This window comes from Panthera leo, chromosome F3 (assembly GCF_018350215.1).
Source record: "Panthera leo isolate Ple1 chromosome F3, P.leo_Ple1_pat1.1, whole genome shotgun sequence".
Taxonomy (NCBI): domain Eukaryota; kingdom Metazoa; phylum Chordata; class Mammalia; order Carnivora; family Felidae; genus Panthera; species Panthera leo.
In genome coordinates, this window is record NC_056696.1 from 44,048,912 (window position 1) to 44,107,331 (window position 58,420).

The following is a 58,420-nucleotide window of genomic DNA, read 5'->3' on the forward strand; positions in this document are numbered from 1 at the left end:
CCATCCCCCCTCCCACAACCCCTCCAGTAACCCTCAGTTTGTTCTCCATATTTATGAGTCTTTTCTGTTTTGTCCCCCTCCCTGTTTTTATATGATTTTTGTTTCCCTTCCCTTATGTTCATCTGTTTTGTCTCTTAAAGTCCTCATATGAGTGAAGTCATATGATGTTTGTCTTTCTCTGACTAATTTCACTTAGCATAATACCCTCCAGTTCCATCCACGTAGTTGCAAAGGGCAAGATTTCATTCTTTCTGATTGCTGAGTAATACTCCATTACTCAGCATACCACATCTCCTTTATCCATTTATCCATCAATGGACATTTGGGCTCTTTCCATACTTTGGCTATTGTCGATAGTGTTGCTATAAACATAGGGGTGCATGTGTCCCTTCGGAACAGCACACCTGTATCCCGTGGATAAATGCCTAGTAGTGCAATTGCTGGGTCGTAGGGTAGTTCTATTTTTAGCTTTTTGAGGAACCTCCATACTGTTTTCCAGAGTGGCTGCACCAGCTTGCATTCCCATGCAATGCAAGTATTTCTAATCAGTGTTCTTGTCCAAATGACTGTTCCTCTCATTGAAATATACCTCCCATAACTAGGAAAACAGTTTGTAACCACTGGAAGGAAATTTTTTTTCCTAGGAGAAGCTGAAGAGACCTTCAAACTGCCCTCAGTTCTGTGTACTTACATTACTAAAAAAGCCCTTTTATTCGTGCAGGTGAGTCGGGAGATGCTGGCCCTCTTTCCTCCCTTCTAAAGCTGCTCTCTATTGTGGGTTGGTTAAAGTTTACCCTTTTGCAAGAGTGTTCTTACTAATAAATAACTCATTTGTAAAGCTTCAGAGACAAAGCTAAAAGGATTTCGGTTCTGCAGGAATGAGCTTTTCACCACCACATACCTTGCCTAGAGGTACATTGCTGCTTTTGTTTGAGGCCAGTTGGTCTAGAGTGTCAACAGCTCCTGGGGTGCACAGAGCCTCTTTCCCAGGGGTCAAGTGCACACAGCCCCACTTCCTCTCATAGCGTCCTTTGAAGCAGAGGAGAATCAGGCTCTTATTATCTCCCTTATATAAAAAGGAGAATCGGGCATGAGGTGGGGAGAGATCGGGGGGGGGGGGGGGGGGGGGCGGTGCGTGGGGTAGGCGACTCGTCCGAGATCACCCTGTAAATGGATCTCCTTCATCCACTATCAGTCACAAAGCTTCTTGAAGCAGGTCACAAGATGAAGAAAGATCACTGGGGGTTTCAGTAAAGCAAGGGACTAGAGTACATACTAGAGTGTTCTCAACTCTGCTGCTGAACACCTGTTGTACTTTTTACCCTAGTCATATATATTTTCTGGAAGAGCCCCATTTTACATATTTCATGCTTTGGTTCCTTAAACCATAAAAATATCCCAGAAACGTCACTGAGATCCAAACTATATCTTTGGTTACCACAGGTCCCAAGTTTTGGTAATATAGTCATCATAATTTTCACTGTCAATACGTATCGCTGGCTAATTCAGAGGAGGTCTCTAGAAGCAACAGGCGTTCTAGGAGCTCCTATTCCACTATCTGGCATCATTTTTTAAAATTTTTATTTAAAAATTTTTTTAATTAAAAAAATTTTATTAATGTTTATTTACTTTTGAGAGAGAGAGAGAGATACAGAGAGAAAGAAAGAAAAAGCGGGGGAGAGACAGAGAGAGAGAGAAAGGGAGACACAGAATCTGAAGCAGGCTCCAGGCTCTAAGCTGTCAGGGCAGAGCCTGACATGGGGCTCGAACTCACAAACTGGGAGCTGAAGTCAGACACTTACCGGACTGAGCTGCCCAGGCACCCCCCCTACAAAAAAAATTTTTTTTTTTAAGTTTATTTATTTTAAGAGACAGAGAGAGAGAGAGCACACAAGCACGTGTGTAACTTGGGGAGGGGCAGAGAGACAGAGGGAGGCGATGCGGGGCTCAAACCCACCAACCATGAGGTCAGTCCTGAATTGAAGTCAGATGCTTAACTGACCAAGCCACCCAGGTGGCCTTTTTTAAAAACTTTTTAAAAAGTAATCTCCACGCCCGATGTGGGGCTTGAACTCACGACCCCGAGATCAAGAGTTGCATGCTCTACTGACTGAGCCAGCCAGGCGCCCCTCGGCTGTCTGGCATGATTAGCGTGTCCTCAGCCTTGGATCTCCCGGAGTGGGGCATCTGCTTCCCAGTGACTGCTCAATGGTGTGACGTTTAGAGAAGGGCAAATGGCCTTTGAACCAAATACTGGGTCTTGTTGCTTCACTTGAGGGTGTGGGGAGAGAATGAGGAAAAGACGGATGTGAGGAGGAACGGCCTGCTTTGCTCCTGGCCCAAGACTGGCCCATTGTGCAAGGTCGAGGACAACAACCGCTCTCTTTAACGAGGTGCTGTGTATGGCCTGCATACCTGCGTTCACAGCCAGGGTGAAGCTTTGGAATCTAAGCCCTGCATTGTTCCAAGGTTTACCAGGAAATGCTGTTTGTCTTGCCCGGGAGCCAGCTGTGGGTCTGTCTATGGGGCGGGGGGGGGGGGGGGGTCCCTAACCACTTCGACGGATACCTGGTTGATGTATAAACGATATTTTTGCCCCAGAAACACCAACGCCATGGAAACCGCTCATTCACAAAAACAGGAGAAGGAAAAGAGAGAGAGTGGTAAATTCGGGTCAGAGGCAGGAGAAAAAGAGCAAACAGGCGGGGCTTGGAGCTTGTAACTGAGATGTGGCATGCATTAGGTATGAAGTTAGGCTACTGAAGCCGAGATTAGGTTCCGAGATCTAAACCGAATGTCAGCTGAGTCCTCAGCTCAAAAAGACAGTGTCTTCTAAACGAGCTTTGCTATGTCGTTATTCTTAAAAAACTTTAGAAGACCATAGTTTAAAAAGGTTTACTATTTTATTCCACTGGGGCTGAATTAGTGAACTACAAGAGAACCGCGGTGAGGAGGTATGTATGTCGCTGTCTCTATACACTTTTTATTACTTACATCACCACAGATGTTCGGTTCATTGCGGATGAGAATCCCTTCTGGCCTCAGGGCCAGTCAGCTAGAGTTACCAAATCTGTAATCTTAAATTTAGGCCATCACTTTTCTTGTTCCAATTACTTTCTACCTCCTTCAGAGCCTTATCTAAACCACCCACCCTAATAATCTCTTATAGTCAGGAAAGCACTGACTACATATAGACTGCGTATTCCTTATTCCTACCCGAGGTGGAAAAGGCAGAACTGTTAGACACATTATAGTTCACGTCAGCCAAGGGAGCTGACGTGGTCTTACGTGTTCTACTCAAAGGGTCTGTGTGTGTATTCAATACATATATTATTATATATTAGTAGCTGACACATTACCAACAATAGTAATATACACGCGATCTTCCACAACTTATCCCTTAAAATCGGCATTTTTAAACAGGTGATTTCTCGGGGCTTAGAGCTAAATCAAAGCAAACTACTATTTCCAACATTTCGTTATATTTCTAAGTAATCGTTTGCCTTACTAGGACGGAAACTCTGGGTGCACCCTCTCGCTCCCTGACTCCAGAATTAGCACAGCCTTTGTTTCCCAATGTTTGTCCAGGACTTTCGTATTGAAACAGGGCACACCCATGAGTAACACTGATTTCTCCTAGCCAAAACATGTCAGAATGGATACCTGTCCATTCTATTGAGATAATGGACAGAATGAGAAGCATGCCGTCACCATAAAGGAACACCAGGTACCATGTCACCATGAAAACGAGTTTCAGGATTCGTTGTATGTGAACTTGTGTTTAGTGCTGCTTGTGCAAGAGACAAGCTTTTTGAGCTGGAGGACGATTTCAAAAGCCAACACCTGTTTCAAAATCGGGCCAAGAGTTCCCAGTTGCATTTTGAAATCTCAACATAATCTTCCATTTGGGGATATTATCCACATAGGTTTGGGGAGTTGCAAAAAGAGAACATAAGCAGACAGATGTGCACGAATCAAGAGATCCTATTTCCCACTAAAAATACAGAACAGACTACTGCTGCTGGACACACTAGGATGTTAAGTGGGCACACCAATCACAGAACATTTCTAATGCAGGTAGGTGGAAGGGTGTCCTGATACAGTGGGTGGTGAGCCCAGGGGACAGCATCTAAAAGTGAGGTGGGGGGAACACCTGGCTGGCTCAGTAGGTAGAGCATGTGAGTCTTAATCCCGGGGTCATGAATTCAAGTCTCATGTTGGGTCTAGAATTTGTAAAATAAAGGAAAAGAAAAGAGAAAAGAAAAGAAAAGAAAGAAGAAAAAAGAAAAGAAAAAAAGAAAAGACAAGAAAGGAAAAGAAAAAAAAGAGTTGGGGACAGCAGCAGGCCCATTAGCCAAGTATATGGAGGACAAACACTGCCCTCTACTGGCAGAGGATAAGGGCTGTATATAGTCAAGATTAATAATACTTTCAAGTTACTATCTTAATACATAATCAGAAAATAAAATATTTTTTTAAACAAATTTTATTTTTTTTGAGAGACAGAGAACGAGCAGGGGAAGAACAGAGAGAGAGGGAGACACAGAATCCAAAGCAGGTTCCAGGCTCTGAGCTGTCAGCACAGAGCCCGATGCGGGGCTTGAACCCATGAACCATGGGATCATGACCTGAGCTGAAGTCAGATGCTTAACCGACTGAGCCACCCAGGCGCCTTGAAAATAAAAGTTTTTAAATAATTTTGAAGCTTCATATCTAGGGGCCATGAGGATCTTTTTTAAGTAAACTGTTTAACAAGAAATTTTCCTATCTTACTGAAAAGAAGTTTTTCCTATTAAATCTTTGATGTCAGTCATTGGGCTGGTTCAAGTGTCACTGTTACTGAGATGCTAAAGACCAGCAAAATGCTCAAAAGGTTATTATCAAGAAGAAGGCTCAAGGGACCCATTTATTCAAGATGATGGGAGCTGGTTTTAGAAACAACAGCTGTGACAACTCCAAGCACACAGAACTGACGACCTGACTTCAAAGCCTTGAATCACAATACCTGCCACGTGAAAGCACACCTGAACCCGTTTCTGTTCTATGACATCGGAGGAACAACAGCTGGCCAATCTCAGTTGTTGGGAAAACCGAATGAGGTATCATGTAAACAGAAACTCTTCATAAATTGCAAAGTGCTGTGCAACTAGTGTTAAATTACTGCACAATAATGTTCATGGACCAGAGTCAAGGGAGTTCCAAGTGTATTTATGCCTCTGATGTTTGATAGTTTTTAAAATTCTTTACACCAGAATTGTACTGAATGCCTTTCTTCAGCATTGTACTAAAACAGAAATTGGGTAGGTTAATCATAAAACACCTAGAGATTGTTGAAGAAAAAGTGGCTGGTTCTTCTGAAGTCAACTTTGACCTGGGACAACTCTAAGAAATGGTTACACAGTCACTGAGAGGTAACAGCCTGTAGAAACATTTAATTTCAGAGCCAAGCTGAGTTTGTATGTCAATTACAACACTTAGATGACAAGGCAAGAATGTAAACAATGGGAAAGGATGAAAAGAATAAAAGCCCTAATAGCTACAACATCAGCCCAATTCTAAAGGGGGGTCTTACACCATATATCCAAGTAATATTTAATTCTAAATTGCAGGTTAGTATAGCTCATATGGGTATTTGAAATTGAATGCAAGTATCTGTCTTTTGAGCATATTATCTTCTTATATTACCGTTGAAGCAATTTTGCCCTCCACAACCTAACCTTCGACGTGAACATGCGGAAAAATGCGAACTAGGAATCCTCATGCACTTCGGCCCAGAGCTCCCCTGATTAATCAAGTTAGGGAATCTGCTTCTTCATTACATACTCTTAGGCATTAATTACTCCTTTTGACTTTTAGACAAGACATGCCTTTCTTATTACCAACACCAGTGATGGTCACTGTGTCTAAAGAATTCATTCGGGGAGCAGGTCGCCCCCCCCCCCCCTAAAGTCAGGCTGGACTGGGAGCTGACAGGCCAGCGTGGTCAACTGTTATGATTAGTGTATTTGCTTGAGTGTTATAAGAAGTACACGGAGCACGCATCTGGGTTATAAAAGCCCTTTTATAAAGCCATTTTTAAACAAAACAAAAAAAAGTTTACAAAAGAAAAAAAGATACAGAAAAAGAATAACTTGCTTCATATGTCCCAAAAAGAGAAAAAAATAAAGGGGACAATGCCAACATGCTCAACAATAAAGGGTTCTCTTTCTTATTTTTTAATACAAAATACAAGCAAAGGATACACATACTCAAAACAGAGCTCAGGAGCAGACACGCAGTCCTGGAGACCCTTCAATAAAAGAAAGCAGGAGTTTGTTTTTTCTTGGTCTATGCAGATACATACAGAGACTGGGATATGTAAAAATTAAGGATCACAAAAGACCATCACACAAGTCTACCAATGCATGTTGCATCTATAATTCACGAACATGGTCAACAAAATCATGTTCACTTCAACCTCATTTCATTTAAATTAAAAAAAAAATCTTTTAAATAAAGTGGTTACATTCAAACTTTAACTTCCTTAGTACCATGCTGCAGATTTCAGCACTGTTAAGGTATTGCAAGAATGCCCAACCGTCCGGTGTCTGATCATGTATCTATAGCAACATTGCAGTTTTAAGAAAGGGATGCCCCCGTCTCGGCCCATGGACTGATGAAATACAGTTAAACAGGTTCCTCTCAATAACCCTTCCTGCTCAGAAGGTAAAAGATTCAGAACTAAAATCAAGGAAGACTGGGAGTTTTAGAGCTGGCAAAATGAAGTCTGAAAGGTGAATGGAGGCGAACAATTACTGAGAACTTGGCTGCTGCTTAACCTGGCAAGTCTGGAAGTCTTTCCTTAAATCTTGCAGGGATTAGATGCGTAAGGTTTGCTGCAACATGTTCATGGTAAACAAACTAGGTAGAGCTCTTATTTACAAATCTTGTAACAAATACTTCTGGAGGAAAAGAAGAAAAGAATTCACTAATTTCCAGAAGACAAAAGTTTTAATCGCCAGACATATACAAACACACACTCACACACACATCCACACAATACTTCAGGGGTTTTTATACATGTTATTTAGGGCATAAGCTGAGTACTCTACCCCTACACCCCATTGAAAAAGGAACAACGAAAAAAACCACCCCAATTTTACCCTCCCCCCATAATCTAGAAAACCCTCCCTTCACCCCTGATGTACAAAGTGTATGCACAATGGTGGCATTCCACCAGCCACACAAAGCATGCTCAAACAGATGTCACCCGCTCACGCACTCCATTGGCATGGCAACAGGCAGGTTTACGGGACTCTTCCCAATAGTGGTTAATACACAGTCAGCACCACTGTGAATTTTGTGAATTAGGCTTTGAAAAAAAGTGTTAACTTGGCGATTTGGGATTCAGAAAGTCATTTTGTATCAAGTTTATCCCAAGACGAGGGGAAAATAGGTTGCAGACTAAAACTTTGCTATAGGTAGCCTGATGTCCCAATATTCAAGCTAACTCCCTTTTCAAATAAACCCAGCTCTAGGAACACAGAAAAAGACAAATTTTCTAACCTCAAGAGCATACGGCTTGTTTTATTCTCCCCCTCCCTTGGCAGGGAACATTTATTACTTGTTCCTCTTAAGTATCTGTCTGAATGCCATGAAAGACCAGAGGCCAGGTTCTGTCCTTCCCAAATGCCTAAGGTGACAGTTTCTTCACAGTGCAGCTACTGGCGATGCAGGAACAGAAAGAACTATTCAAATCAAAACTCCCACTCTTTAGAACAACAATGGCCACATGATCTTTTATAAAGCTTTCCCTGTTGCAACTGGTAGATTCTGTTCTTGCCTTCTCAAAGCATCTCCTAAACTGGTTTAGAGAAAAGCAGTTCCTTCTTCCAACCAGTACCCTTAAAATCCACCTGTTACTTGAATGTTCCTGGATAAAAGAAGAAAAGTTTAAAAAAAAAAGCTCAAGTTCAGTCTGGCTGACCATTTCCAGAAGCGTCAAAAACTCTACTGGATCATAACCTCAAATTCCACTCTTCATTAGCTACCTGTAAGAAAATGCTATTTCAACCAGTGCCAAGAGGAAGTACTAAACTGAAGACTGAAATGGGGCAAGGCAGGTACTGTGAAAAAACAAAACAAACAAAAAAAATCAGTATCCAAGCTCCCTTGTGGGAAATCGGATTAAGTCTTCCACTGTTACCTCCCTAAAGGAGGACACACCCACTCATTTCACTTCATGGACTCCACCGGCAGTGGGGATATGAAAGGGAGAGAGCTTTCAAAAAGCAGGACAAATCTACCATCACCGAAACCGAAGTGTCATCTCTGGGCCCGCTCCATGGATTCCAATCTGAGGTGGGGAGGGATGAAAACGGCAGCACGTCACGGGTTTAAGAAGATGGAAGCCGCCCATTTCTAGCTGTGTCTGTCGGGGAGGGAAGTCTGGAAATTAAGGGTCTTAAGAACTAGAATGTAGTGTCAGCACAGCTGCCGAAATCCATGCTCCAGAGGTAAACCTAACAGAGTGAACAGAATTCAGGTAATGGCAAACAAGCACCTTCCAAGTGTACGTCCCGCTTCCTGAGCACTGCAAACGAGACCCTGAACGGCGCCGCGGCCACTTCGCCACAGGCGCGCTAGAGGGAAACACAGGGGGTTAGTCAAGGGTGGTGCCAACGGCCAGTCACTAACAGCTGCTAGCTTGTCCTGACATCGCTATCAAACCTGACTATTGAGCACCTGTTTCCAGTTGAGCCACCACAGTCGTCCTCCTATATGCATGCATGATTTGAAGGGAGGACTAGAGCGTTTTCAAATCATCGATAAAAAGCGGAGAAAACAAAGGTCATTCAGAGCCTGTCTCACTTGGGGACACAGATCCTTTTGTCTAGTCCATTAGAAATATAGAAGACATTTTCAATCTCATCAATTAATTTTTAAAAAAGGGATCCCAACCAAATGCACACAAATAACCTAGAAGTCAGGATTACCTCTAAAGAATGAGCGTATATCACAGAGATGTTAGTGCAGATTAATATATAAAGAGACTGTGTTACATAAAATACAGAGGCTAAAGTTTTAAAAGACCCCCCCCGCACCCCAATCTTCACGAAACATAACCTAAGAAAAGTCCAAATGTTACTAGGAATGTAGGACTTAAAGTTATAAACCCCTAAAAACAGAAGTGCATGGTGGAAACACTGATAGGTCTTTTACGGTATGAACACAAACCTTCTTGTTAAAATTGGCTACCTGAACAAACCCACTAAACCAAATAGAATAATCTTTAACACCTCATTACAAAGTTCACAACTATAAAGTTAACCATCATGGAAGATAATAATCCAACCGCTACTTAGGTTCAAGTTTTGCATTTTTGGCCAAGTACTAAAATCTCCAAATCCATTCTTTAACACACGCAGTGCCCGGCAGTGAGATGACTCTGCCACTGGGCGCTATTTTAAAAAGTCACAGAGGAAGGATAGTCCTTAAAGTGTCTTAAAAATCAGAGTAAAAATATTCCTTAAATAACCTTTTGTCCTAGGAACATCTGCAAGAAAGCCATGTCGTCTGAGAGAAAAACATGCTCTAACTTAAAAGGTAGAAGGAAAACCGCATAGGATATATCGAAGCAGCAAACCTAGATAAGAAGGCAGAGGTTAAACCTCAACCATGTTTTCAACTTAGTAGCACACTAAGACCCCTAAACCTCGCTCCCTTTAGCTCATGGTATCAGGATGCAGAGGATCCAACCTACAGACCCCTGTCCTGACTGCTTTCATAAGGCATGTAAAGTCTATTCTCGGTGCACGCAGGCCTCCTAAACACATGGTTTCTCAAGCCCTGAACCCCTTCCACTTTGGCTTTACACAAAAGGGGCACCAGCAGAAAGACAAAAGCAAATCAAAGAGCGTGGGAGCAGCATTTAACAGACTCCCAATCAAGCAGGGAATATGAAGTGAAGAAAGGAGCCAGGAGAAATCAGAGCTGGTAGGCTCTCGGGCGGGTAAGCAGTGGTGCCCCACGTAGTAGCGGGAAGCCCAGAGATGCGCTTCATGTGTCTGCGGAGAAATGGGAAGACAGGTGTGTGAAGAGAAAAATGTTCTTTCCCCAAATAAAAACAGAGCATGGTTCATGGGATCTGAATGCACACTTACGGCATAAAAGAATTTCAATTTTCGGTTTTCATAAAGGAAAAATCTCAAGTCTCTGTGATTGAGTTTCACATTAATTGGTACTTTATTTGCTTAAAACCTAAACATTGTCAGTTAAGAAGAAATCCACTCTGGTGTATAGATCTTGCCATTTAAATTCTAGGTTTGTTTTTGTTTTTGGTGGGGTTTTTTTGATCCTTGGTAAAATTTTATCCAAGAAACAGAATAGATACATATATATTTAAAAACATGAACCACTAGAGAATGAAATAGGAAATCAAGAGTGACTTAAGTTTTGGTGGCCCTTGTGTTTTTTTGTTTGCTTTTTTTTTTTTTTTTTTTTTTTAAAGTTCCTGAAAGACTGTAGCAGGGTAAAAGGATCACTGGCTCCCGGTCTCTTTGAGATAACAGGTGACGGAATTAAAAAAAAAAAAAACAAAACAAAACAAACCCACCCCCTCACACAAGGTCAGGTGACCCCATTCCCTGCCCTGCTCCCTCGGTAAAAAATATGAATACTTTTAGTAACAATTCAGAATTCAGCATTCAGCTTTATCTCCTACCTGCCCCATCAGTGGAAGTGTAACATCATGATTTTTTGTAGACATCTATACTTGTGTATATAGACATATAAACTTGTATTAGATGACAACTGATTTTTTTAAGTCCAGGTAGAGACAGAAGCAATCATTTTTAACTAAACCCCTTCTATGTTTTTTGATTAGGGTTCAACTTGCTACCGTTTAGCAAAAAGCAAAATTTCCATAGCGTTCACCTCAAATCTTATTGCTTTACAACTGCGGTGTACCTTCCATTAAAAATAAAAAGATGAAGCAGTCAATCCAGTGATTACTTTGACATGGCTTTCATTGGGAAGGGGTGGGAAAGAGGGGTGACGGCAAAGAAAAGACCAAAAGACAAAAAAGTAAATTAAACATACAATGGTGTTCTTGGAAAAGAGAGAGAGAGAGAGAAAGAGAGAGAGAGAGAAAGACAGAGAATGTTATTTTCAAGAAAAGGGAAAAAGCATTGAAAGCCCATGAGTCAAGCCATAGCCAAAACCATGTTCTATCTTAAGTAAGTTTTTTTTTCCCCCTTTTTCTTTTTTCTTTTTTTTTTTCTCTTTTTTTTAATAAAATCTCTCCCCAAACCATCATCACTTTTTTAATCCTCCCCAGACTGGGCTTCATCTTCAGACCCTTCATCCCCAGATTTCTCAGGTGGAGGGCTGGCAGAGGGTTTCTTTTCTGGAGGGCTTTCTGGTTCCTCGTCTTCTTCTTTGGGAGAAGGAGTCTTTTCCTTTGATGCCTTGGAAGCTGTGGGGCGACCCACCTTCCCTTTGCCTTTCACAGGGCTTGGAGTCACTGAAAAGAAAACAAATACCAATTTGGGGAAGGGAAGAGAAGAGAAGAGAAGAAAAGGTCTTTAATAAAAATCAGCCATAAACAAAACTAGAAGAATAAAATCTATCAAGACAACATCCTAACTGACTAAAAAAATCGAGGTGGGGCCGCCTGGGTGGCTCAGTCGGTTGAGCATCCGACTTCGGCTCAGGTCATGATCTCACGGTCTGTGGGCTGATGGCTCAGAGCCCGGAGCCTGCTTCCGATTCTGTGTCTCCCTCTCTCTGCCCCTCCCCCGTTCATGCTCTGTCTCTGTCTCAAAAATAAATAAATGTTAAAAACAAAAATTAAAAACAAACAAACAAAAAAAATCGAGGTGGGCACTGGTTCCCAATCACTTTTGCCAACACCGTGGTGTTATGTTTGCAGTAATGTTTCTAATAAAGAAACAGGATGCTACAGAAACTGCACACTATCCTTAGTGGTTTGTGAAATGAAAAGTTGTTTCTGATAAAGGTTTTGTTTAAAAAGTGGGTCAGGGATGGGGTGCCTGGGTGGCTCAGTTGGCTGGGCATCCGACTCTCGATTTCAGCTCAGGCTGTGATCCCCGGGTTGTGGGATGGATGGAGCCTTGAACTGAGCTCCATGCTGAGCAAGGAGCCTACTTTAAGATTCTCTCTCTCTCCCTCTGCCCCTCTCCCCTGCTTGTGCACTCTCTCTCAAATTAAAAAAAAGGGGAGGGCGGGTCAAGAAGAATGGATACAACAATGTGAGTGGAAACTAAAGCCATCAAATTCTTAAAAAAATTTTCTAAGGATGTATCATTTATTTTATTATTTTTAAAGAAAAAATGTTAAGTTTTATTTATTTTGCGACAGAGATGTGACCTGAGCCAAAGTTGGCCACTTAACTGACTGAGCCACCCAGGCGCCCTGATTTTATTTTTAAGTAAATTCTACACCCAAAGTGGGGTTTGAACTCATGACTGAGATAAGAGCCCATGCTCTACCAACTGAGCCAGCCAGGCGCCCTCACCAAATAACATACCTTTTGACAGTTCCAGGATTCCTCTTTTTTTTTTTTAAATGTTTATTTATTTTTGAGAGAAAGTGAGTGGAGGAGGGGCATAGAGAGAGGGAGACAGAGAATCCCAAGCAGGCCCACATTGTCAGTGCAGAGCCCCACATAGGGCTCGAACTCACAAACCGTGGGATCATGACCTGAGCGTCCCGATTCAAAACTGAGATGGATGCTTAACCGACTGAGCCACCCGCGTGCCCCAGACCGTTCCACAATTCCTCATGGTAAGAAGTGGTAAGTGAAAAAAATGTAAAAATCACCAGTTCTATTTGCCAGAAAAAACAAAGCAAATCAAACTTTCTGAGTTAAATAACAAAGTAGCTATGAAAGGGGAATATCTGGCAGAAACCACAAGGGCTCAAAGAAACCGAATCCATGTTGCCAAGTGTGGCTTCGTTAGGCTAGCACAAGGGACCGTGCACGGATCAGAACAGAGAACTGAAATAGGATTAGAGGTGTGCATTTTCACAATTTCGAGTCTTTACTAGCTGCTGGGATTGTGATGTTGGTGAGAAAAAAGAGCAGGAACAGCTACCCCGATGCCCTGATGCAACGTTTCCAGCACTGTGCCTGACACAAACAGGTGGCCACCAAAACTTGCCACGGAAGGCAGGAGCTGAAGAACAGGGCTGAGCCGCCAGACTCTTGCAGGGGCTAGAGTCTTATTAATAATCAAATAAGGGATACTTCCAACTGTGGAAGACGGTCCTTTCAGAATTCCTTCATTCTTGTTAGGCATGTGGCCACTGCCAACCCCTAATGAAGAACTTCTGTAGAGAAAAGTGTATTGGTTCTTGCAACTTTTCAAAGCGGTAATTTAATTTCACTTCTGCACCACTCACCTGTAGCCTTTAGCCTGGGTTTGGGCATTTTCTTTTCTTTTCTCTCAGGTTTGGACTTCTTAACCATCTTTTTGTTTTTCTTTTTTGAACTGCCATAGTCACTATCATCATCATCTTCCATGAGGAAATCTTCATCGCTGCCGGAATCTTCTGAGAGGAAAGAAGAATTTCAACGTCCAGCTTAACGTACACATCCTTCCAAGTGAACAGAGGGAGACCGTGCTAGGCACGACCGGAGGACGGGATCTGGGAAATAAACACTCTCGGATTCTGCCGGGAGCTGTGCTACCCATTTGGCTGGAGTCGTCGTCAGCCCCACGCGTACAGTGGGCTTAGCCCGCACACGCGGGTGACGCCACTGACTTGTTTGAAGAGTCGGTTGAGAACGGGAACGGATACAATTTAATCTGAATAAACACCGCAGCCACCAAATAACTTTTGGTAGTTCCATCACCCCCCTGTAGTACTGGGGAGACCGGGGAAATGAAATGGCACCAGTTGGGTGTGTGTTTGGTCCAACTATGAACCAATGAAACAAGAAAGCTAAACACAAAGCAAAAATACACAGAATCAATAAAGCTGAGTCATGGGTGAAGCATCTAGATTCTGCTATGAACGCTTTCGCTGGGGGACGAGGTCTACCCCTTCCACTCCCAGGCCACAACGCCAATCCTAATCACAACACCCACCGTGTAACTGCTGTTCTAACAAGCGCTCATTCAGTATTTGAGTTCAAACGATGGACGTCATAATCAAAGAGAGTCTGTGAACCTCAAAAGTATCAGCACGGATGAGAAACAGTCATCTCTTGTAACAGCAAGGATCTAATTTAAGGGACCGGCTGCCATGTTTAGTATCCACGACAACCCAGAAGCCATCGAGGTAACAAGTACAGTCATGACCAAAGTAACAAGCCAAGTCTACATACTCTCTTGGAACGGCGCCTCATCTTCCTCTTCTTGTTCTTCTTCGCTGCCCACGTCCTCCATGAGCATCTCTCTCTGTTTGGAAGCTGCTTTAGAGGCTGCCTGCCGTTGCTGGCGCACATTTTTATGATCTTCTTTTTCATCTTCACTGTCCTCTGTAATACCGAAGTTATAATGCAACAATCGAAGAGTTGTGCATTTATCTGACAGCTGACCAGAAAAGCCAGCATGAGCCATAACCTTCAGCTTTATTTCACTCAAAAAGGGTAAATTCTATCCCTAAAAACTCCTACAAAATATACAAAAGAGGAGCTAAAATTCAAAGCACGAACTTGAAAAATATCACGTACTCATTAGTACATAGAAAGTAACTTAGGCGGGGCACCTGGGTGGCTCAGCTGGTTGAGCATCTGACTTCAGCTAAGGTCATGATTTCGTGGTTCATGAGTTCGAGCCCCACGTCAGGCTCTGTGCCAACAGCTTACAGCCTAGAGCCCGCTTCAGATTCTGGGTCTCCCTCTTTCTTGGCCCCTCCCCTGCTTGTACTCTCTCTCCCTCTCAAAAATAAATATACATTAAAAAAAAAAAAAAAAAAAAAAGAAAAGAACTGTAGTTTTAAGTAACATGCATGTAGTTTTAAGTAACAATAAAGCTGAATTTAGGTATGAACATCTACTTTAAACTCGTATCATTGTGTTGCCCTAAAATTATCAATTACATTTCAATCTATGTTCAGTTTTTATTTTTATTTAAAAAAAAAATTTTTTAATGTTTATTTATTCTTGAGAGAGAGAGAGAGGGAGAGAGAGAGAGAGAGAGGGAGAGAGAGAGAGAGGGAGAGAGAGACAGACTGAGTGTGAGCAGGGGAGGGGCAGAGAGTGGGAGAAACAGAATCCGAAGCAGGCTCCAGGCTCTGAGCTGTCAGCACAGAGCCCGACGCGGGGCTCGAACTCACAGGCCGCGAGATCATGACCTGAGCCGAAGTCAGACGCTCAACCGACTGAGCCACCCAGGTGCCCCTATGTTCACAGTTTTTAGAAACTAAAGTTAGAAAAATATTTTATTTTCTTTTAAGGTTTATACATTTTTCAGAGACAGAGAGAGAGAGAAAAAGCATGAGTGGGGGAGGGGCAGAGAGAGAGACACACACAAAGAATCTGAAGCAAGCTCCAGGCTCTGAGCTGTCAGCACAGAGCCCCACACAGGGCTCGAACTCATAAACTGCGAGATCATGACCTGAGCCAAAGTCAGACGCCCAACGGACTGAGCCACCGAGGCACCCCAGAAAAATATTTTTAAATAGAAGAGGGGAAGACTCCCAATGATAATTATTCTAAGACACAAAACCTATTTCTTTTCAACTTAGGCAGTCAGATAACACACTTGGAAAGGAACGAAAGCCAATAGCTCAGTGGAGTGCACGCAGTGGGACTGTCGGCCCTCCACGTATTAGCCAACGGCAATCCTATTTAGAGGGACATCCAGGAAAGCAAAAGCATGGGAATGTAGGTCAAAACTAAAGTGGTTGGGGGCAGTATAGAATAAACCCTCAGTTCTTAGGAGAGTTAAATTTGGAAAAATAACAGCGAGTAATCAGGATCTTACATTGTATTTGGCCACGGGGTCTCTATTAATTCTTTCGAGTTAAAACTCTTACCCCAACAGCCTGCTCTGTGGCTACCGTTTCAAAGGACTACTTCCCGAGCTAAAGTAAGGGCAAAACTATCTTCCGTCTGCTCTTCACTCTAGAGTTCCTCGCCACACGCCTTAGATCTGTCACTTCCTGTTATACGTACTCTTTAAAATCTATTCAGTTTGATGGCTGTTATTCGTTTATGCAAATAGTTTTCAGTGTTGATTATGCATTAGAATAATCTGCAAATATTTTTAAAAAACAAAGCCCCAATGTCCCACCGTGACTACTGCACCAGAAATCCTGGGTGGATTTCTGAAATAAGCGTGTTTAAAAAACCCTCACGGCAACTGCAATAAGTCACCAGCACTGAGCTCTTCAAAGATGCAAACCTCTTTGTCATGTCAGTATTTAAGACAGCGCCTGGCATTATTATAAAACTGCTATTGAAATGTCCAGTGAATAAAGACATCAGTCAATCCACCTATTACACTAAAAATTGTTTCCTACCTGCTGAGTGAGAATCCTCCTTCTTGGTCTTCACATCTTTCTCTTCGGAGTCCTCACTGTAAAGGGAAGCAGGGAGAAAGTTTCAAAGTCTTAGGTCAAAATCTAAGCGAGCACACACCTCTGGTATCTCCGACAGGGGAAGAACTTGAAGAATACCTCTTTTATGGATGAAACATTCAAAGAACATTTAATAATAAAAAATTCTCTGTTGTCAGAGGCAGAGTATAAAAATACTCAAAATAAATTACACAATGTATGAATGGCGGGAGAGTAGGCAAATAAATTTGGATGGCACCAAATATAGACGCAGAAAAGCCCTAAAACACAATTATTTAAGGAAACTGGAGTGCAGTTGTATAAATTACAATATCCCTAAAAAATTATCTAAAACAAAATGAAAATAGATCAACTAATTATCTCCGTAGATTTTTCTTGCCTCCAATATTTCTATACATCAGAAACATCAACACACAGACCTGCCTTGTATCATGGAGAGAATAAGAGCACTCAAATCACCGCAAAGTAAAGTAAGAAAAAAGTGCTTCAAAGTTCCAAGGAAAGTTATATAAAACAATTGAAGTCACAAAGATGCACGTTTTACGTCCTCAAAAATCTTAATTCAGGAATCTGGGTTCTAGTGTCCTGTCTTTGTCATTAATCAGTTGTATGGTCTCAGGCAAATCACTTGGTACTCACTCTTCAGTGCTCTGACTTCACGACTCTATGAGAAATTCTGACAAACAAAAAAAGAAACACCCAACATAAAAAACTGCCTTCACAGCTTTTTCAAACAGCAGGTCTTGTAAATCTCTTCTGGTATTTCCTATGATCTAGACCACACTCAAATGACAAACTACCAAACTCAAGATTCCCGAAAAAAAGAGAAAAACCAACCCTATTTCTTTACTAAGCAATGTGATCCAAGATACACCGTGATGCCGAAACCTGAGACCATTCTGTATGTTTTTATGCAAAGTAAGCACTTAATTCACAAGTTACAATGACAAAGAACTATAGTTTTCTCTAGTTCTTTTATTATTGGGTTTATAGAGACCATTAATCCTGGAGTCCCATTACAATAAAGTCAAGTGAAAGCCGAACTTTTACAAGTAGAGATCAATAGAAAACTCAAGACAACAATGGTCTGAGGGAATAAACTTTACAAGGCGCTTAGTACAAATGGCAATAAAAACTGTATCTCCACCATTCCCGACACTTAGGAAAGAAATAAAACCAAGCAATTAGAACAAGGGAAACTTTAGGCTAGCTATTAATTGTATCGATGAGACACTACAGAACAGGTTGCAGGCCACAAAGAAATCCATTCCTAAGAGAAATATAAAAAATGAACATAATGGAAGAGAATCTAAGTTGGGCTGCTACAGAAAACTGGATTAAAGATATACTACAAAACTATGGAAGACTTGTCTCCCCACAAGACAATGTTCTTATTTTTCCTCAAAACCACATTTCTGAAATTTTCCAGTAAAGAAAATAATGGAGGTAAATATTGTCATTTCTACAAATTTAGCATTCTATGAATTCAGAACGGAAAGACTTCTGTGTGGGGCTTTATTTTACAAGACTTTAGTATTTGAAGGTAAATATCTTAGAAGAACTGACGAGAAAGATTGTATTTCTTTGAACTGCTCTGACATAATATATTTGGAAGCAGTACAGCCCAATGGTGAAAACATGGTCTTTGGAGTCCAACAGACATGGTTCCAAAACCTGCTGGTCCATTTGCTGGATAACCTTGGATAAATCACTGACCCTGTCTCTAAGCAAGCAGCACCTTAATACAGGTGTTGTGAGAATTAAATGATAATGAATATAAATTATAAATTAGCACATAAGAGAGACTGGCAAAGAATCATCCACGGTAGCTATCACCATTATCGCCATCACCACCATCATTAAGGTCTTAAAATTATGCTACATGGAGTATGATGAGAGTGTGTAGGTCTGTGACAGCAGAGGCAAAAATTACAATATCCTGGCCTCAGAAGGCAAGTATAGTTAAAATCACAACTCCTCTACTGCTCCACAAATGACGAAATTATCTGAACAAAGGAGGATTATAGATAGCAAAACTCAGCAGTCTATACAAGTGAAGATTCTATAAGCTTTAGTTATGATTCTGCCAGTGATGTGTGACTCAACGGGAAAGGCCACTGATTCTTTGCTATCACTACAATGAAAATGTCAATACTAACCTTAGGTAACAAATTACATACTTAAACAATCTTTCTGCTTATGTTCAGAGGTTTGAGGTAGCAACAAAAGCATTCTTAGAGATCACCTTGGATTCTAGGTTGAGTCTAAGTAAGCCTCATGACCTTAAAGAGGCTAACCCCTAGACTCAAGAAGCACTGCCTGAGATAATAAGAAATATGCAACACAACATTAAGTAGACAATAAGCACTTTCCCAAAGTAAAATGGAGAGTCCACCAATTTAGAGATCAGAGACCACCCTCAAGGCCAAGTGGGAACAGGGTAAGCAGGAACAGATTAACAATGCCTCTTACCTATCTTCCTGTGAATTCTTTCCAGATCGCCTCTTATTTTTAGCTTCTCGGGGAGATGACCGAATTTTCTTAGCTGGAGGCCCTGAATCTCTTCCATAATCTTCATCTAAACAGAGCATTTTTCAAATTCAAATATTATGATTTTTACATGTATAAATTACCACTATTTATGGAGATAAGTATCTCTAATGCTATTTACACGGTGAGGGGGCAGCAGGATTTCCCACAAAATTTTTTCTTTTTTAAAATTTTTCAGTGTTTATTTTTGAAAGAGAGAGAGACAGAGCGTGCATGAGGTAGGGACAGAGAGAGAGAAGAGACACAGAATTCGAAGTGGGCACCAGGCTCTTGAGTTGTCAGCACAGAGCCTGGTGCAGAGTTCGAACCGACAAAACCATGAGATCATAACTTGAGCCCAAGTTGGCCGCTTAACCGACTGAGCCACCCTGGCACCCCTCGATTTTCTTTCATTTTTAAAAAATAAATTCTTTTCTATATCAGTCCCTTCTAATCTCATGTGTGTATTTTAATATACCCATACATAGCCAAGTATCTCTTATCATTTTACATCCTACCCTTTTAATTTCTTAAAGATATTCCCATGTTTCAACATCTTCATATTTACTTGAAAACCATTACAGTAATAAATACAAGCATTTCAGAATGTAAAGACCCCAGGGGCACCTGGGTGGCTCAGTCGGTTAAGCGGCCGACTTCGGCTCAGGTCATGATCTCGCAGTCCGTGAGTTCGAGCCCCGCGTCGGGCTCTGTGCTGACAGCTCAGAGCCTGGAGCCTGTTTCAGATTCTGTGTCTCCCTCTCTCTGACTCTCCCCTGTTCATGCTCTGTCTCTCTCTGTCTCAAAAATAAATAAAACGTTAAAAAAAAAAATTAAAAAAAAAAAAAAAAAAAAGAATCTCAAAAAAAAAAAAAAAAAAAAAAAAAAAAGACCCCACAATTCTATAATCCTAACACAATTACTGTTATCAAGTAGATTACTTTTGAACTGAAGTATTAAATGGAGCATACTCTGACACTTGAGGAAAATACTTCCAATTTCAAAAGTCCTATGGAACTTAAGAAAATTAGCCAATCTTAAAAATGGTTTATGTTTACTATACCATTTTATATAATAGTGGAGATCTGGAAGTACTCAGGAGCTTCAGCAATTATTAAATGGATGGATACATTATAAATTCCATTATGGAATATCACACAACCATTAATAGTAGTTTCTCAAATAACTTTTCATAATAGGAGAAAGATACACACAAATAGGAGTAGCAGAGAACCCAAAATTCTATAGCAAGACTTCCAACTATGTTTTTAAAAGGAAAGAAAGACACAGGCTTTTTTTGCAAAAGGTGAAAATGGCCATTTGCCAGCTAAGGGGCCTTGAATAAGATCCCTCCCTCAGTTTCCTTATCTGTAGAATGGAAACAATAATAGTATATTCCATTTTAATAGGACTGCTCTACTAAGGATTAAATGAATACATGCAAATATTTAGCAGCATTTAATAAATGTTAGCATTACTTCTGGGAGGTTGGATTGTATGTTATTACTCTTTTTCACATTTCTGCATCTTCTAAGTTTTCCCAAAGTACACACATTATCTTTATAAAGTGAAATTCGATTTAAAAAAGGCAGAAAGAATAGCAAATGCATCTGGAAAATAATGAGATTAAGGACACATTGTAAGAAAACATTACTGCGTGTTGAAGCTGACTCCAAAACCAGTTAAGAAAAAAGTTATCCAAGTATTTATTATCAATGATCTACCAAGGAAAAGTAAAAATCCACGCAAGTCCAACTTCTGTTTTGGGTGACACAAATCCCGACATAATTTACATGTAGTTTAAAAATAAAAAAAGATAAAACTTATTCTAAAAGCATGATAAAACAGTACACTGAGTTAGCAATTCTTTCAATATTAGTTGGTCCAACTTACAATTTATTGAAATCACGAAACTTACCAGCATCATCAGATTCCTGAAACTGTGAATAATCAACCACCTTTCTATTTCTGTAGAAAGAAGAGACTCTAATGAAGATCATTCTCCTACGATACCAGAACACTTGTTTCTGTTTAAAAACAAAATTAGAACTCGCTCTATGAAAACCATTCGACAAGCCCCACCTCCGTCAAAAAGTTTTTCCATGTTGTTATGAAAAGTGTAGTTCGGAAGTATTTAAAACTACAATTCTCCGACTGCTCATCTCAGTGATAGCTCAAATACTATTCTTTCCCACAAAACCTCCCACTTCCCAAACACACATGACACAGCAAAATGAGCCAAACTACCATATTATTCATTACACAGAGATGTCACATGTGCATCAACAAAAACTGTAAATATTTTTTACACTTTTATGCTTACTGATATGTACACATACACGTGTATACCTGATAAAGTTATTACTGAGTTTTTTTCAAGGCAAAGTGATTTTTAAATATAATGGTTAATGTTATAACATACAAATTATGACGACAGTATATTAAGCCTTAAAAGAAGAAAAAAGTAATTGATCCATTCAAAAGAAGCTTTTTCTTAAAGGGTCTGTAATTAAGAAAAATACGAGCGAAAGTCACAAATTTATGTACCTACTTGACTCAATGATTTTAAGCACTTCCTACTAGGTAAGGCATCTTTAACATCTTGAACAAATCTTTAATTTCCATCTTTCTACTTCATACTTTAAAAGCTTAAAATTCCTCCTTTAGAGATATATATAAAAACCTCCATGTTAGTATCCAAATTAGTATCCATGTTAGTATCGCTTTCAAAAGAGCCTTATAGGTACTGCACTAAATGGATACTGAATATGTGAACCGAAAGAATTAAAAGAAAAATGCCACCAACTACATTTAAACCTGAGCAGAGGAATATTCCTGATTTTATAGATTAAGACACCATTTATATCCAAAGACAGGATGTGCAGTATTCAAGCACACGTACAGTTTATATATAATATGCAAACATGGAAGGTGGAGGGCTGGATGGATTCTGAAAACATGTTTGGGGCTTAGATAGGGAAGAAAGCATAGCCATACCCTTGGCTTTGGACAAGAAAGATAGGCTCTAAAGGAATTTTGCCTTCTGTTTTTCTTTAGTCTACCAGCAATGAATTATCTTCTCACTGTACTGCCTCTGTAAGCCAAAATGCAAAACTTTAAAACATGTTCCAAATGTTTTGTTACAAGCAGCTGGGTTTATATATAAATGATTCCATTGTAATAGGAAAACTAATTTCAAAAATATGACCATTAATTCCACTTACATGATATCTAGAGTAGTCAAATTCATAGAGAAAGAAAGAAGGACAGTGGGGATGCCTGGCTGGCTCAGTCAGTAGAGCATGTGACTCATGAGTTTAAGTCCCCCACCCTTGTTGGGTATAGAGATTACTTAAAATAAGATAAAATTGGTATTTTTTTAGGTTTACTTATTTATTTTGAGGGGGGGGGCATGCATGAGTGAGCATGTGCAAGCGGGAGAGGGGCAGAAAGAGGGGGAGACAATCCCAAGCAGGTGCTGCTCTGTCAGCCACCCAGGCACCCCAAAAAAATCTTAAAAAAAAAAAAAAAAAAAAAAAAAAAGAAAGTTAAGTGGGGCCTCTGGGTAGCTCAGTCAGATGAGCCTCCCACTCTTGACTTTGGCTCAAGTCACGATCCTAGGGTTGTGGGACCGAACCACATCTCTGATTCCGTGCTGAGCGTGGAGCCTGCTTAAGATGTTCTCTCCCTCTCTCCCTGCCCCTCTCCCCGACTGGTGCTCTCTTCTAAAATAAAAATAAAAATAAAAATAGGGGCAACTGGGTGTCTCAGTCAGTTAAGCGTCCTGATCTCAAGGTTTGTGAGTTTGACTCTCACATCAGGCTCTGTGAGTCTTTGGGTTCTGTGTCTCCCTCTCTCTCTGTCCCTCCCCTGTTCACTCTTTCTCTCTCTCAAAAATAGATAAATGTTAAAAAAATTTTTTTAATAAAAATAAAAACAGAAGAATGGTAGATGCCAAGGGTTGGGGGGAGGAGATAGTGAGTTAATGATGTGTATAGTTTCACTTTTGCAAGAGAAAGAGTTCTGGAGGTTGGTTGTACAACAGTGTGAATGCATTTAACACTATAGACCTGTACACTTAAAAATGGTTCAGATGGTTGGGCACCTGGGTGGCTCATTTGGTTAAGAGTTTGACTTTGGCTCGGGTCATGATCTCACAGGTTCGTGGGTTCAAGTCCTGAGTCAGGTTCCAAGCTGTGGGGATCCTGCTTGGGATTCCTTCTCTCCTTCTCTCTGCCCACCCCCCTCATGTGCCTTCATCTCTCTCTCTCTCAAAATAAACTTAAAAAAAATTTTTAATGGTTAAGATGGTAAATTTTATGTGATTTTACAATTAAAAAAAAGAATAAAATATTTTGTTTCAAAAAAAAAGACTGGGGGGGGGGCTAGTAATTCAATGCCTATTATGTTCTAGCAACATAGTGATTTTTTTAATGACAGGTGCCATGAAAAACAGTATTATGATCATCATGTAAAGATGACAATTTTCTGCATTACTTAGGATCAAGGAAAATGGGACATGTAACAAGAGGGAGGAAAGTATCCAGAAGAGGGAGTATGAAATATTAACCTCTAATAGTTAATGTACAAGGTTCTAAAATTGCAGGCATAATAATTCTAGTTTATCCATGCTGGTGGGGTCACCAACTAAAACAACGGTACAATTTCTGGTTACCATCTATCAATAGATACATCCTATGAGACGATAAGAAGGGTAACCAGAATGGTGATGGGTATGTCCTATGAAGAACAACTGAATAAACTGGAATTTTCAACTTGCAAAAGAGAAAACATGTTAGCTACTTTAAGGTTTTGAAAAGAAAGTAGTAAACACACTGGCTTATTAGCTTCCTGATCAAATTAGGCATAGGTTCAACATAAACAACTTTATAACAGTTTGCTAATGATAGTTACTTCTTAGTCTATCAACAGCAACACTCCAGAAAGGAACTCTATGGTAAAAAGTATGGAATCTTTGTTAACAGGAATCTTGGGTTCTGGTTCTAGAACTTGAGGCAAATCACATAATTTATCTGGGTGTCAGATTTTCCTCTGCTGGAACTGATGGCCTAAATGGGTATGCCTTTATTTATTTATCTATTTATTGCCATAAATTTTTATTTTTTTATTTCTACACCCAACATGGGGCTCAAATTCACAACCCCAAGATCAAGAGTCTAACATTCTTCTGACTGAGCCAGGCAGGTGCCCCTATGCCACAAATTTAAATAAAATTATTAAAGTTCAAAAAAAAGTTTTTCTCAATTGCAAATAGTCACCTACTCTTTTGTATGCCACACATCTTAGCTTCTATTGCTGTACCATTGATTTTCTTCACTAATCTGAGCTTCTTGATATCAATGGTCTTATACCCACATTTTTTTCTTTTCTTTTACCACAGAGCAAGGTAAAAAGGAAACACTCAAATGTTTTTAATTTTTTTGTTCTTAGGGCCAAATTTAAGAACTCTGTTGGAAACCTAGTTTTGTAAAATACTTGAGAGGATAATATCTAATCTCCTAAAAGTCTTTGAAGGCCTCATCTTTTGCCACTTAATCAAGCCACTTACAAATCTGTAGTTCCTCCAATAAAGTCGTTTCTTAACACTTGGTCATGCTTCTCCTTGACCTACATTGCTGCTTGTGTCACTCCCAGTCATATCAGATACAACCTCACCTCCTCTCAACATCCTTTATTGATACAATTATATAATCCACTGAATGTCTGTTTTCCCTACTAAATGTGAATTTCCTGAGGGCAGGGGTTGTCTCTCCTTCATTCAGAACACCGAGTCCAAGAAATGATGCATTTGATGAGTGAATGGACTCAGCATGTGCAAAGGTTCAGGGTGAAAAGGCATCATGAGAGAGGATGTTATATGTGAGCCTTCAGCCTATCAGATATTTAATTCCCACGGCCCTTAGTGACAGGAAAATCTAGTTTTGTCCATATGAAATAACTCGTTACTTTAAACCTAAAAAAGTAAAAAGGCAAGTGTTTAGTACATTTTCTTCTATCCTAGTTTTCAACAAGCAGAACTACAAAAAATGCCACGTAAACGATACTGATAGGAGTAATTAAATTTAAATTTTTCAAAATTAAATTCAAAGGCCACCCCCTCCTTTGAAGCAGAAAATATTTTATTTTGAATTATGTGAAAATTATCAGAATTATCTTGCATATGTCATTTTTCACTGAAACTATAAAACCTGAGTAATGCAAATATGAATATAGTAGCGAATTTAAGGATAACTAGGCAAAAAGAAAGGTATCCATCCACAAATGTTAAAGAGGAAAAGAAAAAATAGTTTAAATAAAAGATCTATGAAAACGGGTCATTCATAATAACTCATTATAATGACTTACAATAACAACTCAGTTCATTTCCTGTCTCCTAAAGATGCTTCAAAACAATAACAGAATTACAATTTCCACTACTTGGAGATTTACCTTATTTAGGGTGGAAATGTACTTTTAATGGACTTACTCCACTATAAACTAAAAATTGAGAAGATATACTGGGATGGAAACACAACACTCGTAAGTAATACTTAAGTCTAAAGGTGTGAGAAGTTCTACTTCTAGTTGAAAACAAAGACACATTCTTCCTTCCTCGAAATATCATTACATAAATTAAATGCCAAAGCTAAACCGACTCTTCAGTGTAAAATAGCATCAACAACTAGGACAACCAGAACTGGGAGGACAACACAAAATTTCAATACAGCACAGAGGTTAAAAACAGATTTTTTGAACTGGGTTTAAGTCCTGGCTCTGCCACTTACTAGTTGTATGTTCTTGAGCAAGTTACTTCCCCTCACTGAACTTCAGTTTCCTCACCTGTAAAATAGGAATAACAATACCTATCTCTCAAGATTGTTGTGAGTATCAGGTGCACAACTAACCAACAAAGAGCAGCTTTCATTACTTGTAAGTACTAACTTGTTCCACCCAGAATACCACAGCCATTTTGAATATACCTAATTCGATGATTAATGAACACGATGATTAACTTACACTTTTAAAGTATGTCTTACATAAAATCCAAGTAGAACTTTTGACAGCCCCCACCCAAACTTAACAAGTAGCCTACTGTTGACAGGTAGCCTTACCAATAATATAAATAGTTGATTTACATATATTTTCTATACTATATGTATTATATAATATATTCTTACAATAAGTAAGCTAGAAAAAAGAAAATGTTAAGAAAATCATAAGGATGAGAAAATAGATTTATAATACTGTGCTGTTTTTATTGGGAAAAAAAAAAAAAAAATCTGCATGAAATCTGGACCCAGATAGTTCAAACTCAGTATTCAATGGGTCAATTGTATAGGAACACAAAAATTTCAATTATATGCCTGCTGTTACTTTAAAACCTTATGTAATCTCTGTCTAGATTCTAAATGTACCTTGGTCACAGCGAACCAATTCCTGAGAGGTCACCAGAGAACTCTGAGATGAGAAGTCCCCACTTCTGCATCAGGTTGAAGGGGAAAAAAAAAAAAAAAAAAAAAAAGGGTAAAGTGGGAAGCTAGACAAAGAATACTAAAAGATCTGGTTTGGGCACCAAGAGTGGGTAACTCACACAACTCACAAACAGTAGGGAATTTCTTCTTCCACTCTCTTATTCATCAACTTATTTTTACTGATAGGTCTACACCCCAAATGCTCTTATAGTAGTAACTGTCTAAGACCCAAACAACAATAGGTTGTGTTGTACCTCCCACCAACATTCTGAAGAGTCAAGGATCAGTGTTTGAGATGAAAATCATCACAATTTTGGAGGACCTTATCTAATCCCCTCTTTTTTCAAGTAAGCTCTAGGCCCTACATGGAGGCTTGAACTCATGACCCTGAGATCAAGAGTTCCATGCCCTATTGACAAGAGCCAGCCAGGCGCTCCTAACCCTCTTTACAGATGAGAAAACTAAAACCACATAATCCAGCTCTACTTATAACGAGCCTGCACATCAAAATATGGAGTCATAACAAGCAACCAACAATTACATATAATAATATAAATTATTATTTATATTAATAAATATACCCTAAGCTCTATACTACGAGAAGAGCACAAAACCATTTTCTCAGGGCAAATGGGAGAGCCTTGTAGACATAATTTAGTTCTATCAACAGACTACACTTCCATTTTTATCCTCAAGTGCTGGTCAACGCAGAGAAGAGGAATGAAGAAACCCAACTTGCTAACCTAGAATTTAACAAGTTTCTCATTAGGCACTTAAAGCACATTTGAAATCTGAATTTTGAGAAACCTAAAAATAACCAACACTGTTCTTTTCACTAATCACCTGGGTGGTAGTATCTCATCTTCTCAGATAAATGAGATCCTGTAGAACAATGTTTTTCCATCGATAGGTCACAACCCACTACTGGGTCCTGAAATGAATTTATTGGTATATAACCAGCATTAAAACAACAACAAAACAAATAAAAAATATCAGAGAAAACTGTACTTTAAGTAACAGTTAAGTTACCTGCAACTTATTTCAGGTGTTTTTGTTCTTGTGTGTAGCGACCTCATCAAAAAAGTTTGAGACCCACTACTCTAGAATAAAAAGTGGATTGCAAAAGGAGATTTCTAAAGTTGTTCTTATTTTTACCATTACAAAAAAGTTTGTTTTTGATCCTTGGTGGCAAAAGAATAACATCCCTTCCCCATTTTAATTCCCCATCTTTTTTTTTTTTTAAGATTTTTATTTTTAAGTAGTCTCTACATCTAACATGGGGCTTAAACTCACAACCCTGAGATCAGGAGTCACATGCTCTACCAACTGAGCCAGCCAGGGAGAGTCCCCCTCCTATCTTTAAAGAAAATTGTTTCATTTATTATGAAACACTCCATGCCCAATAGGGGGCTCAAAGTCATGACTCTGAGATCAAGAGTTGGATGCTCTACCCACTGAACCAGCCAGGCACCTCTAATTTCTTGTATCTTAAAAATATGTTTTCAAGCTTAAGCACTCCTAAAACCTATCAAAGTTTTGCAGCCAGTGGTGGGGCAGGAGGTAGGGTGATATGATGATGATATCAAGTGTATTTTATGTACTAGAGCTACTTAGTACATCCACATGGACCTTGGACCGTAGTACATCCACATGGACCATTACATGGACCTTAGACCATCTAATCCAATCTTACCCCAAACTCATTATCCTATCAACAAATGTCCCTAGAAGGGAATGACTAAGAACCTTTCATGAACCTCCCGCACAAGGCAGCCTATACTAAGAAAACACCAATAATGAAACAGTTCTTCCCAAGAAGGCGAAATCTGCCTCTGAAGTCCACTCACTGATTCTATCATCTATCCACTTTCTGGATTACCATGGTTTAAATCTTTTTTTTTTTTTTTTTTTTTTTTTTTTTAAGTAGTCTCCAGGCCCAGTGTGGAGCCCAATACATGGCTTGAACTCAGGACCCTGAGATCAAGGTCTAAGCTGAGATCAAGAGTTGGAAGCTTAACCAACTGAGCCATCCAGGCGCCCCATCCCATGGTTTGAATCTAACCCTTCCTCCACATAGTCCTTAACTTTATAGGACAGATTCTACTTTTTTCTTCAAGGCTAATTAGGGTTCCTTTAACCCTTCCCCATCACTTGTTTCAAGCATCCTCATGACCTTGTTTCCCTCCAGATTTAGTAAAGTCTATCAAGTAGTGCCCCAATCTAACCCTAACAATATGGTTTATAAAGGTGTATGTGCAGGAAAGAGAGAGATCAGTATTCAGAATTTCCTACTCCTATTCTACTCTATATTTGTACTAATGCAATCCAAGATCTCCATTGCCTTTTGGGCTGTTATAACACACAATGTACTGGATATTGCAATTCCAATAACTAAAGCCTCTTTTTCCCAAAATCTAAAACCTTTTTGGGGGTGCCTGGGTGGCTCAATCAGTTAAGCGTGTGACTTCAGCTCAAGTCATGACCTCACGGTTCATGAGTTGGAGCCCCAAATCAGGCTCTCTGCTGTCAGCAGGGAGCCTGCTTCAGATCCTCTGACCATCTCGCTCTCTGCCCCTCCCCCACAAGCTCTCTCTCTCTATCAAAAAAAAAAAAAAAATTAAAAAAAAGAATTGTTTACAACCATCTTGTATATTGATAGTTCATTTCAACATATTTATCTTTCTCAACTTCCTATTATCTGCAAACTTAGTCAACACAGGCCAAGAACAAAGTCCTTTAAGTCATCAGTAGAAATGTACTTTCAGGCTGACATTAATCGGGGTATGGCTATTGAGGTTCAAGTCCATCGTAATGAACTAGCATTCTGCCTAACATTTTGTTATTTTCCCCACAAGGACTTCTTCATATGAAGCTCTGTCAAAACCCTTGTTGAAAGAGAAACCCAGTAATTTTACAGTATTTTTTTACTCTATTTTCTTTTAAACAAACGACAGTTAAACTTTTAAAAACTAAACCTTTTTTGTTCGAACGAAAATATTCCCAGGAACCACAAAATAAAACACGGCCAGTAAAAAGTAAAAGCAGCAGCACTGTAAGAGCATGAATTAATTATAATTTCAAATTTAAAGAATTTTCTCATTACAGACTTTCCCAACTTGTGTTCTGTCAAGATAGGTTTTCTAAAGGTTTCCTGGCCAGATCAATCTGGATATTATCACCTCCTTAAACAAGTTAAAGCTTTGAAAATCCTGCATTAAAGAAACTTGCTTAACTTTGATTTCTGAAATTACCAGTACTTTCTTATACTCTTGGTTTCTCTTCAGATCGCAAAAAGCTTTCACTTTTTTTTACTGTTATTAGTTTTTCTTTTTCTCAGAGAGAGAGATGGAGCACAAACAGAGCAGGGGCAGAGAGAGGAGGAAGGAGAATCTCAAGCAGGCTCTGCGCTATCAGCGCAGAGTCCATTTTAGAGCTGAAACTCACCAGTGGTGAGATGGTGACCTGAGCCACATAAAGGGTCGGATTCTTAACCCACTGAGCCACCCAGGTGCCCCTAAAATTACTAGTATTTTAAAAATAAAAAATTGAATCAATGTTTGAGATGGCCCTGAAAGTGGACATTACGAAGACTACTGACCTAGGAGATTCATTTGCAAAACGATGCTGAATTCAAAATTATTACGACAGCAGTTAGTACCATGCACCAGATACTTCACCTAAATTCTCCCTTAATCCTCACAATCATCTCACAAGAGGAGCTAATTAACATTAATTCCACTTTATCTGAAGAATCTAATGCTCAGATAGGCGAAGTAACTTTCCTATCACTGCAAGCTGTTAAGCGGTAAAGTGAATTCTCCAGCTCAAGCCCAACTAACCCAATACCCCCACAGGGCACCGTTGATGCCTGCAACCTCTCAAATCTTCCTTTCCTAATCGCTCACAAATCTAACTCTGCACAACAGAGACTAATGAAGTTTCTTCAGATCTACATAAGGTTTCTGTAGAACTACTCTCCCCGCTTAAAACTTAGGATATTTATCTCTCCCCATTCTTCTGGTCCTCAAAGATTATTTACACGCCAAATTTTTTTTTTTTTAATTTTTTTTTTTAACGTTTATTTATTTTTGAGACAGAGAGAGACAGAGCATGAACGGGGGAAGGTCAGAGAAAGGGAGACACAGAATCTGAAACAGGCTCCAGGCTCTGAGCTGTCAGCACAAAGCCCGACGCCGGGCTTGAACTCACGGACCGCGAGATCATGACCTGAGCCGAAGTCGGCCGTTCAACCGACTGAGCCAACCAGGCGCCCCACACGCCAAATTTTCTAGAGACATAAGAACAGTAACTCCTAGAAGCCCGGATACCTGAACGCAATTAAGAGAAATTTCTTAGAACTGCTTCATTCATCGTAAGCTTCAAGTTCCTATCGGCTAAGATTGACTCCTTTGCATCTTGTTATCATTGTTATTTACAATTAAACATAAAATTCAAAAAGTTACAAGATACAACAAAAAGTAAAAAACAAAGTAAAATGAACATTTAGGAAAGCGTTCCCAAGGTTTTTGGATGGAGTTTCTAATTTCTGTAGCAAAGGGAAGGGAGTGAAGGTTTGAATGATGAGCCAGGTACATGTTTATTAGCTAATTGTCATAATCCCCTACTAAATCTTTTATCAACTTGCTAATGTTTCAGTCCAGATGAATAAATATTAATTCCTACATGGCACTTCTTATTCTTAACATATATATTCAGTTCACCACTCTCTCTCTCTCTATAGGAAATTATTTTGTTTAAGAGTCACACACAAATTTCAGTGAGCAGAATATAGTATTAGATAAATAAAAGGGGCGAGATTTTTCCCAACAGAAGTTGAGTGTAAGACCTATGCACTCAGGGACAGAGAAACCTCAAGCAGGTGAGACTTAAGGGGTCTCAGATGCCCACGCTACCAAGGTAGAGTCCTGTCTGCAGCAGAGCCTCAGGAAGCTCAGTGGAATCTTCCAGTTGTCTTAAACCAATCACCAGGCACAAATCTGTAGCCTGTCAGGTTTAGTGACTCATTACAATGAAGGCAGAGGCATATCAGAAGTATGGAGGACCTCACCATACAGAGGAAAATAAAAGGATCTGGAGAAAGGTGCTTTTGGGGAAATTACACGAAGCAGTGTCCTGATAGGCTTGAAGCACGGTAAGAATGTGTGTAATGGGGTTAACATCAGGTCTGACCACAAAGTGGATCCTATTTCTTGGCAGAGAAGTTAGATGTGGAATTTGGGTCCAGCAACTCATCTGAAGCCCTGAAGTTGTAAACTGAGTTCTCCAAGTCAAAAGGACCTAGCCCTGACAGAAGTGTGGTGTCTCATTCTGACATAATTTCAAACAGCAAAGTTTCTGACAGTCTCTTTTAGAGAATCACTTCTCAGTAGGAGTAGTAGTCACCAGAAGGAGGACTGTTGTAAGTCTTTACAGCTGCAGTTTATCTGTGGCAGCCAGCCAGCCATGTTTGTTATCCCAGCCCAATGAATAGCAAAGTGGATTTTTAACTTCCAAGTGGAGCTAATGTTTAGTTCAAGTAGTTCATCTTCAGGGTCATTTTAGCTTGACAGATGAAATCTTAAAGATCACCTTGCTTAGCAGGGAACTGGAGAGGTGCACAATTCAAAAAATAGATGTGCACGAAGCAGCAACTAAAAATACGCAATCCCCAGTAGATACGGTCTTTGGCAACCTGTGGTCTCTTTGCCTGAAGTATTTCAAAGACCTATAATTATGGCTACTTAGATAGTAGTTATTTAAAAATATGTCAATGCAATATTCTAACCATCAGTTCTACTTCCTAGAATCCAGATAGGAATAGGTTTTTCAAAACAAAACAGAGAGATGTCCTGGTTTGACCAAAGTGGTCCTGCTGCTACATCAAATGTTTTCTACTGTGCACAACACGGCGGTCTGTTAAGTGCTATCTCTAGTCTCAACAATCCAAGATGCTACTTCTTCATAATCTGGAGTAATGAGGTCATATTTATTTCTATCTTTGCAGCTGAGAATTAAAAAACGCAAACAGAAGTAACACTTCACGGCATATTCAATAGCTTCATTATTATTAAGTTCAAGTAAACAAAGTTTACAAAGCAACCCATCTGGCTGTGCAGGCTCTAATTCTTACTATTCCTGAAGAGCGCCATTCACAGGACTAGGGTATGGTGTCCTGGAATTATGTAGTATGGTGACCTTGTTTTATATTTCTGGGAAAAACAGACCATATAAATAGGTAAATAAAACCAACTGCCCTTTCTCTACTCAAAATTACTTTCTCATTATTTCTAGAGTTGGAAGAAACCTATGAAAATTGCAAAATGCTTTGTGGGCAAGTTTCTATTATTCTGATGGAGTGCAACATCTCCATTATATAAACCTAAGTTAGCCCAAGTCTCCTGATCCCCAGGGTTTCTTTCGCTGTACCATGATACCTCCCCACAACGTTTTTTTTAAAACACTAAAAATTCAATCACTTACCTTAGTTTGTAACTTTTGTCAAGTTAAATCAACTCCAATTTTTAATTAATCTTAATTTTCCTTCTAATTATAACATGCTGAATTTTATGAGTGTTGAATCTTTCCAAATACCATGGTTTTTCTTTTTTAAACTTTATTTTTTTAAGTAAGCTCTATGCTCAATGCGGGTCAGGAACTCAGGACCCCAAGATCAAGAGTCACATGCTCTACTGACTGAGTCAGCCAGATGCCCCCTGTCTTTTAATGATGCATCAGTAACAGATTTTAAGTTTTATTCCTGGGACAAATTCTGCTTGCTCATATACATTTTTAACACACATTGGATTCAGTTAGCTAATACTCTGGCGTTTCTGCAACTATAATTATCTGTAAAATGAGTTCATTAAATTTCTTATAGTGTCCTTTAGGTGGCTTTGAAACCTACTCACTTAATTAGCCAGGGGGTACACACCCTTGCATTACAAAACACACACACTTGAAGCAATGTCACTTATCTAACGCTCACATTTCTTCCCACAAGTGTCCCACTATTTCCCCGCTTTTCCCTCTCCATTCGGGTTATCTTCCTTCAACCTCCTCACATATTCTATTCCTTCCAAAAAACTGTCATTTCACCCCCTCCCCCATTTTCAATTTGGTCTTCTCCAACTTTACGAACTGTATGTAACCCCTTCCAAAGATGGCAAGATGCGCTCGCAAGATGCGCTGTGAGGGTGTTGCCTGTGGCGGTGTGTCTCACGGGGAAGATCACACTGACTGTGGGTTGGCCACATTTGGATTTGAAGTCCTGCTTCACCTCTTAACAGGTGAACCGGGCCAGTTCATTTAGCCAAGCCTCAGCTACTTCGTATGAAATGGGAATAACATATACCTTGCTTGAAGAGTTCTTTCAAGATCGCGAAATATGTGTAAAGTATCTGCCAGGATACTTGGCACGAAAAAAGTTGCCCAGTGATACTCTTTTGAGTTGCAGTGTGATTTTTTCTAAAATTGAAGGTTGAGAAAGGTACTTCTGCGGTTAAAGGCCCACAATCTCTAATTCACAATTTAGAAATTTAAACAGTTCTGAAAACCAAATGTTTCAGTTTACCTAAACAACTGGGCTTTTTAGTTGCATTTTTTTTGTGTGTGAAAATTGTTTTATTACAGAGTCACTATGGTGTTTGATTATAGGAGCATTACTGCAGAGCTCACTAGTGATCGCACATTAATGCACAGTACAGGCACCATTACTTTGAACATTTTTGAAAAAAAAACCCTGAACTTCCAAACACATGGCCTTCATGATTTCAAACTATACAGGGACTGTGGACCTGTACTACATTCTATGTGGAATCAAATACCGTAAATGCAAATCTAGTAGAAAGGAAAATAGCGAAGACTCACACAGTTTAAATAGTTTTGCTATTTCTACGCTTTAATTTCTTTGGCTTATAAATCATCCCTGGTAAACTGAAGGAACTGGACTTAATCTCTGAAGTTCTAATTAAAAAAATACTTTCAATTACAAAGTATCCTGGAAAATTATTTTAAATTGAGTTGAACAAAACTGCTTATTTAAAACTTACTTAAAATAATTTTGTATCAACCAGTATGAACCTATGCTTTCACATCTAAACTTTCAAGGTTAAAGGTTCCTTGCAATCTCCAAGTATATTCAACAGAAGACAACCAGATACCAAGTACACTTATGTTACAGAAAGGAACACACACTGATCTGAATGCCTTGGATGATTTTCAAAAAGGGAGGATCTTTGGAGAATATACTAAGCTGAATTTCAAGAAACCTGGTTTCTAGTCTGGGCAAGTCAGTAAATCGGAGTTTTCTTTCTCATCTTTTATAAGTAATAGCATTTTCCTTCCTCCCTCACAAGATTCATGAAAGCACTTTGAAAGGTTAAAAGTGCTGTATACTATAATAACATCAACACGTACCAGGCAGAAGATAAAGTGATTATTATTTGGAAAGGGTGAGGATGAGTGGGCCTGGGAATTAAGAAATCTCGATTCTAGGCCCAACCTTTGCATTCATTAAGTGTGTGATGCAAGGCACTTCACTGGTCCAGGTCCCCATTGAGTCACTTGTAAAATGAATTTGCCTAAATTTCTGTCTAGCTCCAAGACTGTAATTTTACACTATAAAATTGAACCCAAGGCCTAAACTATTTGAGCTCATTTATAAACAGTGAGTCAGATGCTGTAAAAGGTAAAGACAGCAATATTGTGTGAGCAAAACTACTTGGATAAGTGTTGCACACACGTCTACAGAAAAACCTGCTGTAGCTTATCAGTTCATCACTCCCTTCATATGGAAAGTGGTGTCAAGCAGCCATTAGTACATTTCTAATACTTCTTTAAATGCTCAGGTTAGTATTTAAATGAAAATGAATATTTACAGTTAAGTATGAAAAGCAGAAAAATTTCAGAATTATATATAGGTCTAAAGGGCAGAAACATACCCTAAAAGATGTGCCGACACTCATTTTCCAACTTGCACTTTTTTTTTTCGGTTTGTTTTTAAACGGGTTGATCATTCTGGTATCTCTGGTCAACGTTGACCATTAACTTTTATGTTAAATGCCCTCAGGTATACAGATTCTTCATTTACACCTTGGAACAAAAGCACTTCCCTAAGATAAGACTTTTTTGTTGCAAAATTTAACAAACCACCAAACTCAAGTTTAATTATTTCTGCTTTATTATTGGTCATGAGTATATTAAAAACTTTTTTAAAAAGTTACAAAGAGACTTTAATCACTAAAATATATAATAAGAAACCAAGTTGCTTTAAAATACTATGAAAGTGACCCCAAAAGCCAATATATTAGTTTCATTCAATTAGGGGCAAATAGACAGTTAAATTTATTTTTAACAACACAACGAACAAGAAAAAATTTGTGCAGACGTCCCAATGCCTCGAAAAAAACCCAGAAAGATCCGCGCTTAATATATCCCCAACTGGTGATATTTAAAAAAATCAAAGTTTCCAAATAAAAAAAAGTGCTGTTCGTGTTCCAGTGTCTAAATCTGGGAACACAAATTGAGGCAGATGAGTATAATAAAGTCACACAATAATATAAAAAGTCATCAAAACCTAGTGAACTGACGTTAAAAGGTAGAGAAAAACAGTCCCAATTTCACCACACAGTACTTTACTTCCAGAGACAGGAGAGCCAATACAGATGAATCAAATCTTTATTACGATATTGTCTATTTAACCTGATCCTAAAGAAAATATTCTACATAAATTGATGGGATACATTGATCAATTTTCATGCCGAAAAAAATTTGCACACTATGGTCTGAAGTATCTATTCAGACTCCTTGCCAGAAAGTGGGCAAAACTCTTCCGAGTGCGATGGTGAGTTATCAGAGATGAGGGTAGAAATTAGAAGGCAGAAAAGCAGTGGTAGTTAGTTAGCACTCTCCTCATGCCCACCCCGAACGTAGAAGTATGCAGTCCCATACCACCACCAGTTGGAGACGGACGATCTAGGCAGGAGATAGATCGGTGTGGAACAAAACCCCTTCCCGGGTTCCAAACCTCTCTCTAGAGCTCTAGGTCAAAATCCTTCCGTTTCTCACAAAACTTGGAAGAAGGGGAAGCAACAACTGTTAACATTTTAAATCTACACCACCTATTTGTCTAGAAAACACTATGCGAAGCCGCCAATTCCTTACATCGAAAGCGTCACGGACATTACATTAAAAGTAAGTTATTTGCAACAGCCCTCCTTTTAAAGGCCTCGACACATTGGATTAAGCCACACCCCTCCATAAATGGCACATTCCATACAATAGCCAGGAGGACGGCAAAGGGCGATTCCACCGTCCGCTGGGGAACTGCAAACTTGTTGAAATTCTCAGAATCAAGTCTACGGGTTACCGGAACCTAGACCCCTTATCATTCAGGTTACTTGGGGGGGAAAGAGAGGGTTACAAAAACATCTGAGACACGTACACCGAGTGAGCGTAGACAGGCAGCGGGAACGAGAACCACACGGGATTTGGGTCGTGCTGTTAACCCGCACCTTCCTGAGTAGGGACATTTCCCCGAGGAAGGACATTTCTAGTCGGAGGGAAACAGCGAACTCGGGGGGGGGGGGGGGTGAGTGGGGGCGGTTAACCCGCTCAGAACTCCGAGTTAGAGGAGAGGCAGCAGTCATTTTCCAAGGCCCAGTCCCCAGCTCTTACTTTTGCCTAAGGGGAAAAGAACGGGTCCCGCCCACGCCCGGCCCAATCCGGGAGGCGGGGCCCTGCAGCGACCCTGGAGGACAGAGGCGGGGCCCGGCGGCAGTACCGCCCCTCCCCCTTTGCATGGAACACCCCCGTCCGCTAAAGAAAGAGGGCTGAGTTCCCCCACCCCCACGCAAGCAGAGGGGGCAAGGGGCCACCGGGCGTCTCCGTCCCTCCTCACTTAAGGTGGGGAGCCGAGCCCCGACTCAGCCGGTCTCCCCGCAGGCTCCAAGGGGTTGGCCCCGAGGAGGTGGGGCCTGGGTGGGGGCGCTGACTTCACACCCCTCCCCCTCCGGCCGCTGGCGGTTCAGGGAACACCCCGCCCGCTCCAGTGCGGCGGGTGGGGGAGGCAGCAGAGCAGCCCGGAGCCCTGCAGCGGCGCGGGGTGGGGAGGAGCGCGCGCATGGGCGCGCGGCCGCCACCCCCGCGCAGCCCCGCGAGCCAGCAAGGCCCCCCACGCTCAAGGGCGCGCGCGGGCCCCGAAAGGGAGGAGGCCGTGCGTGGCACTGGAGAGGGCCGACTGCAGGCTTCTGTCCCCCAGTCCTTCACCACTCACCCCCAACCCTTTCCATCCCGCTCCAGGCCTCGGACTCCGCACTGACCTGACAGGCCGAGACATGTTCGCTGTCGAAACAGGACCGAGTCGAGAAGCCAAAGACCAGGACCCCCCCCACCCCGCGCGCTCGGCGCCCCACCCCCCCCAACTTCGGCCGATGGGGCCGCTGCCGCCGAACCCCGGGCTGCTGGCTTCTCAAACTCCGCTGCTTCTTGGTTCAGGGCCCCTTAATCAGACGAGCCCCCCGCTCCCCCGTCTCTTCAAAATGGATGAATCAAACCAGCCGAAAATGCGCCAAAGCCGCGCTGCAACCAAACCCACTAGGGCCTGTGGGCTCCGCCCCATCACGCCCGGTCATTGGCGGCTTCTGCCAGATGCGCGGAGCTCATTAGTCCGTTTGAATCATCACGTCTCCCAGACCCCGCCCCGCGCACTGATAGGCCCCGCCTCCTCCGTGGGGTCCTGTTAGTCAAGATGCTCTGAGAGTGCACGGCCGCAAAACAAAAATGGTCGCTGCTTGGCCCGCCCCCTGGTTTCCACTCCAGGATTGCAGATTCGTTTTAGGTCGCATCTTGGAACGACTAGAAAAAAAGATTTATATGGGATTCAATGTCATTTAGTGGTAGTTTAATGATGTTTCATGTCGCCTGCTTTGATCATCTAGAAACTGCACTAATAGCAAAACCCGTGGGCTAGGTAGCTGATTCGTCACTAAGGGGCTGCTTCAGAATTGGAGGGAAATTCCATAGGTTCAAAATTTTTGACCTTAAACGCACAAACCCCCTTCCCCTGACTTCAGCATTAGCCCTCCGGGGTCCAAACGCTGTTGGAGCAGAGAGGCAGGATCTTAATCAAGGAATAACTTGACTCCCAATTTCTATTCTCCATTCTGGACCTTGAGATCCATTTCAGGGTCATTAGAGTCCTGGTCTCCGACATTACTTTAGGGTCTTAATGATTAGAAGCATGAGCTCTGGGGCCACAACGTGTTTCGGTTTCAACCTCAGATCCACAACTTAGTAGTTGTATAACTTTACCTCATTGTGCCTCAGTTTTCTCATGTGTAAAATGGGGAACAAAGATGCTTAACCTCATAGGGTTATTAGGATTAAATGAGTTAATATATGAAAAGCCCCTGGGACAGTCACCCACGCACAGTAAGCAGTATCTAAGTGTTTGTTAAAATTCAATTTTTGAAAGGTGACCTTATCCCTGGGTAAGAGTGGATGAGGTTGGCTGAAGACTCCAGACAAGCCACTGAGGGTAACTCCAATCATTCCATTTAAATTCATAAATATTTGTTGGATGCCTAAAATTCTCAGAAGTAGAGCTCAGAATTCCTATGAGAATGACTAGGGTTTACTTCACCATGGTAAAAAAGATTTCAATGCCTGCCACAGGCAGCCTGTTAATAACCAACTGAAGATACACTTTATAAACAAACAAACCAACCTACCACTGTCTCCCTCGTGAAAGTCTCCCCTTATATAAAATCTGGCTTCTCTAAGGGAGGAGAATGGCACAGCTCACCAGTGAAGCATTAAACAAGTTATCTTCCCTCTTTAGCCTGTCACTCCACCCTTTCTTCCCTGAGTGTGTGTGTGTGTATAGTAAAAAAGTACAAGCATAAAATTCATTATTTTAACGGTTTTTAAGTGTATAGTTCAGTGGCATTAAGTACATTTACAATGTTTTACAACCATCACCACCATCCATCTCCAGAACTTTTTCATCTTCCTCAACTGAAGCTCTGTACCGTTGAACACTAATTTCCATTCCTTCTCTCCCCAGACTTAGGCACCCATCATTTTACTTTCTGTTTTTATGAATCTGACTACTAAGTAGAATCGAATTGTATTTGTTCTTTTGTGGACTGATTTCACTTAGCATGTCTTCCAGGTTCATTGATGTTTTCGCGTGTATCAAAATGTTCTTATTTTATTTTATTTTATTTTATTTTATTTTATTTTATTTGAGAGAGAGAGCACGTGTCCGAGTGGAGGAGAGGCAGACAGAGGGAGAGAGAGAGAATCCCAAGTAGGCCCCGCACTGTCAGCACAGAGCCTGACTCAGGGCTCCAACCCCTGAACCGTGCGGATCATGACCAGAGCCGAAACCAAGAGTCGGACGCTTAACCAACTGAGCCACCCAGGCGCCCCCAAAATGTTCTACTTTTAAAGGCAGGTTTTAAAACGTTTATTTCTTTATTTTGAGAGAGAAAGGGGAGAGGGGTAGAGAGAGAGGGAGAGAGAGAATCCCAAGCAGCCACCGAGGTCAGTTAGGAGCCCAAGGAGGGCTCGATTCCACCGGCATGAGATCATGATCTGAACCAAAATCAAGAGTCGGACGCTTAACCAACTGAGCCACCCGGGAGCCCCAAATGTTCTGCTTTTTGAACACTGAATACTATTTCAATGTATGCATATATCACATTTTGTTTACCCATTCAACAATCAGTGGACACTTGGGTTGCTTCCAGATTTTCATTATTGTGATTAATGCTGCTGTGAACATGGGTGTACAAGAGTCTTTTTGAGCCCCTGCTTTCAATTCTTCGGGGTACATCCGGAGTAGAATTACTAACCTCATGGTCGTATTTTCACTTTTGGAGGAATCTCCATACTGTTTTCCACAGCAACTGCACCGTTTACATCCCCACCAACAGTGCACAAGGGGTGTCTCCACATCCTTGCCAACGTTATTTTTTTGGTAGTAAGCATCCTCATCAGTGTCTGAATATGTCTTGACTAAGTTTACTGTCAAACATACAATTGTCAAAATGCCAGTGCAAGACTAGGGTGGTGCAGTGATCATGAGTGACTTTGTTGGGGGTTGTTTTATTAGGGCAGATTGCTATTATTTCAGAAAATACCTTCATTTAGTATTGTAAGATGAGGCAGAGGAATTCTGGGTACTCATTTATTAGGTAATGAAAGGAACTGGCCATAGTCGACATGTCCAGGCAGGTGGAAATCTCAGGACAGGTTTCCAGGCCGTGCCCTTCTAGTTGAGTTCAAGACCAACTGACAGATGGCCACTCAACGAAGACTCTTCTTCCAAGGTGAGAGTCATACCCTACTCTTCTCACCTCAGCTTTAGCTAACATCTTTCTCCGTTTGCTGTTCATTCACTAAGTATTTCAACAAACACTGTCTCTTAAGAAAAAAGTAACTGAAGATTGGAACTTCTACTTTACTTTTTCGTGGACAAGTACTGAATTCTGCCTTCAAGAGCCCCAGCACTGTCTCCCTGTCTGCTAGAGCCTGGAATGAAGTCTCCAAGGCGAGTTCCCTCTTGTCCATCCCCAAATGCTCTGCCCTGGGCACATGTCACAACCACAATCAGTTTGCTGGAAACTGAAGAAAGATATCATATGATAGGCTAGACTTTAGAAGCACCGTCAGATAACGCTGAAGGGACAATATACATAATAAAACTATGAAAAACTAGGAAAACAAAAAAGCTAAGGAGACAGTAAAGACAGTAATTCCTGTTCCCTGGAAATGAGATTTAATGGCCTTTTAAATCAGTGCTTAATTTCCCTATGATTTTAGTTATGTTTTGGGAAGCAGCCTTTTCTTCTCCACTTAGTGTTTAAGACACTAAGAAGTGGGAGTGCCGGGTGGCCGGCTGATGACTCTTCCCTGTCCCTGACAAAAACGCATTTCCTTCAAGGCTAAGCTATAATAGCTGGGAGATTTATAACAAATTTTGAGCACTTACTCTGTGCTGGGCACTTTTAGTTCTGTGACCTCATGAAAGTCATCCAACCAGCTCTAAAGACAGACATTATTTCTGCCGACCACAGGAGCACGGAAAGCGACCTGTCTTTGAAGACCCTGCCAGGAAGTTAAAGAAAAGTTCTCCCAGGCTTTTTTTTTTTTTTTTTTAAACTTCCATCTCCAATCTCCTGACTCTCTGCTCCATCATACTCATAAGAAAGGATGGGACAGAAGAGCTGTGTGTCTGCTTAGTCTTTCTACAACCCCAGAGGCTGAGTAACCTTGGAGGTTAAGTTCATGGTTAAGGAGGCTGCTCCTTTGCCCACAGATCAAAGTCAGAAAAAGATTGGGGCAAAGTCAATTTAAACATTTAAATTCATTTTCTTGTGTAGATTTCTTCTGCTCCAGACTTCTAACTTCCTCTCTACTTTAAAGACTGTTCAAAGGGCGCCTGGGTGGTTCAGTTGGATAAGCATCCAACTTCGGCTCAGGTCATGATCTCATATCTGTGAGTTCAAGCCCCGCATTGGGCATTGGGCTCTGTGCTGACCGCTCAGAGCCTGGAGCCTGCTTTAGATTCTACGTCTCCCTCTCTCTCTGCCCCTCCCCTGCTCATGCTCTGTCTCTGTCTCTCTCTCTCTCTCTCAAAAATAAATAAACATTGGGGCACCTGGGTGGCTCAGTTGGTTGAGTGTCCGACTTCGGCTCAGGTCATGATCTCGCGGTCCGTGAGTTCGAGCCCCGCGTCACTGTGCTGACCGCTCAGAGCCGGGAGCCTGTTTCAGATTCTGTGTCTCCCTCTCTCTCTGACCCTCCCCTGTTCATGCTCTGTCTCTCTCTGTCTCAAAAATAAATAAACGTTAAAATAAATAAATAAATAAACATTAAAAAATTTTTTTTTAAAAAATAGAGAGTGTTAAAAGATAAGGTTGGGTGGATTTCTGTAAATAGAGGTTTTGTTTGAGTTGCGGGGACTATGGGTGGATTGGAGTTTTCTTCATTTTCCTTAAAGAGATTTAACTTTTATCATGATAAAAGTATTAAAAAATCTGGGGGCGCCCGGGTGGCTCAGTCAGTTGAGCATCAGACTCTTAATTTCCCCTTGGGTCAGGATCCCAGGGTCATGGGATCGAGCCCCCTTGTCGGGTTCTGTGCTGAGTGTTAAGCCTGCTTGAGATTCTTTCTCTCTCCTTCTGCCCCTCTTCCCCACTCCCGTGTCCTCCCTCTCTCGATTTTTTATTTTTTTAATGTTTACTTATTTATTTTGAGAGAGAGAGAGAGCATGAGTGGGGGAAGGGTGGAGAGAGAGCGAGAGAGAGAATCCCAAGCAGGCTCCACGCTGTCCGTGCAGAGCCCGATGTGGGGCTCAACCCTACGGACCGTGAGATCATGACCTGAGCTGACTGAGCCACCCAGGTGCCCTACCGCTAGCTCTCTTAAAAAAAAAAAAAAAAAAAAAAGTATTAAAAAATCTGTATGCCCATTTAATAAATTACTCTTTATTGCTAGCATATTGAACATTTGTTGTATGGAAAAAACTCAAGGATGCCACCACCAAAACACACACATAAAAAATGAGAAGCAGTGTATTGCGTAGGAAAGGGCCATTTTCCGGAGTCACACTGCTTAAGGCTAAAAATCAGTTTGCCACTTGCTTGCTGTCTCACCTTGGGCGAAGCCTAAATTTTTTGTGCCTGTTTATATATAATAGGTCATTGTAAAAATAAAAATAATCCACGTGAAGTGCTTAGGGGAATACTTGGCTTATAGCAGCACTTAGATGTTAGCTACTGGCAGCAACAGTTGAGAAGGGAATGGCTGTTAAAATCCCTGTATTTGCAAATAACATAGCTGATATTCAAAATTAAATGTCAGTCACTGCATTTGGGTGACATACCTTAGTAAATGGAAGTTGTTGATTAAACATTTTAGGATATGTGTGCACCGCATGCTACTCAAACTGCACTTAATGTGTCCCCAAATTTAATATGGAAATGTGATTGTCTCTACTCCATGCATGAACATAGTTTTAAAAGCTAACACAAACCGGAAGTTCCAAACCCAAAAAGGATCAGTTCTGTTTCTCTAAATGTGTGGGCTTCTTTTCTTTTTCAAGATTTTTCAAATTTTCGGAGCACCTGGGTGGCTCAGTTGGTTAAGCGTCCGACTTCGGCTTAGGTCATGATCTCACACGGTTTGTGAGTTCGAGCCCTGCATCCAGCTCTGTACTGACAGCTCAGAGCCTGGAATCTGCTTTGGATTTTGTGTTTCCCTCTCTCTCTGCCCCTCGCTCATGCTGTCTCTCTCTCTCTCTCTCTCTCAAAACTAAATAATCATTAAAAAAAATATTTTTTTAAATATTTTTTGAAAAATTTCAGGCAATCTCTACCCCCAATGTAGGACTCAAACCCACCACCCCAAGATCAAGAGTTGTAGGATTCACCCACTGAACCAGCCAGGTACCCCTGGGCTTATTTTCTAAAATAGGTTTTTCAGGTCAAATGTTTCCCAGAAACCTAAATGATAGAATGGAGATGGGAAATTCAAAGACATGAAGTTATGTCTTGACTTTATGACAAATTCAACTGGCTGCCTGTCAGTCAATCAAATTTTGAAACATTTGTTCCCTCAAACATAAAATGTGAAGAATTGTTTGCTTTCTTATTTCAGAGATAGTTAAAGAAGCATATACAACTCAGAGCTTGGGGAAGAGTTTACACCAACACAGACATTAGTAGTTGGTGCTACTGGGCTGCCCTTCTCACGTCATGATACATCATAAATGGCTACTCTCTGTCCTTGCTCTTCCTACGTGCTTTCTCCTCTTTATTCTCATTAATGTGTAGTTAGTTCCTAATCACATAGACTTTGGGTGTAAATCAAAGTTGAGTATGAAGAAAAGGTATTAAAACACTACCATCGCCTAATGAAGTCCTGTGAAGTGTATGTGATAGTTAATTTGTCAATTTGACTAGGCAATGGAGTGCCCAGATATCTGGTTAACCATCATTCTAGGTGTTTCTGTGAGGGTGTTTTTGGATGAGATTAACACTTAAATCAGTAGACTGAGTAAAGCATCTTACCCTCCGTAATGTGGATGGGCCTCGTCCAATCAGTTGAGGGCCTAAATAAAACATAAGGTTGACCCTCTGCTGAGTGAGACAGAATTCTCCTGTCTGATGGCTTCCAAGCAGGAATGTCATCAGCTATTACAGCCTAACTAACAGCCTTGGGACTTGAACTGGAACGTCAACTCCGCTTATGTTGGACTTGCCAGGCTCCATAGCTGCACACGTCAGTTCCTTATAATAAATCCCTTTACATATGCATGTATCTCCTATTAGTTGTGTTTTCCAGGAGAATGCTAATACAGAACCATACCGTTATATACTGAAACTCTGCAGACAAAATTTGAGAGAATTCAAATTAGGCTTGAAAGTCAAAGAAAAAGCGGAGCTGTTCCACCAACGAAGGCCATATATAGACATATTGTTGAGTCTCAGGTATCTACAGCGGGATCAAAAATACATGGAGTACTTTCCAACACACATCACTTTCTAGTGGTTTCCCACTTATTCCTACCTGCAGCCTTGGGGATTATTTGGCTTTAATAACTGAGTCACTTACATAGCTGAAGCCTCTTCCTATATAGTGAACCAAGATGGCAGAGGGAAAAAGGGCACTGAGGTTCACTCCCTTGGGCAATCTGCCACTGGATCTTACAGAATACCATGGATATTTCTACATCTTCCAACCATAGCCTTAGATCACGTCAAAAGCAGACTATTGCTTACAAATGGACAGCAACACACAGGAAAGGCCTCCTGTTAGATGGGACAGAGTTCTGAGGACAGAAGACAGACCACTCAAAGAAGAGTTAAATCTGGAGATGACAGGAAAAAATGAGGGCCCCAAACATATCTTAGCAATAGCCAGGGCAAATGAATTGGGGAAATCATCTTGGGAGTAATTCTGGCTCATTAGTAGTAACGAAAGGGCAAACCGTCACTTACTGTGGAGGGGCCTTCCTTGACCTGTGATCTCTTTTTCTCTATTTGTTTGGTCACTCAGTTATTCTGTTCAAAGTCCAAAACCAGGGCAGTCACAGTTCCACAGCTCTGTTCTCAGCCCTTCCTTGGGTCTCTTAAAAACACTCCACAGGACATGCTTATGTTTTCGTTCTGTCCAAAAACCAGCTGAGTGGTTGGAGGGGCATCTTGTCTCAAATATGGAAAGTTCTCTAGGGAAGGGCTACAACAATATCCATGTTCCTAGCAATTGTACCAACATGTAGCATCCCACTGACAGGATATAATTATTTTTAGTATAATTCTAATTCTAATTCATGTAAACATTTCCCTCTTTTTAAAAAATCTTAGTTGATTTCCCTTTTCTTTATGGATAGGACATACAGAGGGATTAGTTACATTTCAATTTCTTCTTTAATTAGTTTCAGCCCTTTAATGTTCACCACTTAAGAAAAAAATCCAGAAGGACTGGCAGGCCAGCCTCGAGCAATGCTTGAAAAAGCAGGTAACTCTTGAGTCAGCACATGGGAAAAGAAAACATATTCAATCGTTTTTTTTTTTGTTTTTTTTTAATAATGGTCACATTTCCAAGCAGTATTTGGAATGTTACATCAAGTACTGAATTGGTATTAGGCGATGGATACCTGTAAATTAATAGACGGAATAAACATTTACCTACATTTTTTAACGTTTATTTATTTTTGGGACAGAGAGAGACAGAGCATGAACGGGGGAGGGGCAGAGAGAGAGGGAGACACAGAATCGGAAGCAGGCTCCAGGCTCTGAGCCATCAGCCCAGAGCCCGACGCGGGGCTCGAACTCACAAACTGCGAGATCGTGACCTGAGCTGAAGTCAGACGCTTAACCGACTGAGCCACCCAGGCGCCCCTACCTACATTTTTTAAAGGGGTTTAAAAAATAAAATCTCCACTTCCACAATACTCTTGAATTATTCATCAGTATAAAATGGCACTTTAACAAACTCACTTCAAAGGAGAATAACTACCATGAATACAAGACTTATTTCACCTTTATTTGTGACTTTGCAGAGGTTCAAACCGGCAAATAATAATCAATTTTCTTTTCACATAAAGGGAATTAGTTACTCCACTAATACCTTCAGAACCGTTGTAATAAAAACCTATTATTTTAAAAGGGTAATACAAAAGAGAACTTCACGGTCTTAAGAGACTATGCACAAGTGATAATACTTGGTATTAAAAACCAAGCAACCAACTAACCAACCAACCAACCACTGAAAGTCTGGCTCCCATTCTCTTTCTGAGAGTATTTGGCCTCTGATCATTCTCTTAAGACAGTAGTTTCCAAAGTCTGGTGTGTATTAGAATCACCGGGAGACCTAACAGAGCACAGGGGAGCCCAGGGGCATTTATATAGGGAATGCCTGGGTCTGTACATCTTTACCAAACTCCCCAGTGATGCTTTCCAAACCAGGCTAGTCAAATTATCCGGGTAGCTTTGAAAAACAACAAATTCCCAGGCTCCACCCCAGGAAATTTTGATTCAGTGGGTTTGAGAAATCTTAAAACATAAAATAAACACCTTATTTAAAAAAAATGTTTTTTTAAACAAACTTCCCAAGTGGTTCTGATTGGTCAGATTTGGGAGTTGCTTACTTAGGATGCTTACTTATCTAAATAAGTGTCTTTCAAAAAATTCTAGGCCTCTGAGTTCATTAAGAATATTCATAACTTTGGGTAAGTTATAAATCACCATCCTGTGAGAATTTAACAAATTAAGCTGTCTAGAAGTGATTTGATACTAAAAACCCTACCCGATTTAGCACTTAAATTACTTAAAGATTTTCTGTCTATCTACTCAGTCCCCTCAGGCAAAGGTCTGTACATAAAATTTGTTTCTTAAGGCTGTTAAGTGCTAGGCACCCAAAGTGCTCAGAAGCAAGTTGCCCCACAGGATTTTGTTCTATTAACCTCTCCCTCTTCCATTCAGACTCCCCGAGCTGTGCGGAACAGACCTATTTCAGGGCACCACGGCCAACTGATGTCATTTGCAGTGTTTCACGTCAGGACACCAACCCAGAAACCTGCTAACCCCACTCCCACCCCGCTGGTAGCGAGATACTGAAAAACTCTAACGTGACAATTGATTCCTTTGGGGGAAAGAAATGCTCTCGCCACACACAATAAGTAGTTGAAAAGCTTGACTATTCTTGAAGCCAAGGTAAGAGAAAGCCAGTTATGACTTTAGAAGCTTCAAAAATACAGTGACTTTTGCGGTACCTCCTGTAGCCCAAAACCCATGGATATCCAGCCGCACTCCCGTGCATCTTGGAATCAGAGGTTCAAATTCAAAGTCCAAGACAGGAAGAATCTGACAGCGATAACCTACGATGAATGTGGGAAATGCCCTTTGCTCTCGTTTTCCTCGCAATCTGAAGTCCTATCAGGTTGAGATATCAACATACATCAAATGGGAAAATGAACGTGAAAAACAGGTGGGGATTCTGATCACAGGTGCCGATTTCCAATGCTTCCCACAAAATCCCGGATCCCAAATGGAGAGATAAGATGAGCTTTCTTACACAGAAGGTGCCAACTGAGTCACAGCAGCCAGCAGCCAGTGGGAGCCCACCTGTGAGAGATGCAGAGATGCATTTGAGTCCCAGGCTTTCCTTAGTGATGATGGTCCTTCCAGGCAGCGGGCAGGAGACAGTTCAAATGCACATGAGATTGCCGGGTGGGCAACCAAGGGAAAGGGATGAAGAGACCTCCTGACAGTGGGAGGGAAACAAGCCAAAAACTACTAGCAGCACGCCCAGCTGGAGGAGGGCTTGGTCTGCAGATTGATGTAGTCCCCTTGGGTGGACAAAGACATATCTTCTCTGGAATTGCTCATCATCTTTTCAATGAGGACTCTAAAAAACAAATAAAAAGTAAGCCTGATAAACCGGGTGGAGGAAAGGGAGGGATGGCAGACAACTGTCTGCCTTATCACCAGATGGCATTCGGTAAAGCCACAACCTTAAATGCCCCTTTGTCCCCAGTTATCTCAGGAGAAAGGACAGCATCCCTGACCTTCCGAAGCTGGGATTCCAGCGGCTCAGTCCGTTCTTGTTTGTTCAGAAACAAGGAAAGAGGGTCCAAGGCAGGGAGCGGCGGCAGAAGACAGGTAAATCTGTGTGTCTAACCCCAGAACAACACGAGCTACTCACCTCATGGCCTCGTTAATATTTTTGTTCTCCTTGACCGATGTTTCTGTCCAACCTGTGAAACCATTCTCTTTACTGAACCGGTCAACTTGGTCTCGGCTCACCGCCCAGGGGGACAGATCACACTGGCAAAGAGAGTACACAAAAGGCAACACCATAAACTTCCTGAGAGTAGGAACACTGCTCAGATAGTTGCGGATTTAAAACCTTTCCACCAATGGCTAAGAGCACCAGCATCTAAAATCTAGTCAACATTCTCCCCAAAGAAAGTCCCAGCATCCCTTGAAAGGAGGTAGAGATGATTTTGCCAACTTGAGAAGGGGAAATGGATGCCTGGAATCAGAGAGCATTTTAGACATGCTTACTCTCTGACCACAGAGAGAGGCCAGGGGCCATTTTCCTAGATTAACCACATACTTTGTTGGCCAAGAGCAGGCAGGGCACGGGCTCTCCATTAGGCAGCGTGAGCTTGCTGTCCAAGTCCTGTTTCCATCTCTGGCTGTTGGTGAAGGTTGTGGCGTTGGTGACATCGAACATAATAACACAGGCGGAGGCATCCCGATAGTATAGTCGTGTCATGGAGGTGAAGCGCTCCTGCCCTGGGAGGAAAGAAGGGAGCTATTGAAAACGTGATGCTAACAACTAGTCTCAACCCCCTCCAATACCCTGCCCTTCGTGTCTTCACTGTGGGGGGACAGGGCAGTAGGCACTGTGGCCGAGTCCAGATTCTGTACCCAGACCGCCCAAGTCCAAATCCCCGCTCTGTCATTTACTATCTGCGTGACTTTGGCCAAGTCAAGCTTTCAGCGCCTCAGATTTCTCATCTGCAGAGCGGGGATAAAAGCAGTAGCTTTGATCACAGGGTTGCTATGAGGATTAACGAGTCATTGAATCTAAAATGCCGAGGAAAGTGCTTGGTATACGGTAAAAGTCAGCTATTATTATTATTGTCTCTATTTCCTGGGGATCCGGTTTCTCACCAAGGTCAGCTGAAACGCTGCAAAAAGCACCCTCCGTCTGCTGTGAGAGCGCCCACCTATGGTCTGGACAATCCACCACCCTGCCAAGCTGCTCCACCCACAGAGAAAAGGCCCGACATTTATCCAGGGCAAAACACCTACAGAAAACATCTACAGCGACTCATCTTATGTACCCTCTGAGCGACCCAGTCATTCTGGCTCCAGAAAAGCCCTTCTGGGATTGCTACCCCACTTTTTCTGAGGGCTTGCTGATCCAACCAAAATGTCTTCCTTTGTTCCTAATGCATCTTTGTAGCCTACCTGCAATATCCCACAGCTGGAGCCGCACCACCTCTGAGTCAGACCACTGGAGAACCTTCAGAGCAAAATCCACTGAAAATGCACGTAGAATTGAGTAAGATTTACCTTTAAAAAATCCATGAACAAACCCGGAGCAAATGTGCAGTTTCAACTAGAGACACATAACTCTAATCCTTTCTATTTACTTTTCAGCTCTCAATGGGCTGAGATGAGTCCACCACACCTGTGGAACAGACAATTCTTTTTTTTTTTTAAACATTTATTATTATTTAAAAAATTTTTTTTAAGTGTTTATTCTTTTTTTTTTTTTTTTGAGAGAGAGAAAGAGAGAGAGTGCGCGGGAGGGGCAGAGAGAGAGGGAGACACAGAATCCGAAGCAGGCTCCAGGCTCCGAGCTGTCAGCACAGAGCCCGATGAGGGGCTCGAGCCCATGAACTGTGAGATCATGACCCGAGCTGAAGTCAGATGCTTAACCGACTCAGCCACCCAGGCACCCCTATTATTATCTTTTTAAGTAAACTCTACCCCCAACATGGGGCTCAAAGTCACAACCACAAGATCAAGAGTCACATGCTCTTCTGACGGAGAGTGTGCCTGGCACAGACAATTCATAACCACCCTCTGAAGGGGTCTTCGGCTTTTATTCTGTCAACAAACTCATCGATTTGTTACTACATCTCTCAGGCTGGGGGACAGGAGGGTGGGAGCAATTGTGAAAACCATTCCTGATCTCAAGCTACACAGTTTCTGGGAGGTCTAGGGGGTTTCCTTAGGGATGATCGGGCAAAAGGGGGAAATGAGGTAAGTGTGGGTAGCTTTTGCATCTTCCACATTCAATTTCGCTGTCGGTTTCTAATCCGATTGCATTACGAGGAGAACACACCCGGGGGGGGGGGGGGCGGGATTCTATACCCTCCATAAAGCCCTAGGAATTTGGGGCAGGAATGGGCTAAAGTGCAGGGGTCCCACAGGATTCCCAGGAAGAAGAAAGACCCCGCATGGATGATGCTTTAAGAGCAGTGCTGGAATCTGTAGATGCTGAGACTCCAGGAGCTAAGCCTGAAGGAGTCTGCCAGGGGGCCAAAGCCTTTTGATAAGGAGAGAAAATGAATAATTTCCCAGATTTGGAGATACATTTTCCCACATCTGTGACAGAAATGAAAGCCAGGGGAAATTTAGAATAATTACTGAAAAAAAAAAATATAGCCGGAGCCAATTATTCTTTACTAAAGGAAAACCAGAGCAATTGCTAAAAACTAATTAGCGAAATATTTTTTTTTAAGTTTTATTTTTATTTATTGATTTTGAGAGAGGGAGAGAGAGTGTGGGTGCAGGAGCTCAGAAGTTGGGGAGGGGCAGAGAGGAGACACTGAACGCCAAGCAGGCTCTACACCATCAGTGTAGGTGAGATCACGACCTGATCTGAGATGGAGTGGAACGCTTAACCGAGTGGGCTACCCAGGCATCCCTGTATTTTTAACCAAATCCATGAAATAGGGGACCTCATATTATTTAGGAGTTAGGGGGCAAAATGGTCAGGAAATAGTTTTTGAAACTTTAAACCCTAAATTTCGGGGTGCCTGGGTGGCTTAGTCAGTTAAGCGTCTGACTTCAGCTCAGGTCATGAGTTCCAGTCCTGCCTCGGGCTCTGTGCTGACAGCTCAGAGCCTGGAGCCTGCTTTGGATTCTGTCTCTCTCTCTCTCTCTCTTTCTCTCTCTCTCTCTCTCTCTCTCTCCCCCCCTCCCCCACTCACACTCTGTCTCTCTGTCAAAAATAGATGAACATTAAAAAAAATTTATAAACCCTAAATTTTGCTGGATGTTCCTAAGGAGGATGTTTTAATGGTAGTGTTAATGCTTGTTAATTTTTTTAAATTCCATAATGGACACCAGCACCCATCTTCAATATTTACATTAGTGCAGGTTTTTTCCTTAAAAAAAAAAAGAGTTCTCTTAATGTAGATAAATGAATAAATGTTGTGTTACTCTCCCCCTTCACCTGCCGTTCCCAGCTAAACACCTTCTACCTAACACAAAGGCATTTCTACCTCTGAGGGGAAAAAAAAAAGTTGAGTCCAAAGCCTGTCCCTAGAAACAAATGAACGAACTCCTTTGTGTTCCCTTCCTTTTTCACCTCCCCAGTTTGAGAGAAAAAAGGGGTGGAAAGATAGGCCAGATAATCCATTTATTTCAGATTTCCTGAAGAATTTCTAGGTTGCCTTTATTTAAGCAATCCATGGACAAAAATACACACAGCTTACCAGCCTGGATAAGCATCAGATTGTGGGGGTCAGGGGCTCTCCCACGTAGGCACCCCCAAACAAAGCTGGGATTCTAGGGGCGCCTGGGCGGCTCAGCCTTAAGGTGAAGCATCCAACTCTTGATCTCAGCTCAGGTCATGATCGAGCAGTTCTCCGAAGGAGCCCCACGTGGGGCTCTGCGCTGACAGAGGGAGCCCACTTGGGATTCTCTCTCTCCCTCTCTCTCTGCGCCTACCCTGCTCTGTCTGTCTGTCTCTCTCAAAATAAATAAATTTTTAAAAATTAAACACACACACACACACACACACACACACACACACACACACACACACACTAGCGTCCTTTACGGCCAGATTAAACCCCTTTCTGTTCCTTCATCAGCTGCCTGGAACTCCTGTGAGACGCAGGCCAAGAGCCCCAGCCGGCACCCAACCGGGCCTCCCAGGTAGGAGGGGTGGGAGGGGGGGGGTCCCAGCGGCCTCTGCTGATGACACGAATTTGCCCATGACCGCCTGGAAGGTTGCAGGAGACCTGAGTTCACAGTTCCCCGGGGGGAAACGCAACAATTGCGCATTTTCTCATCCTCCCTTCCCCATTCCTCCTCTTCACACCTTCGCCCAATCTCTTCCCCGGCAGTCAGCTCAGGCTGGGTGAACCTCACTGGGGAAACCCAAGAGAAACGTGCAAATCAAACACCGGGCAGTTACCCGCTCCAAGATCCCAGACACCTACTTCCCGACGGAGGAAGGGCCTTCAGGGCTCGAAGCCCCCGGCTCCCCACCCGCCGGGGTCCGCCCCGCCCCCGCGGCGACGTCTCACCTCCCACCGTGGACTTGTAATGTTTGTTGAAGCTGTCCTGGGAGTATCGCTGCACCAGGGACGTCTTGCCCACCGCGGCGTCCCCCACCACCAGCACTTTGAACAGGTGATCGCGTCCGCCCATGGCTGGCGGGCTGGACTGGTGAGGGAGGCGGCCAGTGGGGTAGGGGGGGGGAGTCGCTTGTTTTAACTCCTTCGGTTCCGGACCCCCTCAAACCGAAGACCGCCCGCTGGAGCGGCTCTGACGAGAAAGCAAAAAGGGAAACTTTGCACTCAACCTAGACGCGCTTCCTCCCCGTGCGGCCGCAGCCTGGGTGGGGCGCAGGGCGCGAGTTCCGAGCCCCCGGGCTGTTCGCACCTTCCCCCCCCCCCCGACCCCCCCCCCCCCCCCGCACCGGGCTGCCCAGAAACTGGAGGGGACCCAGCGGTGCGTCGCCCACGGGGACTTCCCCGGAGCGGCGCCAGCGGGCGAACCCGGGTCAGCGCTTACACGGATGGGGCCAGACGACGGGGGCCCTCCCCGCCCTGCACAAACCAAATTCCGGGCAAGGAGCTGCTCACACTTAGACCCCGGGGACCCGGGGCCGCCTAGGGCGGCGCGGGGCCCCTTGTCTTCCTCCGCACGCGTCACGTGCAGGGCGGCTTGGGGCACTACATTCCCCAGCTTACCTCCAGGCGAAGAGAAACTAGCGGAGAGCGGAGAGTGCCCCGCGAGGCCTCCTGGGAAAGGTAGTTTATGCACTTTTTTTTGTTTTTTGAAACGCTGCACAAAGTTTCAAGGCTTTCAAACCTCTTCGGTGGTTCGGGATCTTACTTTATAGTAAGCCCGGAATGGAAAAGATCCTTCAGAGGCGATTTATTCCACACGATCTCACCTGCCTCATTCCGTCCCCAGATTTCTCATTAAAGGTTTTATGGAACAAAGGTTAAAAATTGTTCCATAGATTCCATAAATGATTCAACTAATAGAAGTTCCAGCCTCATCCCTCATGCTCCCAGCGAAGTCCATTTGCTGTTTCTTTGATCACACAGACAAATCGCCAGTATCTTAGGAACATGAAGGCTAGCTCTTTCATTTGCCATGTGGTTAGGATAAGTCAAGTTCAGGGACATTTGATCAAGAGACTGACCCTTAGAAAAACTTATGCCATTAAATGTCGGTTATTATTATTATTTGATAACTGGCCACAACAGTAAAGGTAGAAAACGAAGAGACAGTTCCTTATTCTCACTTCACAATTCCCAATCCCATCGTTTGAACTGGCAGCTAACTGGAGTCCACTGGGAGTCCTCCTCCATTTGCTGCTGCCGTTGCTCATAAATAATCATTAAACTACACTTTTGCCAGCGATTTAAAAATTTCGGCCTATAACTTTCATGACCTACCCCACCTTTAGTTAAAGAGTTAAGGGGACCTGAGATTCATGGCAAGCAAAATAGCTCTATTTTTCTGGGCTTTTGCCAGAAACAGAAAAAAACAGCAAGCCCTGGGAAACACAGCTATGCGCAGGTCTCTTTAAAAAAAAAAAAATTTTTTTTAACGTTTATATATTTTTAGAGACAAAGACAGAGCATGAGTGGGGGAGGGGCAGAGAGACCTGGTAACACAGAATCGGAAGCAGCCTCTTGATAGACAGGCTATCTCTTATGACCCTTGAGGACAGAACATCAGCATGATTCATGAGGTATTTGGCCCAAAATGTTTGTTACCCAGGGGGCGCCTGGGTGGCTCAGTTGGTTGAGTCCAACTTCAGCTCAGGTCATGATCTCACAGTTCCTGAGTTTGAGCCCCACATCGGGCTTGGAGCCTGGAGCCTAGAGCCTGGAGCCCGAAGCCTGCTTCAAATTCTGTCTCCCTCTATCTCTGCCCCTCCCCTGCTTATATTCTGTCTGTCTGTCTCTCTCTTTCAAAAATAAATAAACTTAAAAAAAAAAGTTTGCTACCCAAGTATGGGAAGTCAGGCTAGCTGGTCATCTGAGAGCCCTTTCCAAGGGTCTCTTCTCAGTTCCCATTGGCTTTGATGTAGCTGATGACCCTTTGACAACTCTTTGGCTTTGTGGTTGGTCCTCTTGTCTCTCTGACCATTACCTTTTTCTTTTATGGTTTCTTTCCACCCCATCACGCCCAAAAGGGGCTATTTTTCTAAGGCTTGATTCTTGGTCCTTGAGCTGATCATTCATTAAACGCCATTCATGAATTGCTCTTGGCTTCAAATATCTCTCAGTCTTGACTTTATTTATATTTTTATCTCCAATCAATTATATTCAACTGGTACTTAAAGGTGCCTCCACTTGGATGTGGTTTCACAGCCTCCCTCTTAGTACATCATCACAAAAATGGCTCCTTTTCTCAGGGTCCCCATTTTTGTCACTGGTCTCATTGTTTCTTTGCTCCACTCAGGTTTCAGACTTCGAGCCCTAAAAACAAAACTTTTTTAGGCCCGCCTGGGTGGATCAGTCGGTTAAGTGTCTGACTTCGGCTCAGGTCATCATCTCACGGTAACAGCTATTCCACTCTTTGATTCTATAAATTTGTCTATTTTATTTTATTATTAATTTTTAAATATTTAGTTATTTGAGAGAGAGGGAGCAAGCGGGGGAAGGGGCAGAGAAAGAGGGAGAGAGAGAATCCCAAGCAGGCTCCACACTGTCAGCGCAGAGCCTGATGCGGGGCTCGAACTCACAAACCCTGAGATCATGACCTGAGCCAAAACCAAGAGTTGGATGCTTAAGCCACTGAGCCACCCAGGCACCCCTAATTTTGACTATTTTAGATATCTCATATAAACGAGATCATGCAGTAGTTGTCTTTCTCTGACTTGGTTATTTCACTCCACATCATGTCCTTAAGCTTCATTCATCTTGTTGCTTACTTGCAGAGGTTCCTTTTTCAAAAAGGCTGAATAATATTCCACTGTACGCATGTGCCACTTTTCTTTATCTATTCATCTATCGAAGGACATTTAGGTTGCTTCCATATCTTGGTTATTGTGAATAGCATTGTAATGAACACGGTAGTGCTAATATCTCTTTGATATACTGATTTCAATTCTTTTGCATAAATACCCAGAAGTGAGATTTCTGGATCATATGATAGTTCTATTTTTAACTTTTTGAGGAGCTTTCATACTGTTTTCCATAATGGGTGCAGCATTTGCATTCCCACCAACAGTGGGCAAGGGTTCAAATTTCTCCACATCTTTGCCAACATTTGTCTTTTTTTTTTTTTTTTATAATAGCCATCTTGCCAGGTGTGAAGTGATATCTCATTGTGGTTTTGTATTTCCCTGATGGTGAGTGACACTGAACATTCTTTCATGTACCTGTTCACTATCTGTATGTCTTCTTTGGAGAAATGTCTACTCAAATCCTCAGCCAATTTGTTAATCACACATTAGTTTTTTGTTCTTTTGCTATTGCACACTTTGAGCATTATGAACACTTCCTTTTACACACATCACTTTACAGACTCCTTTTAAAAAAGTCAGTCACCACATCATCTGATTCTTCTTTCAAAAACATTAGTCCACCCACCCTTTCTGCTTCCTATTCAGTGCTCTTTTCCTGGTTCAGGCTATCCTTATGTCACACCTGGGTCATCTCCAATAACCTGTTTTTTGGTCTCCCTGATTCGAGTTTCTTTTATCTCAATTCATCTTACACATTGTCCAGGATGATTTCCCTAAAACATCATTGTTCCCTCAACTGTCTACCAACTATCCAAAGACTGGCCAACCTCCCTGAGATGGTATCCAAAACTTCTTTTCAGTTATTTAAAAAATGTTTATTTATTTTTGAGAGAGAGAGAGACAGAGACAGAGAATGAGCGGGGGAGGGGCAGAGAGCGACAGAGACAGAATCTGAAACAGGCTCCAGGCTCTGAGCTCTCAGCACAGCACCCGTCACAGGGCTTGAACTCACGAACGGTGAGATCATGACCTGAGCTGAAGTCAGACACTTAACTGACTAAGCCACCCAGGCACCCGCAGTTTTATTTTTTTTTAACGTTTATTTATTTTTGAGAGAGACAGAGAGTCCAAGCAGGGGAGGGGGAGAGAGAGAGGGAGACAGAGGATCCGAAGAGGGCTCCAAGCTAACAGCAGAGAGCCCAACGGGGTGGGGTAGGAGGGCTCAAACCCACGAACCAGGAGATCGTGACCTGAACTGAAATCAGACACTTAACTGACTGAGCCACCCAGCCACCCCAGTATCCATAACCTATGCACTGGCCCCACCCTCCCTAACTTGATCTCAAAGGAGAATTTCCCCTTTGACAAAGTCAGGTTCCTTACACTCTTTAAAAGCCCAATTTCATTTTTGACCTTGCACTTTTGCCTGGTGCCTTACCTATCAGAATACTCTCAGTATTGACATACCTAACTCTTCCCATGCTTCAAGTTCCAAAAGTCCTAAACTTTTGTGTGTATAAGACTCACCTGGGGCACTTGTTAAATGTGGACATTCTGATCCAAGGGAATCTGTCTTTGTGTCTCGTACTAGGGTGACTCCTAGACTAGATTCCATTTTGAGAAATGCTGTTAAGGCCTGACTTCAGTGTCAACTCATTTATGAACATTTCATTTATTTCTGCAGCCCTTATTCATCACCTTAGCATCTACAAGCTGCTTGACTTGTGGTCACTTAAGCATGCGACCAATTTACGATTATTTAACTTATAAATAAGCAATCAGCATGTTGCAAAGTAAACAAGGACTTCAAATACAAAATTTTGGCTTTGGTCCCTGCTGTCCGGTAGAGGAACTTCTTGAAGTTTCCCAAATCAGAAATATGAGGAGCAGGGCACCTGGGTGGCTCAGTAGGTTAGGTGTCAGACTCTCGATGTCAGCTCAGGTCATGATCTTACAGTTTGTGGGATGGAACCCCTCGTTGGGCTCTGTGATGACAGTGCAGAGCCTGCCTGGGATTCTCTCTCTCCCTCTCTCTCTGCCCCTCCCCTGCTTACTCTCTCTCTCTCTCTCAAAATAAATCAATAAACTTAAAAAAAAAAAAGTGAGGAGCAAAGATTTAAGAGGGTAGATTAGCAAGTTCCTGGTGTCCCTGCCAAGTCATAGAGTTTCTATCGAAGGATGACAGTTCCTTTGTTGGCGGGGTGGGGGTGGGGGTGTATTTCTTCTTCTTCTTCTTCTTCTTCTTCTTCTTCTTCTTCTTATGTTTTTTTTAATGTTTATTTATTTTGAGAGAGAGAGAGAAAGCAAGCAAGCAAGCATGAGCAGGGGAGGAGCAGAAGAGCAGAGAGAAAGGGAGAGAATCCCAGGCAGGCTCTGCATTGTCAGCACAGAGCCCAATGCAGGGGCTC

The 58,420-nt window shown here is 41.9% G+C and overlaps 2 protein-coding genes and 2 long non-coding RNA genes across 9 annotated transcripts; 1 reads left to right on the top strand and 3 right to left on the bottom strand.

The window, feature by feature from the left end:
• Positions 1–10,200: 10,200 nt before the first annotated feature.
• On the bottom strand, positions 10,201–38,107 carry NUCKS1 (nuclear casein kinase and cyclin dependent kinase substrate 1). 2 transcript variants are annotated; one of them, XM_042924805.1, is made up of 7 exons: positions 37,850–38,107; positions 20,978–21,027; positions 19,003–19,108; positions 16,474–16,529; positions 14,333–14,485; positions 13,405–13,554; positions 10,201–11,503 (listed from the first exon to the last, which is right to left on the bottom strand). In XM_042924805.1, exons 1-7 carry the CDS (start codon positions 37,864–37,866, stop codon positions 11,304–11,306), a joined length of 732 nt encoding a protein of 243 aa, XP_042780739.1. In that variant the 5' UTR covers positions 37,867–38,107; the 3' UTR covers positions 10,201–11,303. The 2 variants fall into 2 exon arrangements, with proteins under 2 accessions (XP_042780739.1, XP_042780738.1); XM_042924804.1 differs by lacking the exon at positions 37,850–38,107 and having other exon boundaries at positions 20,978–21,074.
• On the bottom strand, positions 25,859–27,806 carry LOC122211575. Its single transcript, XR_006198715.1, has 3 exons — positions 27,375–27,806; positions 26,475–26,539; positions 25,859–25,899 (listed from the first exon to the last, which is right to left on the bottom strand). It is a non-coding gene; the product is annotated as an uncharacterized LOC122211575 (long non-coding RNA).
• LOC122211576 lies at positions 36,619–38,069 on the top strand. The gene is made up of 2 exons (XR_006198716.1): positions 36,619–36,722; positions 37,830–38,069. It is a non-coding gene; the product is annotated as an uncharacterized LOC122211576 (long non-coding RNA).
• Positions 38,108–46,565: 8,458 nt separating the features above from the next.
• Positions 46,566–53,830, bottom strand: RAB29 (RAB29, member RAS oncogene family). 5 transcript variants are annotated; one of them, XM_042925836.1, is made up of 6 exons: positions 53,594–53,830; positions 53,104–53,344; positions 50,024–50,095; positions 49,161–49,342; positions 48,747–48,868; positions 46,566–48,166 (listed from the first exon to the last, which is right to left on the bottom strand). In XM_042925836.1, exons 2-6 carry the CDS (start codon positions 53,225–53,227, stop codon positions 48,136–48,138), a joined length of 531 nt encoding a protein of 176 aa, XP_042781770.1. In that variant the 5' UTR covers positions 53,228–53,344; positions 53,594–53,830; the 3' UTR covers positions 46,566–48,135. The 5 variants fall into 5 exon arrangements, with proteins under 5 accessions (XP_042781770.1, XP_042781768.1, XP_042781767.1 ...); XM_042925834.1 differs by having other exon boundaries at positions 46,566–48,449; positions 53,665–53,823; XM_042925833.1 differs by having other exon boundaries at positions 46,566–48,449; positions 53,639–53,823.
• Between the last annotated feature and the right edge of the window lie 4,590 nt (positions 53,831–58,420).

What these genes read in the sequence shown, in the direction of transcription:
- RAB29 (XM_042925834.1), bottom strand. Translation starts at nt 53,227, where the DNA reads ATGGGCGGACGCGATCACCTGTTCAAAGTGCTGGTGGTGGGGGACGCC. An exon ending in CCAGCTGTGGGATATTGCAG is followed by an intron (nt 49,343 to 50,023) that starts GTAGGCTACAAA and finishes CTTTCCTCCCAG; the next exon opens with GGCAGGAGCGCTTCACCTCC. An exon ending in GCCTGCTCTTGGCCAACAAA is followed by an intron (nt 48,869 to 49,160) that starts GTATGTGGTTAA and finishes TCTCTTTGCCAG; the next exon opens with TGTGATCTGTCCCCCTGGGC.
- NUCKS1 (XM_042924804.1), bottom strand. Translation starts at nt 21,059, where the DNA reads ATGATCTTCATTAGAGTCTCTTCTTTCTACAGAAATAGAAAGGTGGTT. An exon ending in TCAGGAATCTGATGATGCTG is followed by an intron (nt 19,109 to 20,977) that starts GTAAGTTTCGTG and finishes TGCTCTGTTTAG; the next exon opens with ATGAAGATTATGGAAGAGAT. An exon ending in AAGAATTCACAGGAAGATAG is followed by an intron (nt 16,530 to 19,002) that starts GTAAGAGGCATT and finishes TTCCCTTTACAG; the next exon opens with TGAGGACTCCGAAGAGAAAG.